At 39.6% G+C, this 72,089-nt stretch overlaps 1 pseudogene; it reads left to right on the top strand.

Moving 5' to 3' along the window:
- On the top strand, positions 46,157 to 46,775 carry Or10ax1-ps1 (olfactory receptor family 10 subfamily AX member 1, pseudogene 1; annotated as a pseudogene).

The raw sequence follows: 72,089 nt of genomic DNA, 5'->3' as shown, positions 1-72,089 counted from the left end.
CGAGGGAAAAATTTTAGCTTTCTGGCCTAAAAGGGTACCAGTTATCTTCATAAACGTATTTACCGAAAGAAAATGTCCTAGTCGTCCAGATTCTGTCTTCGGAAACCGGTCAGGCTCCAAAAGGCTGTTGAACAATTGTGGGGTTCAGGAGCTGAACTGGCTTTCACACCCTGCTGGGAAGATAGTGAACCTACCTTCAAGGGAGTCTAGCGCCCCCAAGTGGAAGAGAAGCGCAACCTCCGCCCAGTGCTCTGTGACATCATCCAGGCTCTGCTTACGTCATAGAAGCCCACTCAGCCCAGTTCCTTCCCTAGTTACGCTTAGAAACTTCCAGCATCTAGGTTTTAGCTTCTCATGTAGCCTCCTGGAGACCCAAAATAAAGTTCCCACCCAAATATTCTGATGACTCGAGTCATAGTCTGCCAAAGTAGCTCTTTTCATGCATTTTTTTTCTGAAAATGTCTTTGGTTTCTGAGTCACCAACATCCTTGGTGGTTATTGTCCCAGCTCCTATCTTTCCTTTGGTTATCTTTAAGTCATTCTCCGTATCAGAAATATTGCTAGTCTCTCTCTCCGAGGCCGCCCACTGGATAGCACACCAAAATTAGCTTTATCAAAACCCACAATTAGAGGAGGGCCATTTTTATTCAAACAAAGCTGGAATTTGACAGGATTAAATACCTTGTATTGAAGTCAATCTCAATCATGAATTATGGATTCTTTGCAAAGAGTGACGAAAAATTAGCTCCTGGACCTGCTTCCAAAGTCGGGATAAACTGATGACAAACCCGATATCGACCAGTCATATATTAAATGTCTTTAAAATTTATCAGCACTTCTGGATACACGGAATTCATTAGATCAAATGCAGCAAAACAGGATGAAATAGATGAGGTAATTTTGTTTTTGAAATATGGGTAGACAGAATACTGGATGCAGGTAAGTGTGGAATTTACCTGTAAATTACAGGTCACTTTAATTGTTTGTGTCACATAGTTCTTCATATCTTCAAAAGGATTCTTTTCAGAACCCTCCCCTGTCCCCACCACACTCTGACTATAATAAATATATATTGCCATCAATTTTACATGAGAACCCATATTATACCATTCAAAATTAAATGGTACATATATTTTAAAAAGGTATCAGTCTCTGACTTCTGTCAGTTCTTTAATTAGGAGAAGGATTGAAGAAGTTGAAGGGGACGGCACCCTCTATAAGAAGACCAGCAGTCGCAACTAATCCGGATCGCTAAGATCTCCCAGACACTGAGCCACCAACCAGGCAGCATACACAAGCTGGTGTGAGGCCCTGACACATGTATAGCAGAGGACGGCCTGGTCTGGCCTGATCCTTGAGAGACTTGAGGTCCCAGGGGTTATGGTGCCTGGCAGGGTCTGGGGAGCATCCTCGTGGAGTCAGGGGAGGAAGAGGTGGAATGGGATGAGGAACTGTGTGAGGGGAACAGGAGAGTGTACAATGAAATGAATGTAAATAAATAAAATAATTTATAAATTATTTCACTCATAAATTCAAATGCTAGATTCTTTTTAACATCTACATTGCAATTCAATTGTCAAGTTTAGCGTTTTTACTTACTGAACTGTGAAAGCATTAATCCTTAATTTACACTTCTACTATTTGCAAATTGTCTCCTTTTATTTCTTTGCATCAATTGTGTTTGCATACGTAGAAGGCTTACTCTTTATAATTTGTGCAGAAAATACATTCATGAATCTTTATATTTTAATGATCTGTTATGTGTGTACGTCTATGTATAGATTTGTTCACATGAACACAGGAAACTGGGGAGACCAGGAGATGTCAGATGCCCTGGAGCTGCTTTTACAGCTGGTTGCAAGTGGCTTCATGGATGTTGGAAAGTGAACGTGTTTGCTCTAAAGAGCAGTAAGTGCTCTTAACTACTAAGCTAATACCACAATACTTATTCCATAATAAACTCAACCTATTTATAATTTTCTCATGTATTTCAGGGTATCTTTGAATTTGAGACATCTTGGTTCTGAGACTACATTCAGGCTTTATTTTTTCCAGTTTTTTTCCCTTTATCACCGTAAGATGTGTTGGATTAAATATGTTAATATTATGCAGTAAATCTTTCAAATTTTTACTTATAGAACCTTGGATAAGTATCTGTTTCTTTCCTCTGCAATGACTATATTAATTTACAGTTTGCAGTTCTCTCTTTCTTTACACAATCCATCTCATGTGTTTATGCTTTCATATAGAATGAAGTAAAAGCCTTTTAGTTTTTCTCTGAATATTTAATGTACTAAGAAAAGTTGTTGAATTTCCTATTTTAAGGCTGATACAATACATTATTTCTTTAAAATGTTCCTAGAGTTTTGTTTTTACTTTTCTTATTATTATTGTTTTCATTAGTCTCATTATTAATATTCTGTGTAAGCTTTTATGTGTTCTTGTCATGTAGTGAATATAGAAATCTTCCAAACATATGTGTGTAGTTATCAAATTTAGGTTCTTGGTTTTTCATGGCATGAAATTTTATCTGCTAAACCACCTCACTGGAACACACTATGACATTTTAAGGTGACATTTAGCTCCAGGCTGCTTTTATATATACAATGTTTTCATCATTTGGCTTTTAATAAATATTTTTTGATTAGTGTAATATATTTTTCCATGTCCACTTGGTAACTCTAGTATGCTATTATAAAATTTAATTATATAATATAATATTTAAGTAATAATTTAGTCATAATTATTATGCATTTGATACCTAGCTAATATGAAATTATACTAGATACAATTGAATACATGCAATTAGATACCTAAAGCATGAAGTTTGGTACAAAATTTTGTTCATTATTCCTATGCATTTGCATAAAACAGAGAATATTTCATCGTCACAATCCTGATGCCTATTTTACACAGTATCACAGCTACCAACTATCTGTGACTTTTAATCACTTAAAAGGAGTTAGAATTATATTGTTAAACGATATTTCCCCACCATCAAGTAAATAGATTTTATTTTGCTTCAATTAATTAAACATGCTGTAGCAGGAAAATTTTAATTTCCTCTTTTTGGTTAAGACTAAATTTAACTTTTAAATCCTCCTGCCTATCAGAAAGTCAATATTCTTATACAGGAAGATGTGCCAGGCACAGGTCGTATTTCTAGTATATCATGTAATTACAATCATCAGTCTTGTCAGTTTCAAGTGATTGTTCACCTCATGCCTGTGAAACACAATTATCAACATGGCAGGATAACCATAAGAGCAGTGCAGTGACATAAATATCTTGGTGATAGCCAACAGCTCTCTAATTTTTTTAAGTCCTGTTCAATGAACATGGATGGTGCTGGTAATTTAGCCACGTATATAAGGCTATTGAAGCTGTGGTTATGGGGGAGAATGTACAGCCCTTTACTTACTTAAGCCACTATCATACCTAACAACAATCATAGCCATGTGTCCTTATATACCGAATTAATTACAGTCTCTGCAACAAACATCACAGTGAAAATCCCAGCCATAAAACACGTGATAGAAACTTCACGTCCAGTCTCAATGACTCTATCTACAAAACGTCACTTGATTCAAGGCTGAGGAACATTACAGAAGAGGGGAAAGAAGATTGTAAGAGACTAAAGTTTACCATGAGATAGTGTCTCAAAGTAACACCAGAAATTACACTCATAACATCTCACTAACATGACTGCCTAAACAACACCTGAGGAAGACAGGGAATGGGGAAGAATGGAAGTTTAGTTTTCTTTCTGTTTCAATTCCTTCTTCTTCTTCTTCTTCTTCTTCTTCTTCTTCTTCTTCTTCTTCTTCTTCTTCTTCTTCTTCTTCTTCTCTTCTCTTCTCTCTCTCTCTCTCTCTCTCTCTCTCTTTCTCTCTCTTTCTCATTGTTGGGTATTTCCTCTTTACATTTCGAATATTATTCCTTTTTCCAGGTTTCGAGTCCATAAGCCCCTTAACCCTTCCCCCTACCCTTCTATAAGAGAGTTCAAATCCCCACACGGCCTCCCCTCATCTCCCCACATTCCCCTTCACTGGGGGACAAACCATGTCAAAAAATGTTTCTCATTCCATTGTTTCCAGCAAGACCATCCTTTGCTCCATGCAGTAGGAACCATGAGTCACTCCATGTACAGTCTTTCTGTTGTGGTTTGGTCCCTGGACGCTCTGGGTGGTTGACATTGTTATTATTATGGGGTTGCAAATCCCTTCAGCTCTTTCAATCCTTTCTCTAATTCCTCCAACTGGGGTCTCATTCTTGATTCAGTGGTTTGCTGATGGCATTTGCCTCTGTATTTGACTTTTTCTTGCTGTGGCTCTCCGGATGGATCAATATCCAGTTATTGTCAGCCTGTACTTCTTAGCTTCATCCATCTTATCTAGTTTTGGTGTCTGTATGGGATACATGTGGTCCAGGCTCTGGACGGCAGGTCCTTCAGTCTCTGCTATAAAGTTTGCCTCCTTATCCCCTCCTGTGGGTATTTTGTTTCCCCTTTAAAGAAGGAGTGAAGCATCTGCATTTTACTCATCCTTCTTGAGTTTCATGTTGTCTGGGCATTGCATGATGGGTAATTCAAGCTTTTTGGATAATATCTTCTTATCAATGAATGGATACCGAGTGTGTTTTTCTGTGATTGAATAACCTCACTCAGGATGATATTTTCTAGTTCATTCTATTTGCCTAGAATTTCATGAAGTCATTGTTTTTACAGCTGAGTAATATTCTACTGTGTAGCTGTACCACATTTCTGTATCCATTCCTCTGCTGAAGGGCATCTGGGTTCTTTCCAACTTCTGGCTATTATAAGTAAGGCTGCTATGAACACAGTCGAATATATTTCTCTGTTGTATGTTGGACTGTCTTTTGAGTATATGCCAAGAGAGTTATAGTAGGGTCCTAAGGTCATGGAATGTCCAATTTTCAGAGGGACCTTCAGACTGATTTTCACAAGGCATGTTCCTGTCTGCAATCCCACCAATGATGGAGGAGTGTTCCTCTTTCCCCACATCTTCGACAGCATCTGCTGTCACCCCGAGATGTATATCTTAGCCATTCTGACTGATGTGAGGTGGAATCAAGATTGTTTTGATTTGAATTTCCCTGATGACTAAGTATATTGAATATTTATTTAGGTGCAACTGTTGGTTGCAGTTTTGTCCAAATGACAGTATCATTTGCCTTACAGAAGCTTTTCCATTCCATGGGGACCTATTTGTCAATTCTTGATCTTAGAGGATAAGTCATTGGTGTTTTGTTCAGGAAATTTTCTCCACTGCCCATGTGTTCAAGACTCTTCACAACCCTTTCTTCTTTCATTTGAGTGTATCAGGTTTGATGTGTAGGTCCTTGATTAGCTTGGACTTAACCTTTGTACATGGTCATAAGTATGGGATAATTTGCCTTCTTCTACATGCTGGCTTCCAGTTGAACCAGCCATCTATTTTGAAAATGCTATGTTTCTTCCTTTGGATGGTTTTATCTCCTTTGCCAAAGATCAAGTTATAGGTGTGGGTTCATTTCTGGGTCTTCAATTCATTTCCACTTGTCAATCTGTCTGACTCTGTACCAACACCATGCATTTTTTTATCACTGTTGCTCTGTAATACTGCTTAAGTTCTGCGGTGATGATTCCCCCAGAGGTCCTTTTATTGTTGAGGATAGTTTTCACTATCCTGGCTTTTTCTTAATTCAAATGAAGTTACACATTGCTCTTTCATTATCTATTAAAGAATTGAGTTGGAATTCTGATGGAGATTGCATTGAATGTGTGGATTGTTTTTGGCTAAATGGTCATCTTTACTATATTAATACTGTCAATCCATGAACATGTAAGCTCTTTCTATCTTCTGAGACCTTTTTCAATTTCTTTCTTCAGATTCTTGAACTTCTTGTCATACAGATCATTCACTTCCTTGGTTAATCTAACACCAAGATAATATCTTTATTTGGGACTATTTTGAAATGTGTGAATTCATTATTTTCTTTCTCAGCCTGTTCATTGATACATTGAGGAGAGGAAGGCTCCTGGTATATTTGAGTTTATTTTATACCCTGACATTTTTCTGAAGTTGTTTATCAGGTTAAGAAGTTCTCTGGTGTAACTTTTGGGATCACTTAAGTATACTATCATATCATGTGCAAATACTGATATTTTGATTTCTTCCCTGTCAATTCGTATCCCTTTGTCTTCCATTTGCTCTCTGACTGCTTCAGCTATGACATGGAGAACTGTATTGAATAACTAGGGAGAGAGTGGTCTGCCTAGTCTAGTCCCTGATTTTAGTGAGATTGCTTCAAGTTTCTCTCCATTTAGTTTGATCTTAGCTAGAGGTGTGCTGTATATTTCTGTCACTATGTTGAGATATGGGCCTTCAATTCCTGATCTTTCCATGACTTTTATCCTGAATCGTTGCTGAATTTTGTCAAATGCTTTCTCCGCATCTAATGAAATGATCATGTGTCCTTATCTTTGAGTTTGTTTGCATGTTGGATCACATTAATTGTATGTCTAAGTGGGCAATTATATCTAATCAACTGGATCAAAGATTATTGTGTTGTGTATTCTTTATGTGAGGGTTTGTGTACAGGAAAGTGTGGTCGACACGTAACATTGGGTATCCGACGAGTGGGTATGTGTATCTGCCAATATATCTAGCAGAGAAATTCAGACACTTCAGTGCCAGAATTAGCAGGGTAAAAGACAATTTTACTTTTTTATTTTTATATTTTTACAACAACACATTCACTTCTGCATTTGATATGCTCTAGCTGTGTCTCTCAGGAAATATCTATATCCTTGTTCCTGACAGAATGCACTTCTTAGCTTCATCAATCTTATATAGTTTTGGTGAGTGATGTGTGTATGTGGGTGTATATATATATATATATATATATATATATATATATATATATATACATGGGTGGCTCCTACACTTATGAGGATAGGTGGAATTTTCACATGGTTCCTGTGAAAGAAGTCAAGAATGTAGAATCAACAAATGACAATGCCAAAGATTCCCTCCTGTTCTTATGAACATACTGAAGTTGAGGTTTCACTACACCTCAACTTCCTGCACCTCAACCATTCCTCTCCCTGCCCTTCCTCCTGTATCGTATTATTCCCCTAGAAAGAATCATGGTAAAACACCCAAAACCCTCATGTCTGCCCTGGGAACACAGTGCGGTAGATAATGCAGAACTGATATCAAATGGGACTAGAGAACTGAATTCTATAGTCCATGTTGTCCTTTGGTTTACTGATGACTGGCAATTTTTACCTAAAATAAGTACTTGGGACTGTATCTTTTCAAGTAGGTACAGAATATTTACACTCTTATATTCACTCTATGGCTGGGCCACATTTTTTGCCAAAATCATTGCAGAAAATGAAATTGGAAAACAGAATTTTTGAGTACTCATTCAGCAAGATTTATCATGTCCTGTACCGAGAAATTTACAATGAGAAAGTGAAATACAATATTCATTCAATTTAAGGTCTGAAGGGAAAATACTGGCCTTTGGGAAACAGAGAAAATCTAGAAAATTGAACTCTATTTCACGAAATGTACCTGAGAGTAAAATTATTATCCAGAAGAATCTCCTCCACTCCATGTTACAATATCTTTTCTACCCATTCCAAACTCTTGACTACATTTTTCAATTCAAAGCATGTAACCACTAATGAAGCAAAGAAAAGTCTGTAGCTTTAGAGAGATGGAGTGTGTATCACAGGAGACACACCTGGAAAGTGCATCCTTGAATCTGGTCAATGTAAGGAAAGCTGTTTAGCTGGTAGGCCATGGCACATCTCAGTGACATCATCCTCAAGCCCTCTCTGAAAAATCTCATGTAACCCGGAGATTACTAGCTTCTTCTGTGATGTCACAAGTGTTGTTGTGACTGCAAATGCCTCTCAGATATTCCTTCTGTACCTCTAAGGTTTACTAATTGGCATCTAATTCAGTGTAAACAGACATTTGGGAGGGAGAACAAAGAGGATTAAGAGATCAGAGATGGGGATAAAGAAGCTTCCCTTCTGTCTTGGTATAAAAAATGGAAGAAATAAGTGGTCCTTGGGAAAGCTCAGTGAGTCCTTGGTAGGGTTGAGTGGTATCGCTGAACAGATAGCACAGATCTGAGCCTTCCACATATGGGAATCAGGAGCTGGGAGCCTCTCAGAAGCATCTGGACTTCCCCGTTCTTATACTTCCTGGATGTCAGAGAGTTTATATTATTCATTTCTTCATTCCAAAAGCCAAGTGATGGGAAGGGCACAGTTGTTTTCCTGAGAGCACATGGCCTTAATTCTTTTTGACAAGAAAATGGACATAAAGGAGACAGGAAGGACAAGTATTGGAACCCTAGCTCTGTGTAAACGCCTCCATACTTTGGATATCTATAGTGCCGTTTGTTACTGACACAGATATTATGGAGAGAGAAGTGCTTCTAATTGAGATATAACCATCTCACTCTTTTAACTATTATTTCTCTGACTACCGTTCCCTGAGAGTGACTCATTAGAATTCTGAGTCAATAGCTGAGATTAGCTGGTAGTTTTCTTTTCTTTTATTTCTTATATTTTTTCAATTTTTTACAAATTGTATTTATTTTTTAAAAATGTACATTTATATATGTACATTTAAAATATTGTTTCCTTTAAGAATTTCCTAACATAATATCCCTAACAGGTCCCTCTCCAATTCTTCTATATCCCCCACCCTTACTTTCCCTTCACATTCCCTTTAAATGCAACTCAAAGCAAGAGAGGACCAAGGACTTCTCCTTCCATTGGTGCCCAACAAGGCCATCCTCTACTACATATGCAGTTGGAGCCATAGGTATTTCCATTTTCCATCTTTGAATATTGGTCGTGTACCAGAAATCTCTGTTTCATTGGCATTGTTCTTATGGGTTGAAAGCGTTTTCAGCTCTTGTTATCCTTTCTCAGAATCTACCAACAGGAAGTCCATTTCCAGTTTACTTTTTAGTTTGACATGCTCTAGCTGTGTCTCTCAGGAAATATCTATATCCGTTTCCTGGCAGAATACACTTCTTAGCGTCATCAATCTTATCCAGTTTTGGTGGTTGAATATATAAACATATATATATTTACAAATATATATATATATATATATATATATATATATATATATGTATACACTTTTGATGCTTCCTACACCTATTAGGTTACGTAGAATGTTTACATTGATTCTGTGCAACTAGGTCAAGAATGTAGAATTTACAAATGACAATATCAAATAGATTCCCTTCTCTACTTATGAAGGTATTGAAATTGAGGTTTCACTGTTCCTCAAGCCTTTCTTCTCCCTGCCCATCCTCCTGTTTCTTATATTTGGCCTTAAGAAAGAATCATGGTAAAACATATAAAGCCTATCAAGTCTGGCCATGGGAACACAGGAAGGTAGCCATATCTGGATTTCCCTCCTTCTAGTGGTTCCTGTAAGTCAGAGAGTTTATATCATTAATATCTTCGTCCTAAAAGCCAGGTGATGGGAAAGACACTATTCTTTTCCTTAGAGCTGATGGCTCTTATTTTTTTGCCCAGGTCCTAAGGAAGAAGTGAAAGAAAAGTATTGTGTCCTCAGCTCAGAGTAAACTCCTCAATTATTTGGATACCTATAGTGCAGTTTGTGTCTGATACTGGTATTTGGGAGAGAGATGTAATTCTAGTTCATCATATCAGTCTTTCCACTAGTATTACTCTGACTCCCATTGCCTGATAGTTACCCTTTAGATTTCTCATTCGATATGTCTGATTAGCTGGCAGTTTTCATATTTTTAACTTATTATTTTTTTTATTTTTTAGCAATTTTTTTTGCTTTTTTAATTTGATTTATCCATATTTACATTTCAAATATTTTGGCTTTTCTCTGTTTCCTGTCCATAAGATCGCTATCTGGTCTCCCTACACTTCTTGTATAATCCCCCTTACTGCCCTTTTACATTCCCTTCAATTGGTAATAAAATCTAGTTTACACCAAGGTCATCTCATTCTTTTTTTTTTTTTTTTTCGTGTTTCTTTTTTTCGGAGCTGGGGACCGAACCCAGGGCCATGCGCTTCCTAGGCAAGCGCTCTACCACTGAGCTAAATCCCCAGCCCCCAAGGTCATCTCCTTCTATAGGTGACCAACAAGGCCATTCTCTGCTACATATGCAGTTGGAGCCATAGGTTTACAATGTAAAATCTTTGAATATTAGTATAGGACCAAAAACTCTGGTTTGCTTCTTATCGGATTGAAAGCTCCTTCAGCTCTTGTAATCCTTTCACAAAATCTACCAACAAGAGGTCTGTTTTCAGTTCACTGCTTTGCCACTACCATTCACTTCTGTATTTGACATGCTCTAGCTGTGTCTCTCAGGAAAGAAATATATACGTTTCTTCTAATCATGCAATTCCAAGGTTAATCCATCTTATCTAGTTTTGGTAGCTGATTATCTATCTATCTATCTATCATCTATCTATCTATCGCTATCTATCTATATATATATATATATATATATATATATATATATATATATATCCTACAGCTATGAGGTTATTTGGAATTTTAACAAGGATTCTGGGAAACATGGTCAAGAAAGTAGAATCCACAAATGGCAGTGCCACATAGACTCTCTCCTGTTCTTATGAACCTAATGAAGCTGATGTTTCACTGGACCTCAAGCCATTCCTCATCCTACACATCCTCCTGAAACTTATGTTTGGCCTGAAGAAAGAATCATGATAAAACATCCAATACCCTCAAGTTTCTTTCTGGGAACACATTAAGGTAGATAATGCAGAACTGATATCAAATGGGGCTAGAGAAATGAATTCTATAGTCCATATTTATCTTTGCTTTATGGATGTCTGGTAATTTTGGGATAAAATAAGGATTTGGGACTTTATCATTTCAAGTATGTTCACAATATGAACACTGTTATACTCATTCTATAGCCTGGCCACTTTTGTTACCAAAATCATTGCAGAAAATGGAATTGAAAACAGAATTTTTGAGTACACATTCAGCAATATTTATTAAGTCCCATATCGAGGAATGTACAATAAGAAAGTGAAGTACAATATTCATTCCATTGAAGGTCTATAGGGAAAATACTGGCCTTTGGGAAACTGAGAAAAACTCCAAAATTGAACTATATTTCATGAAATTTCCCTGGTAATAAAATGAATATCCAGAAGAATCTCTTCCACTCCATGTTACAAGATCTTTTCTACCCATTCCAAGCCCTTGAATAACTTTCTCCATTCAGAGCATGTAAAAACTAATAAAGGAAAGAGAAGTCTCTAGCTTTAGAGAGATTGAGTACACAAAGGTTTCACTGTATCACAGGACACTTACCAGGAAAGAGCACCCTCAAATCTGGTCAAAATGTAAGGAAAGCTGCTTAGCAGGTAGGCCATGGTAGTTCTCAGTGATGTCATCATCAGGCCCTTTCTGAAAAATCTGTTATAACTTTGAGAGCTTTATCTCCGTGATGTCCCAAATGTTGTTATTACTGCATCTGCCTCTCAGGTATTCCTTCAATACCTCTAAGGTCTAGTAATTGGCATCTAATTCAGAGTAAACAGCAATTTGGGAGTGAGAACAATGAGGATGAAGAGATCAGAAAAGGGGAGAAGGAAGATGCCCTTCTGCCTTGGTCTAAAAAAACGAAGAAATATGTGTTCTTGGGAAAGCTCACTGACTCTTGGTAGGGTTGAGTGGTATTGCTCAACAGAAAGCATTGATCTGAGCCTTCCACATATGGGAAGCAGGAGCTCGGGTCCTCTCAGAAGCATCTGGACTTCTCTGTTCTTATGGTTCCTGGAAATCAGAGAGCTTATACCATTCATTTCTTATTCCAAAAGCTAAGTGGTAGAAGAAGGAGATACTTGAGCATCTTGGGACAATATGGAATATCGAGCATTCCCTTGTAAGGATTGGCAACTTTCCACAAACCCTTCGTCATTTTTGGAAGATTCCAAGGCCCTTTGTACAGATGGAGAAGGGGTGGGCCTCACCTGAGGAGTAGTTGTAGCTTTTCGTGTCTCTTTGGCAGCATAAGATGGCACAAGATCCCTTTTGGCAGAAGGGAGAATGTTGAAACTGTCTTCCTTATAGGAGAAATTTCCCAAGACACCATCAGAAGGATCAAATCTTAACCCTGTGTTTCTAGAAGCTGGATGCCTGTGGTCCATTTTGGTAGAGGGAGAATGTCAAAATTTCTCCCCAGAGTGGAGATGTAAAATAAATCTACTTGGGTAGGTGGGGATAGTTGTAAAGCATGCTGTTCAGATGCAGTAGATCCTAAGACATCCTTCTCAGATGAGGAAGGTCTTAATGTACCGTGTATATGTGTAGAAATCCTGACTGCGACGTCAGAAATGGGAGTAGGTATTAGAGCTACCTCTGAAGATGTGACCTCTCCTAGAGCATCATGGACTTATGTGAGAGGTCTGACAGCCTCATGAGCAGAAAAGGATGTTTCTAGATATCGTTGTATAATTGTGGAAGTTCAAAGAAAAATTTCTTCTGCTAGAGAAGTGGAAACAGACTTTCGTATAAAAGTGTCAGGTTCCCTAGCCTTCTTGATTGGCAAAACAGGTTCCAAGGCCCCTTCAGGAGATAAGGTAAAATCCAGAGACTTTGATGTATTTGGCAGACGTTCTGGGTCAGATTGTGTGTATAAAGAAGGACTGGCAACCCTTTGTGCATATTTGGAAGAGTGTGTAGCATCTTCTGTAGTTGGGGATGATGGCTGATCTTGAGGAGATAAGGAAGTTTCTATAGTCTCCTATTAAGTTTCCGGAGGTCATATTCATTCTTTTACACAAATGGAATCTAAGGAATCCCTTTCCTCAGATGTCGAGGATGGTACAGACACTGGGGTTTGCATATCATGTACCGCTACTCCTCGTTCACATATGGCTGTATCCGTAAACTTCTCTACATATGGAATATGTCCTAGAACATCTTTTGTACATGTAGCACATCCTCAAGCCATCTCTATAGATGTGGCTGTGGGTAGAAGTCCTTTTGTAGATGTTTCATGTCCCATAGCCTCTTTATGAAATAGAGTACTACTCAGAGAATCCAGCTCAGTTTTGGGAAATTCTAGCATCTCTGATGTATATGTGGAAAATTTGGAGACTCTCCTTTCAGGACAGAATGTGGTAGGGTCCCCTGAGGAGATAGAGGATGTTTTATCTTCTCTACACATTGTAAAGATATGGAGTCTACATGGCTCATTGACTGTGTGTTGTGAAAAACTTGGCTCTTTTGACGATGATAGAGGATATTTGAATAATTCTCTCTTGTATACGGACATTGGAAGCCATGGGGTACATTGTGAGGGTGCTAGATCACAATTTTTATGTGCAGAAAGCCCAAGAATCCCTTGGGTAGACTCAGAATTTTCTACCACATCTTGCATGGGTGTGACCTCTCAAGAGCTTCTTCTGAAACTGGCAGTGATACTTGATCTAATGGTGTACATGCAGAAAGTTTTGTCTGTTCTTGGGGTGGTATGTGTGTTATGAGATTCACTTGGGGATTTGTGACTGTGTTTTGTCACAAATACACCCTTGTACCATAGTGATGATTTAAGCCCATTTTTAACAGTGGAGGGCTTTGAAGGCCCTCTTCGTTTAATAGGGAAGTTCTGAAATCCCCTTTGTCAGCAGAATCAGTTTTCAAACTCATTTTACCCAAAGCAGATTGCACAAGGTGCTGTGGTTTAGATGGGGGACTTCTTTGACTGTCTTTGTGAGTGTACATATCTCTCTGCCCTGCTTTAGCAGCTGGCCAAGTTATTATAATCTCGTGTGGGGAGGGGGCAGTTATGTGTGGAATATGAGAAATCACTGAGATTACCTTTAATAGAAGAATTGTTGCAGCCCTCTTTGTCTGATGGGGCCTGTTGTACGTCCCCTTTACCAGAGGGGTCTTCACCAAAGATTTGGAGGAGAATTGGAAAGATTTGAGAATTGTAGGATAGGGAATGAACATTTGAAACTCCTTTGAAACTCTGTCTGCCAGAGAGCTGAACACCCAGAAGAGTGGGCAATACTGGGACCTCAGTGAAGGAGAGACTGCCACTTCTGTCCACCTGTGCCTACATTCCTAGCCCAAGAGGAAACTGCATAGTGCCTCTGGACACATGAATATAGGAGCAGTCAAGCTGCAGGTGCCCTGCAGTCCAAACTGTACCTGGATCCGAAATGGTTCTAACAGTTTTCTACACCCAAACTTCGTGTGGGGTGGGGATGTCTCAGACCATCAGAGGAGCAAAAATCCCTGAGAACTCTGCTCACATTCCTGATTCAAGAAAAAAATATACCTAGCTCCATCTGGGCCTCCTGTGCGTAGGGACCTAGGAGCAGTAGGGTCAGGACATTTCTCCTTCAGCTGTCATGGAAAGGTGAAAGTCAGCCCAACAAGCAACTTTAGGCCTGAGAAAAGAGGTGAATCAAACTTTTCTGCTGGATGTGACCTGACTGGAGGACTCAGGACACACAAAAGCGCAAAGGCATAACTCCTCTGGGACCAAGCACTATGAGTATCTAGCTGGCTCCTGAACCTCCCTATTCCAGACCGAGAGCTCCCATCTCCTAGACGCTGTGGGAGAGAGAGCTGATCACCCAGGAGTGTGGGTAATACTGAGCATAAAAGGCACAGAAACTGCCAGTTCTGCATACCATTGCCCACATCTTTGGCCCAAGACAGAACTGCATAGTGCCTCTGGACACAGGAATATAGGAGGAGTAAAGCTACAGGAGCACCATGTTCCAGACTGGGCCTGGATCTGAACTGAACTGGTCAAACAGCTCCCTGTACCCACATCCTGAGGGTGGGAGAACAAGACCTTCAGAGGAGCAGACACTCCTGGGAAACCAGAGACTACTCTCTGCCCTGATTCCTCACTCAAGAGGTAAACAACTTGTGCCTTCTGTGCCCCCCCCCCCACAGAGAGACCTTGGAGAGGTATGGGAATTTCCTTCTGGTTCCCGCCCACAGGGACAGCAGAAAGCCCATGAACAGGAGAAACTACATGCCTGAGAGCTAAATACTCTGTTCCCATAACTGAGTAAAAGAAAACAGAAAACAGGTTTACAGCAGTCCTGACACTCGGGCCTACAGGACGGTCAAGTCACTGTGAGAAAGATAACTCCAGAGACAGCCTGATGGCTAGTCAGGAACACAAGCAACAGAAATCAAGACTACTTGGGTTCATCAGAACGCAATTCTCCCATCAAACAAAGACTGGATATCTAAACACACCAGAAAAGCAAGATCTAGATTTAAATTCACATTTTGATATGACGATGGATGATGTTAAGAAGGTCATAAATAACCCCCTTAAGAAAATACAGGACAACAGAAAATACAGAGGTAAACAAATAGAATCCAAGAAAGAGGGAACCCAAAACTACCTTAAAGTACTACTGGAAAAACAGCAAAACAGGGGAAGGAAATAAACAAAACCATCCAGGAGTTAAAAATGGAAAGAGAAACAATAAAGAAAGCACAAGGATGACAACCCTGGAAATTGAAAACCTAGGAAAGAGTCCTGGAGTCACAGATGTGAGAATCACCAACATGAAAAAAGAAATAGAAGACATAATATAAGGAGCAGAAGATTCCATACAAATCATTGACACAACTGTCAAAGATAATGTAAAATGGAAAAGCACTAGACCAAAACATAAAGGAAATACAGGACACAATGAGAAGATCTAATCTAAGGATTACAGGTATAGAAGAGAGTGAAGACTGTCAACATAAAAGGACAGTAATATCTTCAACAAAATTATAGAATAAAACCTCCCTAATATAAAGAAAGGGATGCCCATAAACATACACAAAGCCTACAGAACTCCAAATAGATTGGACCAGAAAAGGAAATCCTCCCATCACATAATAGTCAAAACACCAAATGCACAACACAAATAAAAATATTAAAAGCAGTAAGGGAAAAGTTAAATAACATATAATGGCAAACCTATCAGAATTATACAAGAGTTCTCACCAGAGACTATGAAAGAAGATCCTAGACAGATGTCATACAGACGATAAGAGAACACAAACGCCAGCCCAGGCTACTGTATGCAAGAAAACTCTCAATTAACATAGATGGAGTAACTAAGATATTCCATGACAAAAACAATTTAAATAATATCTTTCTACACATCCTGTAATACAAAAGACCTTGAAGATAAACACAGAGCTAGTGTTTCCCAAATTAAATTACTATTACTTGTCAAATAAGCTTAGTTTTATGTAGCTATAGACGGTAAAACACATACTTTTCTATATAGACAAAGCATATGTTTCCCAGTCTTAATCGCAAATTCTTTGGCAAATTCTGTTTGTTCCAAGCGGGAAAAGTTTGTAGGAAGTTGACTTTAAAGATAAACCCATAGCATGTGTTTCAAGAAGTGAATTGCTGTTACATGGCGAATAAGCTTAGTTTTAAGTGGTTCTAGAGGGTAAAAAGCATACATTTCTATATGGACAAAACATGCGTTTCCCATTCTGAATGTACCATTCTTTGGCGAATTCTGTTCCTTACAAGCAGGAAAAGTTTGCAGGAACTTGACTTTGAAGATAAACACAGAGCTATTGTTTTACAAAGTAAATTGTTGTTACTTGGCGAATAAGCTTAATTTTAAGTGGTTCTGGAAGGTAAAAGGCAGACTTTTCTACATAGACAAAACATGCATTTCCCAGTCTGAATCACACATTCTTAGGCGAATTCTGTTCATTCCAAGCGGGAAATGCTTGTAGGAACTTGACTTTGAATATAAACACAGAGCTAGTGATTTGCAAAGTGCATTACTGTTACTTGGCCAATAAGCTTAGTTTTAAGTGGTTCTACAGGGTAAAAAGCAGACTTTTCTATATAGACAAAACATGGTTTTCCCAGTCTGAATCTGTCATTCTTGGGGGAATTCTGTTCATTCCAAGGGGGAAAAGCTTGTAGGAAGTTGACTGTCAAGATAAACACACAGCTAGTGTTTTGCAAAGTGAATTGCTGTTACTTCGACAATAAGCTTAGTTTTAAATGGTCCAAGAAGGTAAAAAGCAGACATTTCTTTATAGACAAAACCTGTGTTTCCCAGTCTGAATCACACATTCTTAGGCGAATCTTGTTCGTTCCAAGGAGGAAAAGCTTGTAGGAATTTAGTTTCAAGATAAACACACAGCTAGTGTTTTACAAAGTGAATTGTTCTTACTTGGCGATTAAGCTTAGTTTTAAGTAGTTCTGGATGGTAAAAAGCATACTTATCTATATAGACTAAAAATCCTTTTCCCAGTCTCAATCTCTCATTCTTTGGCGAATTCTGTTCTTTCCAAGCGGGAAAAGTTTGTAGGAACTTGACTTTGAAGATAAACACAGAGCTAGTGATTTCAAAGTAAATGGTGTTACTTGGCGAATAAGCTTAGTTTGTTTTTTTTTTTTTTTTATTAACTTGAGTATTTCTTATATACATTTCAAGTGTTATTCCCTTTCCCGGTATCCGGACAAACATCCCCCTCCCCCTCCCCTTCCTTATGGGTGTTCCCCTCCCAACCCTCCCCCCATTGCCGCCCTCCCTCCACCAGTCTAGTTCACTGGGGGTTCAGTCTTAGCAGGACCCAAGGCTTCCCCTTCCACTGGTGCTCTTACTAGGATATGCATTGCTACCTATGAGGTCAGAGTCCAGGGTCAGTCCATGTATAGTCTTTGGGTAGGGGCTTAGTCCCTGGAAGCTCTGGTTGCTTGGCATTGTTGTACATATGGAGTCTCGAGCCCCTTCAAGCTCTTCCAGTTCTTTCTCTGATTCCTTCAACGGGGGTCCTATTCTCAGTTCAGTGGTTTGCTGCTGGCATTCGCCTCTGTAATTGCTGTATTCTGGCTGTGTCTCTTAGGAGCGATCTACATCTGGCTCCTGTTGGTCTGCACTTCTTTGCTTCATCCATCTTGTCTAATTGGGTGGCTATATATGTATGGGCCACATGTGGGGAGGACTCTGAATGGGTGTTCCTTCAGTCTCTGTTTTAATCTTTGCCTCTCTCTTCCCTGCCAAGGGTATTCTTGTTCCCCTTTTAAAGAAGGAGTGAAGCATTCACATTTTGATCATCTGTCTTGAGTTTCATTTGCTCTAGGCATCTAGGGTAATTCAAGCATTTGGGATAATAGCCACTTATCAATGAGTGCATACCATGTATGTCTTTCTGTGATTGGGTTAGCTCACTCAGGATGATGTTTTCCAGTTCCAACCATTTGCCTACGAATTTCATAAAGTCGTTGTTTTTGATAGCTGAGTAATATTCCATTGTGTAGATGTACCACATTTTCTGTATCCATTCCTCTGTTGAAGGGCATCTGGGTTCTTTCCAGCTTCTGGCTATTATAAATAAGGCTGCAATGAACATAGTGGAGCACGTGTCTTTTTTATATGTTGGGGCATCGTGTGGGTATATGCCCAATAGAGGTATAGCTGGATCCTCAGGCAGTTCAAAGTCCAATTTTCTGAGGATTCTCCAGACTGATTTCCAGAATGGTTGTACCAGTTTGCAATCCCACCAACAATGGAGGAGTGTTCCTCTTCCTCCACATCCTCGCCAGCATCTGTTGTCCCCTGAGTTTTTGATCTTAGCCATTCTCACTGGTGTGAGGTGAAATCTCAGGGTTGTTTTGATTTGCATTTCCCTTATGACTAAAGATGTTGAACATTTCTTTAGGTGTTTCTCAGCCATTCGGCATTCCTCAGCTGTGAATTCTTTGTTTAGCTCTGAACCCCATTTTTTAATAGGGTTATTTGTTTCCCTGCGGTCTAACTTCTTGAGTTCTTTGTATATTTTGGATATAAGGCCTCTATCTGTTTAGGATTGGTAAAGATCTTTTCCCAATCTGTTGGTTGCCGTTTTGTCCTAACCACCATGTCCTTTGCCTTACAGAAGCTTTGTAGTTTTATGAGATCCCATTTGTCGATTCTTGATCTTAGAGCGTAAGCCATTGGTGTTTTGTTTAGGAAATTTTTTCCAGTGCCCATGTGTTCCAGATGCTTCCCTAGTTTTTCTTCTATTAGTTTGAGTGTGTCTGGTTTGATGTGGAGGTCCTTGATCCACTTGGACTTAAGCTTTGTACAGGGTGATAAGCATGGATTGATCTGCATTCTTCTACATGTTGACCTCCAGTTGAACCAGCACCATTTGCTGAAAATGCTATCTTTTTTCCATTTGATGGTTTTGGCTCCTTTGTCAAAAATCAAGTGACCATAGGTGTGTGGGTTCATTTCTGGGTCTTCAATTCTATTCCATTGGTCTATCTGTCTGTCTCTGTACCAGTACCATGCAGTTTTTATCACTATTGCTCTGTAATACTGCTTCAGTTCAGGGATAGTGATTCCCCCTGAAGTCCTTTTATTGTTGAGGATAGCTTTAGCTATCCTGGGTTTTTTGTTATTCCAGATGAATTTGCAAATTGTTCTGTCTAACTCTTTGAAGAATTGGATTGGTATTTTGATGGGGATTGCATTGAATCTGTAGATTGCTTTTGGTAAAAATGGCCATTTTTACTATATTAATCCTGCCAATCCATGAGCATGGGAGATCTTTCCAGCTTCTGAGGTCTTCTTCAATTTCCTTCTTCAGTGTCTTGTAGTTCTTATTGTACAGATCTTTTACTTGCTTGGTTAAAGTCACACCGAGGTACTTTATATTATTTGGGTCTATTATGAAGGGTGTCATTTCCCTAATTTCTTTCTCAGCTTGTTTCTCTTTTGTGTAGAGGAAGGCTACTGATTTATTTGAGTTAATTTTATACCCAGCCATTTTGCTGAAGTTGTTTATCAGCTGTAGTAGTTCTCTGGTGGAACTTTTGGGATCACTTAAATACACTATCATATCATCTGCAAACAGTGATATTTTGACTTCTTCTTTTCCGATCTGTATCCCCTTGACCTCCTTTTGTTGTCTGATTGCTCTGGCTAGAACTTCAAGAACTATATTGAATAAGTAGGGAGAGAGTGGGCAGCCTTGTCTAGTCCCTGATTTTAGTGGGATTGCTTCGAGTTTCTCTCCATTTAGTTTAATGTTAGCAACTGGTTTGCTGTATATGGCTTTTACTATGTTCAGGTATGGGCCTTGAATTCCTATTCTCTCCAGGACTTTTATCATGAAGGGGTGTTGAATTTTGTCAAATGCTTTCTCAGCGTCTAATGAAATGATCATGTGGTTTTGTTCTTTCAGTTTGTTTATATAATGGATCACGTTGATGGTTTTCCGTATATTAAACCATCCCTGCATGCCCTGGATGAAGCCTACTTGGTCATGGTGGATGATTGTTTTGATGTGCTCTTGGATTTGGTTTGCCAGAATTTTGTTTAGTATTTTTGCATCGATATTCATAAGGGAAATTGGTCTGAAGTTCTCTTTCTTTGTTGTGTCTTTGTGTGGTTTAGGTATAAGAGTAATTGTGGCTTCGTAGAAGGTATTCGGTAGTGATCCATCTGTTTCAATTTTGTGGAATAGTTTGGATAATATTGGTATGAGGTCTCCTATGAAGTTTTGGTAGAATTCTGCACTAAACCCGTCTGGACCTGGGCTCTTTTTGGTTGGGAGACCTTTAATGACTGCTTCTATTTCCTTAGGAGTTATGGGGTTGTATAACTGGTTTATCTGTTCCTGATTTAACTTCGGTACCTGGTATCTGTCTAGGAAATTATCCATTTCCTGAAGATTTTCAAGTTTTGTTGAATATAGGTTTTTATAGTAAGATCTGATGATTTTTTGAATTTCCTCTGAATCTGTTGTTATGTCTCCCTTTTCATTTCTGATTTTGTTAATTTGGACGCACTCTCTGTGTCCTCTCGTTAGTCTGGCTAAGGGTTTATCTATCTTGTTGATTTTCTCAAAGAACCAACTTTTGGTTCTGTTGATTCTTTCTATGGTCCTTTTTGTTTCTACTTGGTTGATTTCCGCTCTGAGTTTGATTATTTCCTGCCTTCTACTCCTCCTGGGTGTATTTGCTTCTTTTTGTTCTAGAGCTTTTAGGTGTGCTGTCAAGCTGCTGACATATGCTCTTTCCTGTTTCTTTCTGCAGGCACTCAGCGCTATGAGTTTTCCTCTTAGCACAGCTTTCATTGTGTCCCATAAGTTTGGGTATGTTGTACCTTCATTTTCATTAAATTCTAAAAAGTTTTTAATTTCTTTCTTTATTTCTTCCTTGACCAGGTTATCATTGAGTGGAGCATGGTTCAATTTCCAAGTATATGTGGGCATTCTTCCTTGATTGTTATTGAAGACCAGTTTTAGGCCATGGTGGTCCAATAGCACGCATGGGATTATTTCTATCTTTCTGTACCTGTTGAGGCCCGTTTTTTGACCAATTATATGGTCAATTTTGGAGAAAGTACCATGAGGAGCTGAGAAGAAGGTATATCCTTTTGCTTTAGGATAGAATGTTCTATAAATATCCGTTAAGTCCATTTGGCTCATGACTTCTCTTAGTCTGTCGACATCACTGTTTAATTTCTGTTTCCATGATCTGTCCATTGATGAGAGTGGGGTGTTGAAATCTCCCACTATTATTGTGTGAGGTGCAATGTGTGTTTTGAGCTTTAGTAAGGTTTCTTTTACGTATGTAGGTGCCCTTCTTTTGGGGCATAGATATTTAGGATTGAGAGTTCATCTTGGTGGATTTTTCCTTTGATGAATATGAAGTGTCCTTCCTTATCTTTTTTGATGACTTTTAATTGAAAATTGATTTTATTTGATATTAGAATGGCTACTCCAGCTTGCTTCTTCTGACCATTTGCATGGAAAATTGTTTTCCAGCCTTTCACTCTGAGGTAATGTCTGTCTTTGTCTCTGAGGTGTGTTTCCTGTAGGCAGCAGAATGCAGGGTCCTCGTTGCGTATCCAGTTTGTTAATCTATGTCTTTTTATTGGGGAGTTGAGGCCATTGATGTTGAGAGATATTAAGGAATAGTGATTATTGCTTCCCGTTATATTCATATTTGGATGTGAGGTTATGTTTGTGTGCTTTCATTCTCTTTGTTTTGTTGCCAAGACGATTAGTTTCTTGCTTCTTCTAGGTTATAGCTTGCCTCCTTATGTTGGGCTTTACCATTTATTATCCTTTGTAGTGCTGGATTTGTAGAAAATTATTGTGTAAATTTGGTTTTGTCATGGAATATCTTGGTTTCTCCATCTATGTTAATTGAGAGTTTTGCAGGATACAGTAACCTGGGCTGGCATTTGTGTTCTCTTAGGGTCTGTATGACATCAGTCCAGGATCTTCTGGCCTTCATAGTTTCTGGCGAGAAGTCTGGTGTGATTCTGATAGGTCTGCCTTTATATGTTACTTGACCTTTTTCCCTTACTGCTTTTAATATTCTTTCTTTATTTTGTGCGTTTGGTGTTTTGACTATTATGTGACGGGAGGTGTTTCTTTTCTGGTCCAATCTATTTGGAGTTCTGTAGGCTTGTATGCCTATGGGTATCTCTTTTTTTAGATTAGGGAAGTTTTCTTCTATGATTTTGTTGAAGATATTTCCTGGTCCTTTGAGCTGGGAGTCTTCACTCTCTTCTATACCTATTATCCTTAGGTTTGATCTTCTCATTGAGTCCTGGATTTCCTGTATGTTTTGGACCAGCAGCTTTTTCCACTTTACATTATCTTTGACAGTTGAGTCAATGATTTCTATGGAATCTTCTGCTCCTGAGATTCTCTCTTCCATCTCTTGTCTTCTGTTGGTGAAGCTTGTATTTACAGCTCCTTGTCTCTTCTTTTGGTTTTCTATATCCAGGGTTGTTTCCATGTGTTCTTTCTTGATTGCTTCTATTTCCATTTTTAATTCCTTCAACTGTTTGATTGTGTTTTCCTGGAATTCTTTGAGGGATTTTTGCGATTCCTCTCTGTAGGCTTCTACTTGTTTATTAATGTTTTCCTGTGTTTCCCTAATGGAGTTCTTCACATCTTTCTTGAAGTCCTCCAGCATCATGATCAAATATGATTCTGAAACTAGATCTTGCTTTTCTGGTGTGTTTGGATATTCCATGTTTGTTTTGGTGGGAGAATTGGGCTCCGATGATGCCAAGTAGTCTTGGTTTCTGTTGCTTGGGTTCCTGCGCTTGCCTCTCGCCATCAGATTATCTCTAGTGTTACTTTGTTCTGCTATTTCTGACAGTGGCTAGACTGTCCTATAAGCCTGTGTGTCAGGAGTGCTGTAGACCTGTTTTCCTGTTTTCTTTCAGCCAGTTATGGGAACAGAGTGTTCTGCTTTTGGGCGTGTAGTTTTTCCTCTCTACAGGTCTTCAGCTGTTCCTGTGGGCCTGTGTCTTGAGTTCACCAGGCAGCTTTCTTGCAGCAGAAAAGTTTGTCTTACCTGTGGTCCCGAGGCTCAAGTTCGCTCATAGGGTGCTGCCCACGGGCTCTCTGCGGCGGCAGCAACCAGGAATACCTGTGCCGCCTCTTCTGGGAGCTTCAGTGCACCAGGGTTCCAGATGGCCTTTGGTGTTTTCTTCTGGCGTCCGAGATGTATGTACAGAGATCAGTCTCTTCTGGTTTCCCAGGCTTGTCTGCCTCTCTGAAGGTTTAGCTCTCCCTCCCATGGGATTTGGGTGCAGAGAACTGTTTATCCGGTCCGTTTCCTTCAGGGTCCGGCGGTGTCTCTGGCAGGGGTCCTGCCACTCCTGGGCCCTCCCCCACTGGAGCCCAGAGGTCTTATACAGTTTCCTCTTGGGCCAGGGATGTGGGCAGGGGTGAGCAGTGTTGGTGGTTTCTTCTGCTCTGCAGCCTCAGGAGTGCCCACCTGACCAGGCGGTTGGGTCTCTCTCTCACAGGGTCTGGGAGCAGAGAGCTGCTTCGGGCCGGGATCCGAGAGTGTGGGACTTCCGGTAAACACAGAACGTGCCCGGTCCTAGAGGAATTCTGCTTCCATGTGTCCCAAGCTCACCAGGCAGCTTTCTTGCAGCAGAAAAGTTGGTCTTACCTGTGGTCCCGAGGCTCAAGTTCGCTCGTGGGGTGCTGCCCACGGGCTCTCTGCAGCGGCATCAACCAGTAAGACCTGTGCCGCCCCTTCTGGGAGCTTCAGTGCACCAGGGTTCCAGATGGTCTTTGGCTTTTTCCTCTGGCGTCCGAGATGTGTGTGCAGAGAGCAATCTCTTCTGGTTTCCTAGGCTTGTCTGCCTCTCTGAAGGTTTAGGTCTCCCTCCCACGGGATTTGGGTGCAGAGAACTGTTTATCCGGTCTGTTTCCTTCAGGGTCCGGCGGTGTCTCTGGCAGGGGTCCTGCCGCTCCTGGGCCCTCCCCCACTGGAGCCCAGAGGCCTTATACAGTTTCCTCTTGGGCCAGGGATGTGGGCAGGGGTGAGCAATGTTGGTGGTCTCTTCTGCTCTGCAGCCTCAGGAGTGCCCACCTGACCAGGCGGTTGGGTCTCTCTCTCACAGGGTCTGGGAGCAGAGAGTGAATCTCTCATTCTTTGGCTAAATTTGTTCGTTTCAAGCGGGAAAAGCTTGTAGGAAGTTGACTTTGAAGATAAACACACAGCTAGTGTTTTGCAAAGTGAAATGCTGTTACTTGGCCAATAGCTTGATTTTAACTCGTTCTAGAGGGTAAAAAGCAGACTTTTCTATATAGAGAACACATGCCTTCCGCAGTCTGAATCACACATTCTTAGGCGAATTCTGTTACATCCAAGTAGGAAAAGCTTGTAGGAATTTGACTTTGAAGATAAACACAGAGCTAGTGATTTGCAAATTGAATGGTGTTACTTGGAGAATATGCTTATTTTAAGTGGATCTAGAGGGTAAAAAGCAGACTTTTCAATATAGACATAACCTATTTTTCCCAGTCTGAATCTCTCATTCTTTGGCGAAATCTGTTCGTTTGAAGCGGGAAAAACTTGTAGGAAGTTGACTTTGAAGATAAACACACAGCTAGTGTTTTGCAAAGTGAATTGCTGTTACTTGGCAAATAAGTTTAGTTGTCAGTGGTTCTAGAGGCGAAAAAGCAGACTTTAATGTATAGACAAAACATGCATTTCCCAGTCTGAACCACACATTCTTTGGCGAATCTTGTTCGTCCCAAGCGGGAAAAGTTTGTAGGAAGGTGACTTTGAAGATAAACACACAGCTAGTGTTTTACAAAGTGAATTGTTCTTACTTGGAGATTAAGCTTAGTTTTAAGTAATTCGAGATGGTAAAAAGCATACTTATCTATATAGACTAAAAAAGCTTTTCCCTGTCTCAATCTCTCATTCTTTGGCGAATTCTGTTCGTTCCAAACGGGAAAATTTGCATGAAGTTTACTTTGAAGATAGACACACAGCTAGGGTTTTACAAAGTGAATTGTTCTCACGTGGCGATTAAGCTCACTATTGAGTGGTCCTAGAAGGTAAAAAGCATACTCTTCTATATGGACAAAACCTGCGTTTCCCAGTCTGAATCACACATTCTTAGGCAAATGGTGTTCATTCCAAGCAGGAAAAGTGTGTAGGAAGTTGACTTTGAAGATAAAAACACAGCTACTGTTTTACAACGAATTGTTCTTACTTGGAGATTAAGCTTAGTTTTAAGTGGTTCTAGACGGTAAAAAGCATACTTTTCTATATAGACTAAAAAAGCTTTTCCCAGTCTCAATCTCTCATTTTTTGCGATTTCTGTTCGTTCCAAACGGGAAAAGTTTGCAGGAACTTGACTTTGAAGATAAACACAGAGCTATTGTTTTACAAAGTAAATTGTTGTTAATTGGCGAATAAGCTTAATTTTAAGTGGTTCTTTAAGGTAAAAGGCAGACTTTTCTACATAGACAAAACATGCATTTCCCAGTCTGAATCACACATTCTTAGGCGAATTCTGTTCATTCCAAGCGGGAAATGCTTGTAGGAACTTGACTTTGAATATAAACACAGAGCTAGTGATTTGCAAAGTGCATTACTGTTACTTTGCCAATAAGCTTAGTTTTAAGTGGCTCTATAGGGTAAAAAGCAGACTTTTCAATATAGACAAAACATGCATTTCCCGGTCTGAATCACTCATTCTTAGGCGATTTCTTTGCTTTCTAATTGGGAAAAGTTGTAAGAAGTTGCCTTTGAAGATAAACACACAGCTAGTCTTTTACGAAGTGAATTCCTGTTACTTGTCCAATAAGCTTAGTTTTAAGTGGTCCTAGAATGTAAAAAGCAGACTTTTCATTATAGAAAAAACATGCGTTTCCCAGTCTGAGTGACAATTCTTCTCTGAATTGTGTTCGTTCCAAGTGGGAAAAGTTTGTAGGAAGTTGACTTTGAAGATAAACACACAGCTAGTGATTTGCAAAGTGAATTGCTGTTATTTGGCCAATAAGCTTAATTTTAAGTGGTTCTAGTTGGTAAAAAGCATACTTTTCTATGTAGACAAAACATGTGTTTGCCAGTCACAATCACACGTTCTTAGGCAAATTCTGTTGGTTCGAATCCAGAAAAGTTTGTAGGAAGTTGACTTTGAAGATAAAAGCACAGCTAGTGTTTTAAAAAGTGAATTGTTCCTACTTGGCGATAAAGCTTAGTTTTAAGTGGTTCTAGATGGTAAAAAGCATACTTTTCTATGTAGACTAAAAAAGCTTTTCCCTGTCTCAATCTCTCATTCTTTGGCGAATTCTGTTCGTTCCATATGGGAAAAGCTTGCAGGAACTTGACTTTGAAGATAAACACACAGCTAGTGATTTGCAAAGTGAATGGCTGTTATTTGGCAAATAAGATTAGTTTTAAGTGGTCTAGAGGGTAAAAAGCAGATTTTTCAATATTGACAAAACATGGTTTTCCCAGTCTGAATCTCTCATTCTTTGGCGAATTCTGACCTTTCCAAGCGGGAAAAGCTTGTAGGAAGTTGACTTTCAATATAAACACACAGTTAGTATTTTGCAAAGTGAATTTCTGTCACTTAGCAAATAAGCTTAGTTTTAAGTGGTTCTAGAGGGTAAAAAGCATACTTTTCTATATGGACAAATCATGCGTTTCCCAGTCTGAATCTATCATTCTTTGGTGATTTCTGATCGTTCCAAGTGGGAAAAGCTAGTAGGAAGTTGACTTTGAAGAGAAACACAATCTAGTGTTTTTCAAAGTGAATTGTTCTTACTAGGCAATTAAGCTTAGTTTTAAGTGGTCCTAGATCATAAAAAGCATACTTTTCTATATAGACAAAACATGTGTTTCCCAGTCTGAATCACATATTCTTAGGGGAATACTGTTCATTCGAAGCGGGAAAAGTTTGTAGGAAGTTGACTTTGAACATAAAAACACATCTAGTGTTTTACAAAGTGAATTGTACTTACTTGGCAATTAAGGTTAGTTTTAAGTAATTCAAGATGGTAAAAGCATACTTTTCTATATAGACTAAAAAAGCTTTTCCCAGTCTCTATCTCTCATTCTTTGGCGAATTCTGCTCCTTACAAGCAGGAAAAGTTTGTAGGAAGTATACTTTGAAGATAAACGCACAGCTAGTGATTTGCAATGTGAATTGCTGTTACTTGGCCAATAAGCTTAGTTTTAAGTGGTTGTAGAGTCTAAAAAGCTTACTTTTCTGTTGTGGTTTTCCTTGGATTTCTCTCTGGATTTGTAAAATAAAGGCAAGAGCTGGAGATTGGGGCAGATGGAGGAGTCGGGAGCGAGAGGGAAAGAGGTTCAGAGAATAGGGTGAGAGATGACAGTTGGTGACAGTTGATCCAGTAGAACCTGAGGAGGAGGGAGAGGATTGGACAGTTGAGAGTGTTGGGAGAGGAGGAATGAAGATAGGTGGGAGAGCGAGAGTTTAGAGACACGAAGGGGAACTGAGAAAAAGTTAGAGGAGTCAGGGGAGGAAAAGGAAAGGAGCGAGGAGAGAGTTATCATGGGAGAAGGAGAAGCTGGAGACCTGCAAATAAAAGGTGCAAGGGATGAGGGATTTGGGAGCTAGGATTAGGACAGTGTAGGGTGGATCTGCCCAATCTAGACGCTGGATTGTTTTCACATTAATTGAGTTGCGTTTTCTTTGTACTGGCCGATTCTGGTTGGAGAGGAAACTGCAACAAACTGCAACATTTACGTTAGGAAGGGTGAGAACCACTCTTCCTGACCACTCTAAGATATGCCTGTAGGTATGGACTGGAGGTATAATCCCTTTTATTGAATCAGGCAAATCCAGAAAAAACAAAACACCACCATAAGTTTATGAAGGATAAACAGCCACTTCACCCACAGTGTCAGGACTGCTGACATCTTAGACAAATGATGTCAAAATGGAAATCACGTGACACCATGACCATCCCCCTAAATGAAAAGCAGAGGAGAAAAACCAGTTCCCTGGTGGTGGCACCAAGAGAAAACCATTGTCAGAATTGTCAGCAAGGATTTTAAAGCCAGGATTCACGCGTCGTCAATGAGAAAGGTCCAACACAAAAATATGCAGATAATCTTCATGATGTAATAGAATAAACAGGAGAAAATCGAATAGGAACTCAGTGAATTAAAACAAACACTAAGAGTAGGAATTAAAGGCATGTCGGGGCAGGATGAACAATGAAGTGGAGTTTAGAGCAGGCAGAAGTGGCTGGGAAGATGGCTCACTGCTTAGGAACACTGGTTGCTCTTGCAGAGGATCAGGGTTCAGAGGATCTGATGGACTCTTTGGTCAAAACACACACACACACACACACACACACACACACACATACACACACACAAACACAAACTCACACACACACCCCATAGATATAAATTTAAAAAACAAATAAAAAAATAAGGAGGCAGGTATGTCCCTTTAATCCCAGCACTCAGAAGCAAGCTGATCTCTGTGAGTTCAAGGCCGACCTGGTTTATACAGTGAGTTTCAGGCCAGCCCTACCTACATAATGAAACCCAGTGTCAAAATAAAACAGAAAAGAGTGTTCTATTTATTTCTGATAATTTACGCAACAGAGAAACTATTTCTACAGAGAAAGAACGTATTGTTGAGAGAGTCAGTGGGCTGGAAGGAGACCCCAATTCTTTGTGTCACTAACTCCATCACGGCCTCAGCAGGAAGCAAGAATGGGTACAGCTAAAAGGAAGCAGGCGATCATGAGTAAAGCTGTGGACATGCATCAGCCCATCAGCAACAGAAGCAGGCAGAAAACCAGCTAGGATGAGATGGCTTCACCAGCCAATGTCTCTGACTGACAGTCCCTAGTAGCACCAGGATGTTCTTTTCCTTCAAGTACCCTGGACTTTTCAGACCCTCAGAAACCACAGAACAAAGTGTGGCAAATGCCTAAGAAAGGATGTCTTGTGGGACATATTTGTTTATACAGGTTTCATGTAGCCCAGGCTGGCCTCAAACACCCTATGCACCCGAGGATGATTTTGAACTCCTGGTTCTCCTCCTGGTAATGGGACTATGAGCATGTCCACCACACCAGGCTGATGAGGTACTGTAGGTGGAGCCCAGAGCTGTGTGAGGGCCAAGTGAGCACTCTGTCCACTGAGCTGCATCTCCAGCCCCTCGGGATGTGTTCTGCTAATACAACAAAACTAAAATAGACGTCTTCAATGAGAGACAACAGGAGTCTCCCAGTCCAGACACATTAAATTACACATTCACAGGTAATACAGATGTCAAGAAATAATGAAACTATGTAACAGTCAGAAAAGAAGAAAAGATAGGAAACATACTATCAAAATGTGTGAGACATAACTATGACGGTGCTAAGAGGAAACTTTATTTACAACATTAATTCTTAGATTAGAAACAAAGACCAGCAACCTAAATTTTTATCTACACTAGAAAGTAAGAAAATAATTAATTCAATGAAAAAATAATTGTTAAAAGGAACCCAAAAACACTAAATATAAGAAATTAACAAAAAAAAAAGCCAATGAAACACAATTCGTTTTCTTTTTTAAAGCAAAGAATGGTATTTTGTCGTCCCGATTAGACCTAGATAGAAAAATATAACATCCATTCTGTTTGTCGATGGAAAAAAATATGCAATTGCTTTGTTTTAGAGTTTATGCAAAACACTGAACCTGGTACCAGACACAAAATTTTAAAAAAAAAATTCATTGTTTAAACCCTTTTTAAAGACAGTGTTTATACTCAACTTGTCTCTCCTATAATCTGTTTAATATCAGACAAGATTTCCAAGGTTGTCATATGGAGATTATTCAGTGTTTAAATGGAAGCACAGCATTGTATTCCCAACACAGACTCTGGTTGATTACCTCAATGTTTTTCTCACGAGGAAACTAGCACAAAATCAAAGCCCAGTCTCCCGAGGTGTTATCCCATCTTAGAGCCATTTCTTCAGACAGCACTTCCCATGTGTCATATTTTTCTGCAACAATCGAAACAGACTTGTTTCTGCACTGTTTGGTTTGGAAAGCTGCTTGGGAGATCATGAACCATCAGAGAAGATGAAAGTTCTCCCCCACACCCCCAAACTACAGCACTGGTATCAGTGTAGAGGAAATAAGAGAGACAGAAATCAAAAAGTAAAGAAAAACCTGTTGCTGTTTGGAGAAGAGTCATGTAAGTAGGCCAAGATGAACTTGGACATTCTATGCAGCCCAGATTGGCCTTGGACTTACTATGTAGCCCAGGTTGGCCATGGACTTACTCTGTAGCCCAGGCTGCCCTTGGATTTATGATGTGGCCCAGGCTGTCTTTGGACTTACTATGTAGCATAGGCTGGATTTGAACTTGTGATCTTCGCGAGTATTGAGAATATAGGTATGCACTACCACACTCAGCTTTGTATCTGTTATAAGTGACTCAGCTGTGGCCCCTCATTTGCCAGTCTCCCTCATCATCAACTACAGCATCCACAATCACCCACTAGGATAATCCCATCCTTTAACTCATCTGTTAAGGTAAGACTTTACAGGACAGAGAGTCAGCAGGGTCCTCCTTCATATTAGAACACATTTGTGTGGAGGGATTTGAGTGATTGTTTGAGTGAGCCAGTCATACCTCAACCTGGTTCTGATATTATGACCAAGACGGAAAAAAGTAATAAGAAAACAAAATAAAGGAGATGGGTCCAACACCAGGACTTGAACCTTAGCAGTTGACGAGATGACTCACAGGTCTCAGGTAAATGATGGGTAGGCTTTGTGGCCCACATAGAATCCCAGTCCAGGGAGGTAGAGATAGGGCAGATCCCCAGAGCAAGATAGCTGTCAAGACTAGTCATATTGGTGAACTCTGAGTTTGACTGAGAAATGCTGCTTCAATGAATAAGGTAGAAAAGAAAATGGATTAGTACCTACATTATAAACAGCACGTGTATGTATGTACACATACACACACACACACACTCATACACACACACACACACACACACACACACACGAAAAAAACAAAATACCTTGGACATAAGGCATTGCCTCCAGTGTAGTAGCACATAGTAGGAGATGGGGATCTAAAAAAGTGTTCCTTTCCACCCCCACAAAGACCAACATACATATGAACCCTCAGCCCTGGATCTGTACAATCTGCTGAGGACTCCCAGATGTTTAGTTAAGTCTCCTCGCTCTCTAACATATTCTGGTGTTCTGTTTCAGGAATCCTGAGCTGGGGCTCGGCTGACTTGAGCCTCACTCCCAGTCTTGCATCCAAGGCAACTTTCAGCTGCCCTGTACTGATCCTTGGGATTCCCTGCCAAGGTACCCTGACTTGCATTTCTCCCGAGGCCACGCCATGAAGGCAGAGAAACTGCGGCTGTCTTACTCTGCCATTTATTAGCTTAGAGTATTGGGAAATTAGCTCGACCTTTAAACCTCACTTCCCTCATGTATAAATGAGCAGGCGAACAATTCCAGTCCATCAGATCTACATTAGGAGTGAGTTAGAAAAACACATCAAAACGATTAGTGCCAATGTGTTTTATGAATGATAAGCAGTATTATTTATATGATTTGTAACATTGGAAATTATGGTACCTGGAACGTAACGGTTTTCATTATCTTTGCACAGATGATGCGAGGAAAGCATCTAGGATGCAGAAACGCTTCCTTTTTTGCTTTATTTCCAAGAAGCATTTCTTTCTGCTCCAATTAATTTTAAAACTTAATTTCCACTCCATCTCCCCTTAGGTGATTAGGTTAGAACGGGGTTTGGTGAGAGGGATTATAAAACGTTGTGTTACAAAATATATCTTCAAGATCAACTGTTGAGTTCAAATGGAGGCACCCTCCATGGATAAGCCATGCTCCCCCTGAAGCTATTGATTTCTTTTCTTTTTTTATTTTCATTGATTTCTTGTGATGGCTAGTCTAGGAGGAAAGAACCTCCCTTGAGGAGCTTCCTCCATCAGATTGGCCTTGACTATGTCCAGGTGGCATTTCCTTGACTGTTCACTGATGTTGGAGAGCCTGGTCTGCTGTGGGCAGAACCGCTCTATGAAGGTGGTTCTGGACTCTGTAAAGGTAGTTGAATGTGAGCTTAGAAGCAAGCCAGTGAGCAGTCTCTGTAGTTCCTGTTTCACAATCCTGTCTTGGATTTCCTTGATGATGGGCTGGAATAGAAAGGATGAAATAAAGTTTTCCCTTCCAAAGCTGGCTTTGGTGAGTGTATTCATCAGAGCAAAAGAAAGCCAAAATTAAGCAAAAATCACAGTGCCAGATGTGGGATGTCTTCCTGAAAGTTGCTGACCAGCGAGATCCCAAAAGCCCTCACAACTTTACAGGTTGTGGCCTTTTTTCTTCATAGCCCTCTACAACTTGATGGTAAGACCCTATTGCTGAGGACACTGAATCCTTTTGGTCACAGGTCACAGAAGGGTCAATCTGAAGTTGAGGTGGAAGCATCCTCTATAATGGCAAGCCTTCATGGTTCAAGAAATTGCTATGTAGGCTTCCAGGGGAGAAAATCATCTACAACCTTAGTCGGGGGTGAACCATTCAAGCTAAAATGTCAGGGAAGATGTGCCCCTAATATGTTAGTGGCTTGCAGTCATGGGAGTGACCTGTGGATTTCCAATTGGATACAAGGCATATTCCACACGAGGGAATAATACCAGGTTCTGTAAACTGGTCAAGAACCTATGGTTAGGGTGATATAGGTCCTATGAAAGAACCCAATGCTAAATACATTGTCGAACTTCCTTCCAAACATCCATATTTGTATCTACAGATCAGCGTTGCACTCAGCTCTCATCAGAGAAGAAGCCTCTGACTACCATGGGCAGAGACGTACAGCTGGACAAAGTGCTGGGAATCAGTGGTGTTGGACTGTTCAGGTCGAAATAGGAAAGCTAAGTCGTCTCCTCCACAGCTCAGAGAACATCATGAAAGAGTGGGTGGAAGGAATATAAGTACCAGAAGATGGGGAAGGGGACAGCAATAGGATATCTTTTAGACTGTACCTAGTCATTGAACTCTTAAACTGATGGCGGCTATGGTCATGGGCACAAGACTGGACCCTCAACACTTCATTACAGATGGGTGAGGCCATGAAGACACTCACCTCCCTTGGCAATCAACATTTTTTGGAGGAGGGGTTCTATCCTGCAAGCTTAGATTTTTCCAGACCTACTTTAGTAAGAGATCTTTAACCCTTTAACTTTCCTTTAGCCTACCACCCACCAGAGGTAGTGGAAAGGAAAGGGTAATAGGGCAAACTATGGACGATGTGGACCTGCTTAGAAATAGTTCTCTGGGGCGATTTCAATCTTCATCATCAGGATATCAGTTCAGTTGACATGAATCAGCAGAGGTAGGTCGATCTACTTGCAAACACCATTCACGAATCACGAAGGACAGTTCAACCCAGAAGAAATTGCTGAGCTCTTCCAATTGGCCTGGTTTCGAGGAAGCAGCAAGAAGCCACCGCAATGTCACCTCAAGAAGTTCTCTGGTGCTTTTCTCTCTACAAAGCCATGACAAACAATGGTCAGTGAAGAAGGAAAGGTGAACCAATGCCACAGCATGGTCAATGAAGACCAGTGTCATCAAAGTCCATTGAGCATCAGCGAAGAGTGGCAAGGCCAGCCAATGCCGTGGTGTTGCCCACTGTTTTCCAGGGTTATACTCGTACCCTTTCTAAACATCACATGCCCTTTTCCCAGGCAGGTACCAGAAACACGATGTGTTTGTTCTCAGCAAAGCATCCTTTCCTAAGACAGTTTCCAGAACAACATCCATGACACAGTTGAATATCCAAAGAAACCAGTAATTTCTGATTCAGTACTTTCTTCATTCCTGTACCCAGAGATAAGTTGTTCTGTCGAATTCCTCTGTACTCATGTAATTAATTAAACTTAGGGATTACACGCAGAAAGGAGACATGAAATAGGAGGGGGGACTTATTCAGAATATCGGTGCCAATTGGAGAGGGAATGGCGTGAGAGAAGGGGTTGACCGAGGGGATGACGGAGGAGGATGAGGGAGGAAGCAAGGGAAAACTGAAGGAGGGGATGGGAGAATGAGGGATGGGGATGAGGGAGGGGAATTGGGAAGGGAAATACCGAAAGTAAATGACTAAAGCTCATTTTATAAGTATATGAAATTGTTAAGCAAAAACATCAAAATCATCATTTTTTTAAAAAAAAGTTTAATGTTTCTCTTTATAGAGGGTCAATCATTACAACTTAGGGTTTATTTTGTTGGATCAATTTTGTCTTTAAGGTTTCTTAGTTCCTTGGAGCAAATTGTCAGATGTGAAGTTTTAGTTCGACTCAGTGCCGTCCAGGGTTCTGAGTGACTGAAAAATCAAGTCAATAAACACTTTGTATTAATCATCAAAATCCCAGTGAGTTCTCTCCAGTAATTTTCCTTTTATCACACTCCACCCACAGCCCTTCTCAAAACGCTGGCTGAATTAAGTACCTGCCACTGAATGGGACACAAGTTCAAACCAGTGGAAGTGGGAAAAAGCAACTAAAAGCAAACAAAGTAACAAACAGCAAAACTTCTTCCCTCTGCATCTGGGATTCCATTTTATGGTTTTGGAGAGTCTACTACACTGAACAAAATGAAAGAGTAGAGTTTGAGGTGGTGTTTAATTTAGTGAGGAAAGGCAGGCATAGCTGCAAATGGGGGGAGGCCGGGGTGGGCTGACAGGGCGGTTCCTCTCTTGATGATGTATGTAAACACCAAAGCTGAGAATGAAGAGAACCTCCAAGTGAAAACGGCGATACCAAAATTTATGAACACAAGAGCGTTTGTATCACACTGACTGAACATTCACACAAATAAATCACACCGCACGTCTAGTATGCTTGTTTACACACATCAAGTGGTGCTGTGTTTGGGGGGTTGTATAAACAATGATTGTGTGTGACTGGAGAGGTGGCTTGGGAGTTGAGAACCGTTACTGCTCTTGCAGAGGACCTGAGTTCAGACCCTGGCACCAACATGGTGGCTCACAAGCATTGATTACTCTTGTTCAGTTCTGTGCCCTGCTCCTGTCTCCTGTATTGATGAATACACATGTGGTCATGAGGGAAACCGACTTGAGCCCTGTGGCCTCCCATGTCTTATTGACAGCTATACCTGCTTTTCTTCCCTAAGTTTCTTGTGGCTTCTGTATATGTATCTTTTATACAGATACATAAAAGCAAGGGAAACCCCCATATATGGAATTTAAAACAAGGAAACAAAGAAAGAAAGAAAGAAAGAAAGAAAGAAAGAAAGAAAGAAAGAAAGAAAGAAAGAAAGAAAGGTGAACACCCTCCAGGTCTGCAATGTGACCATCACACTCCAGTTGTTATGCTGTCCCCATCGTGATGGATGGTACCAGCTCAAACAATGGGTCAAAATAAACACTTCCTGTCTCTTTTTTTATTGGAATTTTATGTATTTAAATTTCAAATGTTACCCCCTTTCCTGGATCCCTTCTCTCCCATTCTCTCTCCTCCTGCTTCAGTGATGATGCTTTTCTTCCCACCCACTCCCATCTCAACACCCTGGCATTCCCCCACATTGTGGAAATGAGCCTTCAGAGGACCAAGGGCTTCTCCTCCTATTGATGACAGACAATGCCATCCTCTGCTATATATGTGACTGGAGCCATGGGACCCTCCATGTATACTCTTCGGTTGGTGGTTCAGTCTCTGGGAGCTCTGGGGGGGTCTGGATGGTTGATATTGTTGCTCTTCCTATGGGGTTGCAACCCCCTTCAGCTCCTCCAGTCTATTCTTTCACTCCTCCCCCATTGGGGTCCGGGTGCTCAGTGGAATGATTAGCTGTAAGCAGCCTCATCTGTATCAGTCAGGCTCTGGCGGAGCCTCTCAGGAGACATCCATATCAGACTCCTGTCGACAAGCACTCCTGTCTTCGTTAAGTTTTTGCTTTGTATTTTGTCATAACAACAACAAGAAGAAACAATATGTGCCCTCTTCATGTCAGGGCCATGTAAATTAGAGTCAGTGCTTCACTGAGCCCTGTAGGGTTCTCTTGGCTCCATCCACAGATCCTGGAGAGGGCATGGACCCTCACACGGACCTGGTGTGGCCATGGTCAGCATAGACACTTGATGATCTATTCTCTTTGTGAGAAACAAAACTTCATGTCTTTGATGAATACAGTCAAGGAGAGTATCACATGCAGCTATCCTAGAGTCTATGTTTATTCTTTTTTTTTTTTTTTTCGGAGCTGGGGACTGAACCCAGGGCCTTGTGCTTTCTAGGCAAGCGCTCTACCACTGAGCTAAATCCCCAACCCCTAGAGTCTATTTTTGTATACTTACTCTCAGCAGCCCTCGTTGGGAGTCAGGGACACTGCGAGGCATCGAGAACATCTCAGTTCTATGGACCACCTTCTGCATTCCGTGACATCATAGACCTCGGCCCTGGAATGCAAATTCTTAGCTCAAATATCTAGCTCTTCCTTCCAGGTGTAGCTGTGTCTTGGGTCTATGACTTCTAACATGAATCAAAACCTATAGGTTTGGGAGAAAAATGGTCTCATGATGATGGGAAATGTATCTGACATTCATGCCTTCGATATAGTTATCCAAGTGAAAGTTATGGAAGGAAAGGTGTGATCAGACACCCAAAAGACAACCTAAATCCTAAATTCAAATTCTTTGAGTGTTTGTCCTAATGCAGCTCTGTGTGTGTGTGTGTGTGTGTGTGTGTGTGTGTGTGTGTGTCTACACATATTTCTGTGTATGTGCATGAGCAGAACAGAGGCAGACCCTGCACATCTCCTCATTCATCTTCCTCTTTAGTTTTTGAGACAAAGTCTCTTACTGAACTCAAAACTCACTGTCCCTGGCTATCATAGCATCCCACACATGTTATCCCCTTTCCTGGTTCTCCCCTTTTCCATTTCCCTCTCCCCCTGCTTCTATGAGGATGCTCTTCCTCCCGCCCACTCCCACCTCAGCACCCTGGCATCCCCCACACTGGGGAACTGACCCTTCAAAAGACCAAGGTCTTCTCCTCCTGTTGATGCAGACAATGCCATCCTCTGCTCTATATGTGGCTGGAGCCGTGGGACCCTCCATGTGTCCTGTCATTATCCCTCCAATCATGGGGTATGGGCTGTCATGAAGGTGCTGGCAATTTCACAGCAGGCACTACTTCCCACAAAACTATCTCCCCAGCTTGCATTTTATCCATGTTACTGGCATGCTGGAGATCCTGTATTTTGTTTATTTGGCCCATAGCTAGACGCTCTTTCTTGGACTATAATTAAGTGATCTACCTTCCTAATGCTGCCCCCTTTAAGACAGTTCCTATGTTGTTACGACCCTTGATGACACAATTATTCTTGTTGCTTCTTCATAGTTGTAAGTTTGCTACTGTTATGAATCGTAGCAGGTAATCATTTTGGAGACTGAAGTTTGTCAAAGGGATCGTGACCCACACGCAGGTTGTGAACCGCAGCTATAACCGTTTGGTGGCAAGATATATTTGAAGGACAAACTGAGGAAGACAACCACCAGCCCTGGGTCCTAAGGCCATCGTTTTATGGACCTAGCTCACCTCTTTACCTCCTTCAATATGGAGTCATGGGAGAAGCGTTTGTCACTTTGAATAAAACAAACCTTAACAGAGACACACAATGGATCGTTGTTGCTACCATGTTGCAATTTCCTTCCCTCAAACCCCACATTTTAAACATCATCAAAAGCCAAGAAAATAGGCATAAAGATCTGTCTGTGTGAAGTGCTGCCCACAATTCATTTCGTTTACCTGGCCATCAATTTTAGAAGACTGAAAACATTAGCCATTTGAGAAATCTACTTCCTGCTCCTGTTTTGTTGAACAAAAAAAATCAAGCTAAATAGAACAATAGAGATGGAGTGTACAGGACGGGTTGGGTGGTTATAGCTCTTAGGAAAGCTCGCACAAAGTGAGGTATGTCAACATACCTCAGCTGACTCAGAAGCAAACAGGTGAGGACCACAGGAAGCCTTGGGCATGAACAACAGGGATGAAGGTGTCTTTCCAAGGCAGCAAGACTGAGCAGAGCATCCTTCCTTGGATTAGTTGAAGTGAGGAAGCAAGTGGTTCTCCACCTAAGTCATCGCACACTGAGCCGACTCATCACTCTCCAGTGCCTGAGGATGAAATGCAGCACTTGTTCCCAGGAGAGGTGCTTGGAGACTTCATTCTTTGAAGCCATGTGTTCAAGATTCTTTCCGACCTTTTCTTCTATTCGTTTGAGTGTTTCTGGTTTGATGTGTAGGTCTTTGATTCACTTGTACTTAAGCTTTGTTCATGGTCATAAAAATGGGAAAATTTCCATTCATCTACATGCTGACTTCCTGTTGAACCAGATTGTAAGAGACTAAAGTTTACTATGAGATGGTGTCTCAAAGGAGCACCAGAAATTACACTCATAACGTCTCACTTACACGACTGCCTAAACAACAGCTGAGGACGACAGGGAATGGGGAGAATGAAAGTTTAGTTTTCTTTCTGTTTCAATTCCCTCTTCTTCTCCTTTTCCTTCTCCTTTTCCTTTTCCTTCTCCTTTTCCTTCTCCTTCTCCTTCTCCTTCTCCTTCTCCTTCTCCTTCTCCTTCTCCTCCTCCTCCTCCTCCTCCTCCTCCTCCTCCTCCTCCTCCTCCTCCTCCTCCTCCTTCTTCTTCTTCTTCTTCTTCTCTCTCTCTCTCTCTCTCTCTCTCTCTCTCTCTCTCTCTCTCTCTCTCTCTCTGAATCTCTCTCTCTCTCCTTGTTGGATATTTCCTGTTTACATTTCAAATGTTATTCCCTTCCCAGGTTTCCAGTCCATAAGCCCCTTAACCCTTCCCCCTACCCTTCTATAAGGGAGTTCACATCCCCACACGGCCTCCCCACCCCTCCCCACATTCCCCTATACTGGGGGACAAACCATGGCAGAAAGAATTGTTTCTCATTCTATTGTTTCCAGCAAGACCATCCTTTGCTCCATGCAGTAGGAACCATGAGTCAGTCCATGTACAGTCTTTCTGTTGTGGTTTGGTCCCTGGACGCTCTGGGTGGTTGACATTGTTATTATTATGGGGTTGCAAATCCCTTCAGCTCTTTCAATCCTTTCTCTAATTCCTCCAACTGGGGTCTGATTCTTGGTTCAGTGGTTTGCTGATGGCGTTTGCCTCTGTATTTGACATACTCTGGCTGTGTCTCTCAGGAGGGATCAATATCCAGTCATCGTCAGCCTGTACTTCTTAGCTTCATCCATCTTATCTAGTTTTGGTGTCTGTATATGTCTGGGCTACATGTGGTCCAGGCTCTGGACGGCAGGTCCTTCAGTCTCTGCAATAAAGTTTGCCTCCTTATCCCCTCCTGTGGGTATTTTGTTCCCCTTTTAAAGAAGGAGTGAAGCATCTGCATTTTGGTCATCCTTCCTGAGTTTCAAGCGGTCTGTGTATTGCATGATGGGTAATTCAAGCTTTTTGTATAATATCGAATTTTCAATGAGTGCATATCAAGTGTGTTTCTCTGTGATTGAGTAACCTCACTCAGGATGATATTTTCTAGTTCATTCCATTTGCCTTTGAATTTCATGAAGTCATTGTTTTGACAGCTGAGTAATATTCCATTGTGTAGATGGACCACATTTCTGTATCCATCCCTCTGTTGAAGGGCATCTGGGTTCTTTCCAGCTTCTGGCTATTATAAATAAGGCTGCTATGATCAGAGTCAAATATATTTCTCTGTTGTATGTTGGACCATATTTTGGGTATATGCTCAAGAGTGGTATAGCTGGGTCCTCAGGTCATGGAATGTCCAATTTTCTGAGGAACCTTCAGACTGATTTCCAGAATGGTTGTACAGTCTGCAATCCTATCAACAATGGAGGAGTGTTCCTCTTTCTCCACATCCTCGCCAACATCTGCTGTCACCTGAGATTTATATCTTAGCCATTCTCACTGGTGTGAGGTGGAATCTCAGATTTATTTTGATTTTAATTTCCCTGATGACTAAGGATGTTGAACATTTATTTAGGTGTTTTTTAGCCATTTGATAACCTTCAGCTGAGAATGTTTTGTAACTCACTGTACCCAATTTTATTAGTATATTTTTTGCTTTCTAGAATCTAACTTCTTAAGTTCTTTGTATATTTTGGATATTACCCACTATCAGATATAAGATTGGTAAAAAGGTTTTCCCAATGTGTTGGTTGTAGTTTTGCCCTAATGACGGTGTCTTTTGCCTTACAGAACGTTGCTGTTTTATGAGGTCCTATTTGTCAATTCTTGATCTTAGAGCATAAGTCATTGGTGTTTTGTTCAGGAAATTTTCTCCAGAGCCCATGTGTTCAAGACTCTTCCCCACCTTTTCTTCTATTAGCTTGAGTGTATCGGTTTTGATGTGTAGCTCTTTGATTCACTTGTACTTAAGCTTTGTTCATGGTCATAAAAATGGGATAATTTGCATTCATCTACATGCTGACTTCCTGTTGAACCAGCACTAGTTTTGGAAAATGCTATGTTTCTTCATTTGGATGGTTTTATCTCCATTGCCAAATATCAAATGATAGGTGTGTGGGTTCATTTCTAGGTCTTCAACTCTATTCCACTCTCTATCTGTCTGTCTCTCTACAAATATCATGCAGTTTTTATCACTATTGCTCTGTAATACTGCTTGAGTTCAGGGGTGATGATTCCCCCAGAAGTTCTTTTATTGTTGAGGATACTTTTAGCTATCCTGGCTTTTTCTTATTCCAAATGAATTTGCAAATTGCTCTTTCTATCTCTATTAAAGAAGTGAGTAGGAATTTTGATGGATATTGCATTGAATGTGTACATTGCTTTTGGCAAAATGGTCATCTTGACTATATTAATCCTGTCAATCCATGAGCATGGAAGCTCTTTCTATCTTCTGAGATCCTCCTCAATTTCTTTCTTCAGATACTTGATCTTCTTGTCATACAGATCATTCACCTGCTTGGTTAATCTCACACCAAGATATTTTATATTTTTTGGGACTATTGTGAAGTGTGTGATTTCATTATTTTCTTTCTCAGCCTGTTTATCCATTGAGGAGAGGGAAGCTCCTGGTATGTATGAGTGAATTTTATACCCTGACACTTTGCTGAAGTTGTTTATCAGGTTAAGAAGTTCTCTGGTGGAACTTTTGGGGTCACTTAAGTATATACTATCATATCATCTGCAAATAATGATATTTTGATATCTTTCCTTCCAATTTGTATCCAATTGACCCCCTTTTGCTGTCTGCTTGCTCTGGCTATGACATGCAGTCCCATATTGAAGACGTAGGGAGAAAGTTGGGCAGCCTGGTCTCGTCTCTGATTTTAGTGGGATTGCTTCAAGTTTCTTTCCATGTAATTTGATGGTAGATACAGGTTTGCTGTATATTTCTTACACTGTGTTTTGATATGAGCCTTCAATTTGTGATTTTTCCAGGACTTTTATCCACAAGGGTTGTTGAATTTTGTCAAATGCTTTCTCGCCATCTAATGAAATGACCTTGTGCTCCTTATCTTTGAGTTTGTTTACATGATGGATTTCATTTATGAATTTTCCTATATTAAACCATCCTTCCATTCCTGGGTTCTAGTCTACTTGATCACGATGGATGATTTTTTTGATGTGTTCTTAGATTCGGTTTGCAAGAATTTTTTTTAGTATTTTTGTGTCGATATCCTTAAGGGAAATTGGTCTGAAGTTCTCTTTCTGTGCTGAGTCTTTGTGTGGGTTAGGTATAAGAGTAATTCTCGCTTATTATAAGGAATATGCTTGTGTTCCGTCTATTTCAATTTTGTGGAATAGTCTGGACAATATTAGTATGAGGTCTTCTAAGAAGGTCTGATAGAATTCTGCACTGAACCCATCTCGACCTGGTTTCTGTTTTGTTGGGAGACTTTTAATATCAGCTTTTATTTCTTTAGGAGTTATCGGGTTGTTTAAATAGTTTATTTGTTCCTGATTTAACTTTGCTACCTGTTATCTGTCTACAAAATTGTCCATTTCCTCCAGATTTTGCAGTTTTGTTGAATATAGGCTTTTATAGTACAAGCTGATGATTTTTTTTTAATTTCTTCAGATTCTGTTGTTATGTCTCCCTTTCATTCCTGATTTTGTTAATTTGGATACAGTCTCTCTGACCTCTGGTTAGTTTGGCTAAGGGTTTATCTATCTTATTGTTTTTCTCGAAGAAACAGCTACTGGTTTTGTTGATTCTTTGTATCGTCCTTTTCATTTCTACTTCGTTGATTTCAGCTCTGAGTTTGATAATTTCCTGCTTTCTACCCCCCTTGGGTTTTCTTATTTCTATTTGTTCCAGAGCTTTTACATGTGCTATCAAGCTCCTGACATATGCTCTCTCCTGTTTCTTTTCCCAAGCACTCGGAGCTATAAGTTTTCCTCTTAGCTCTTCTTTCAATCGATCACATATGTTTGGGAATGTTGTATCTTCATTTTCATTAAGTTCTAAGAAGTCTTTAATTTCTTTATTTCTTCCTTCACCAAGTTGTCATGGAGTCAAGCATTTTTCAACTTCCATGTATATGAGGGCTTTCTGTCATTATTGTTATTGTTGAAGACCAGTCTTAGTGTGTGGTGATCTGAGAGAATGCATGGGATTATTTCTATCTTCCTGTATCTGTTAAGGTCTGTTGAGGGATCGATTATGTGGTCAATTTTGAAGAAGGTTCCCGAGATCATGAGAAGAATGTATATCCTTATTTTTTAGAGTGGAATGTTCTATAAATATCTGCTAAATCCATTTGGTTCATAACTTCTATTACTTTCTCTACATCTCTGTTTAATTTCTGTTTCCAATATCTCTCCAGTGATGAGGGTGGGGTGTTGAAATCTCCTACTATTATCATATCAGGTGCAATGTGTGCTTTTAGCTTTAGTAAGGTTTCTTTTATGAAACCTCAGGATTTCTGGTGAATCATTTTTATTGCACAAATCCAAATGTAAGTATAACATTCTGGTTCTTGAGTTGATATTCTGGAAATTTAACTGGGAGAGGCAAGGCCTCACTCTCTAACTAGAGAGCTACCTATGCAAATACAGAAACTACTAATGAAAACAAAGTTGCTTTAAAAATATTTCAAATTTAGAAAAGGATTCATTTTCTGTTTTGTCTGTGGGAAGGTGGTTCATTTGTTTTTTGTTTGTTTTAATATGGAGAAATATTTACAGTACATCAAAATAAGTGTGAAATTCATCACAATAGAATCCTCTTCATTCCAGCAATTTTTCTACAAGAGCAAAGTCTACTGAGTGGTCAAGCATGTACAACAGACCTCCTGCTTCATAATTGTCAGAGCTTTAAGACTGTCCTATGTTCTCTACATTTAGATTTTTATAAGTTTTTCATGAATGGGTGCAGATCTAATCTAATAGATCTAATAAGCTAGTATACCTGACTATGTCGTCTCCCCCATGAGAAAACTTTGTATTGGTTTGCTTTTTTGTTGTTGTTGTTTGGGGAGCTGTGTTTTTCATTATCCCCAATAGAAAATTCATCTAGTGATCAATTAGTGAATAGAAACAAAAATTATGTATTGTGATGAGAAACTCCCCAAAATAGAGGTTACACAAAGGTAAATCTAAAATGTTTGTGTGCAGACATGCACTCATGCTCATGTCCCATGTAGCTGACAAACATTCAACACCAGATCAACTTAAGTGGTTTGGGAAATTAACTTAATTCACACAGAAGCAAACTCATAGGGAATACTTTTTTTTTCTTCGCTGCATTTATAATTGACCAAATGGTGAAAAAGGATGTAAAGAAATACTGTTACCCTGCATTGTTGTTTATACTAACATTTTAATTCTTGTACAATCTCCATGTCCTCTTTCTCTATTGTGTTTCTCTGTATCTGTGTTTCTGCATGAATATATAAGCAGACATGTGTATGTGGCATTCGTGTGAATGTGTGTGCATATGTGTGTGTATGTGTGTTTGTCTTATATGGTATTTGTAAACATAGGTAACATGTTTATTTATAATTTGGAAATACTGAAAATCACATTTGATTTGTGGATCAACCTTGTGCTGATCTACTCACATACCTCTGACATTTCATTATATCAGGTGAATAGAGAGAGAGCCTAACAGGCTGGTGATATCTCCTTCTCTACACTTGTCAGGAAAAAGTGGTGTATTTTTGAAAAGAAAACCCAAACTTCAGCAAAGACATATACACCCCACAAAACAGGAGACGACATCTCATTTGAAGGGAAAAGTTATCAGACTGGGAGAAAAATGAGTTTGCCACGTTCCAATATTTGAGGGACATGAGACTGAACTGCAGAAGATATAATGGGAAGGGACAGGCAGAATCCCCAAGGATCCAAAGTAAGCTAAACCCTGGAGCTTCTCATTACACGAGAGCTCATGGATTGGTGAGGATGGTGAACATAATGATAAGAACTTGGCAGTCCATACTCAGTCTCCATATAAGGCTACAATGTGAACAAGATGAGAAGGAGTCACCACCACAGAGCTAACAGCTACTTTATCAGTCACATTGTGAAAAACAGAGTGTAACTATAGACAGAAGAGAAGGACGATATTTGAAAACAGACAAGGCTGTGCGGGAACTGAACAGTTTTCCGTGTAAGTAACCAAACAAGCACACAGCAGGTGCCATATGCAAAAGTGGGCAAAGAGGAATGAACTGTGTAGATACTATGTGTACAGAAATACAGGTTGTTTGGTGGAATTCTAAGATGTTGAGATGAAAGAGTAGGTAGGAATTCCTATCAAGACAGGAACCATGTTTGCTCTTAGAATACTCACATTCAAGAGACTGAGGGAGAAAAATTAGGAATTTCAGGTTAGTCTGGACTACATATCAAGACAACACATATTTTATTATTTTTTCTTTATTTAAATCAATAGTCTGATTGATAGAATATCATGAACAATATTAAGAAAACAGAAATTTAATGCCTATGCAGTGATACTCCTGCTAAGAAAATATGTTCAATAAAGAGACAAGAACTATTCAGTTACAAAATACCAGCTGTCATATTGAAGGTTGTGACATGAGTGTTATGGTGTTGTTTGGTTGATCATTCTTCACTTTCACGGCTCACTTTACACATCTTAAAAGGATTCTCTGACGACCTCGTTACTGTGCAGACATCGAGATGGGCCTTGCTTTTAATTCTATGTATTAAAACCAGTAATCATATATTTATCAAATGATTATTGGATTTTACTTTATCTACAAAAATAATGAGTCTTGAGGAAATTATACCTATATTGTGTGGGTTTCCATATTCATAATAGCAATCAGAGAATAATTGGGGCCCAAAATAAACACAGGGTGGTTGGAGACACTATAACTTTGGCAACAAGAAAGCATAGAAATGAGTGGGTTGATCTGTTTTTCTGTATAATATTGATAACGAATTAATGATAAGAATGGGTAAAAAATTCAGATACAGTCAAGGTTTTCTTTTCCTTAATTTGAATGATTGCCTATATGGCATGTGAAACTGAACTGAGACCCATGGTAAACCTTCTGGCTGAGCTTCATTAATACAAGTTTGCACCTTCTTTGTAAATATTTGGACACTTGGCTTAATGGTTAGCACACTTTGGAAAAACCCCTGGTGTAAAGAAAGAAAGTATTAGATATGAAAATCTGTGATAATAAATCACTTCTAAGCTTTGAGTTTTGTGACTACAGAGAAAGACTTTGGCTCTGATGTGATTGTCTAAAAGTAGGAAAAAATTAATATCCTTCATCTGCAAGAATCCTTCTAATGCTTTACTGCTCTGTTCCAGGAGATGAGTGTCAATTGTGTCAATTGCTCTTTGTTACAGGAAAACGAATTGTTTGTCAAATGCTTTGAGGTTCCTCGAGAATGCTTCATCCTGTTCACCCTCATTCTGCTCCCATAGCATTGCTATCTACATTAGTCCATCTCTACACAACCCCATGTACTTCTTTCTGGCGAACTGATGTATCCTGGAAATTGGTTACACTGGCTCTGTCATACCCAAGATATGGAGAGCTGTGTAAGTGAGATCTGAGGAATCTATCAGGAGGGATACGCCACACAAATATTTTCTTCACACTTTTAGGAATAACTGAATGCTGCCTATTGGCAGCCACGGCCTTTGGCCACTGTATGACCCCACTTCACTATTCAATCCAAATAGTATTGAGGTATGTGTCCATTTGGCACTTTTTTCATGGGGATTAGGATGCCTTGTGGGGTTGGGTCAAAACTACTTGAGACCCAATTCTAACCACCCACAAGGAGTTCATAAATTCTTTGTCATCTTCCATACCACAGTGACATCCATGCTGAACCCTATCATCTATAGCTTAATGAACCAAGAAGTCAAGGCAGCACTGAGAAGAACTCTGGATCTGAAGAAAGTTCTGATAATAAGTAGATAATTATCGATCCCAAAGTTCTTTTTAAAAAGGTGCAAAGACTGTGAAAGAAAAAACAAAAACAAAAACGAAAAAAAAAAACAAAAAAAACAAAAACAAAAACAAAACCACTGTGCTGTTTTTTTTGCGGTCTTGAAACAAACTTTAAGAAACTTAACTTTGTTTTAAAGTGTTCTCTTCATTCCCCACCATGCTTATTTGCAAACTATTGTAAAGTATGCTTGCTACTAAATTACTTTAGTAGATTAGTCAAGTACTTAAATGTTTTCATCTGGGCAGAGTTTAAACCACATGCTATGTCTCAGGGGCCTTGAAAATTCCCTGTATCAATTCTTAGCTATTTGGAAATCTTCCAGAAATTGTTTGTAAACGATTTCAGCTCGTTATGCTACAATTCCATATTCCTCAGTACATGTAAATTCATTGCATTGGACTGGAACTGCTAAGTAGGTCTCGGGACAGTGAATTGTTAGGCTCTGCTTTTTGTACTATTTGTTCAGTCCATACATCAGTTCTGGGCACTCAGGGTCTATGGTTTTGGAACAGGAGTAGTCTCTCCTCCACTTTTTGATTTCTAGTAGTGCGGTGGAAAAGAATTTCAGCCAGATGGTTCTCAACATCAATATCATAGTTTCAGATAACGACACACACACACACACACACACACACTCACACACAAACACACACACACACGCATACATACACACATGCACAAACACACACACACACGCACACACACACACACGTACAAACACACACACACACACTCACACACATGCATGCACACATTATACAGGAATTGAAGTGGGTTTACAAGTGACAGAATACAAATATAAAAGTCAGCTAGTGTCAGATAATTAGATTCAGGTTGCTATTCAACAAGAAAATAAAATAACATAAAATTAGAATCTTGAGTCTTTGTGAGTATAATGAAACAAAAATAAAATTCCATTTAAGTGTGCTGAAAATATGGAAGATATTAAAAAAAATTACCATGACACTAAAACTACAGTAATGTTTTAGGCATGAGTCACCCAAACAGAAAGACAATATTTATATTCTCGTCGGACTCATTGTTCTGACTCTACTGATATGCAGTAAGGACCATTCAGGTCAAAATTTTGATAAAAAAATGACCAAGATGCTGTAAACAAATCCTACAATTTTGAAGAGACATGCAGTCTTTCCATAGGCATTATGTAATTCTCCTATAACTTCTGTTACTTTAAAAGGAAATACAAAAGAAAAATATATTAAAATAGTTTAACTATGAAAGGAAAATAATTTAAAATAATTTCATTACTCCATAATTGGGAGTTGTTAAGATGACAGTCATCCTCCTAATGTTTAACAGCGATAAGCAAAGCAAGAAACACGTTTTGGTATCTGTGTCAAGTACGTATAATCTCAACCTAAAAGAGAAAATCAACTGGGCAAATCCAAATTCAGAGATATTCCAGCAGAGTAATTATTAATCTTCAAAGGTGTGATCACAGAAGATAAAAATACTAATGAATTTTCACAGAATATAATGATGTAAGACATGCAATAACTAAATGTCAACTGGATTTCTGGATTGGATATGGGCATAGAAAGTGTACAGTTCTAGAAACATTGTTGTTATGATTTGGTAAACCTACTGTGAAACTTGTAACATATTTTTTTAATTTTTCTGATTTTTGAGAATTAGTCATTAGAATGATTAAAGTATATAAAATTCAGGAATTATGTTATGATATAAAACCACACTGTTTCCTGTCAATTAAATCTGATTTTCCTATATAGTTTGACTTCTCCTTTATTTTTGTATTTATTTATTTTATTAATTTATTTATGTATGTTTTCCCCCACAGAGTCCCTTACTCCAAACACCATCCCTTTCTGACTTCTTCTTTAAAAAGACAAACAATAGTAGTTATAAGGCATGTTCAGTCCCTGAATAGCTGTTCATTAGGCCGTGCATTTGAAAATCTACAACACTGATAGTGCAGACGTCAGGGAATAGCTTCAAAAGTGATCTTCAAAAATTAAATATTCTCCAGTTATCAGCAATCAGCTATCAGCTTGACAAAACTGGAGGAATCCAAGAACAAAAATATCCTTGAAATGTACGTAGAGAAAATTGATCAGACAAGAAGGAAAACAGATGGCAACCTTCCTGGATTCAACACAGGAGAGCCTACGTTCCTGTAGTGTATTCTGCATGAGTTTATAGAGTTTATGGGCTAATACCTGAAATGAAATCCTACAAAATCCAACAACAAACAAACCACAAATTGCAATATTTATAAAAGCCAAACTAATATGTGGAAAGTATTATTTCCAGCTCTTTATGAGAATATTAATGTTTACTAATTTGTATATTAATAAAATTTTAATTTCATTACAGCAAATTTTTATTGCTTTTTTTTAAATAATAGATTTTAAGTGACCCATGTGATCATTAACTTTAGTGGCTTTGATTGCATTATAGATCAATAAAGTGTTTGTTTGACTGTGATCATCACTATGAATATTCATGAAAATCAAATTATGTCAACCAGGGACTGCTCTTCTGTTTTTATACTTTTTTTTGTACATATGTAAGAGTTTTACCTGCTTGTTCACGTGTGCAGCACATTCATGCCTACTGTCCAGGAGGTTGAAGAGGGTGTGAGATTCCGTGATGCTGAAATTACAGCCACTTGTGAGCTGTCACTCGGGAGCTGGGGATCGGCCCCGGGTTCTCTGGAAGAACAGATAATGCTATTAATCACCGAATCATTTCTTCATCTTCTGCAAATGCCATGTTTTTTGTAAACATAGTGCCTAAGCTGACTTGTCTTCTGTATAGACCACGGTTTTTTCAAATGTGATAATTAAATATTAAACACACACCCACCTGCTTCTTACCTTCATATATATATATATATATATATATATATATATATATATATATATGTGTGTGTGTGTGTGTGTGTGTGTGTGTCTATATATATATTTTCACACAAACTCACATACACACAGAAACTCACACACACACTCACACACAGAGACACACGCACAACTGCTCTTACCTTCAAGTTTACTTACTTACTTAGTTACACACACTACACATACCTGCTTCTTACCTTCAAGTAGACTTAGTTATTTTCATAGTTATTTATTTATGCACTTTACATGCTGCACACTGCCCCCTCCAGTTCACCCCTCTCACAATCCTTCCCCCAGCCATTTCTCCTCTGAGCAGGAGGGGACCCCACGGGTATCTCCTCACCTTGCATATCCAGTCTCTGTGATCACACCCTCTGCTACTGAGGCCAGACACAGCCGCCTAGATGGATGGGGTGGGGAGGTAGAGGTCACATCCAGAAAGAGGCAGAGAGCTGGGGTAAGAGATGCCCATGAATCATGGGTGTTTCCTTAGCTGAGACTCACAGCCCCATTTATATGGACCTGAAGAAGCCGTCTCCTGTAGCCAGAGAGCAACCCAAATGGAATGATAGTGACACGAACTTTAGACCCAAAATTTATTCTGACCACAGGACATGCAGGGGCCGTGCATAGAGCAGAGAATGAGGCATGATCAACCAATGGTTAGTGCAGATTGAGACCCATCCCATGGATGAGCACCGATCCCTGACACTATTAATGACGCTCTGTTATGCTTGCAGACAGGAGTCTATCATGGCTTCCCTCTGAGAGACTCAACTAAGCTGCTCACTCAGACAGAAGCAGAAACCCACTATCCAAACCACGGGTGGAGCTTGGGGACTCTGATGGAAGAACAGAATGAAAGGGCATAGGCACTCCACAGGCTTTGTCTTCATGTGGGTACCGAACAACTAGAATTGGGCTTTCCCAAAACATGTTGTCTGTAGATGGGACATCTGTGTCTTTAAAATTCATTTACTTATTTACTCACTTTACATCCCAATATCGGTCTCCATCTTCAAGGTACGACAACACCCGTTGTCGGGGGAACCCGTAAAAAGACAAAGCTACACATTTCCTTCCTATGTCCTGGGGGCTCAGGTTCAGTCCACGTTCACTCTCTGGTTGGTGGTTCAGTCTTTGGCAGACCCCAAGAGTCCCCGTGAGTTGACTCTATTGGTCTTCCTGTGGATTCGCTCATATCATCTGGATCTCGATTCTTCACCTTTTTTTTTTAAGACTCTCCAGCTCCAGCTAATGTTTAGTGGTGAATATTTACTCTTGTTTCTCTCAGCTGTTGGGTGGAGTCACTCAGAGGGGAATTATGCTAGGAATCTGTCTGCAAGCACAATAGAGTATCTTTAATAGTGTCAGGGATCACTGCTTGCCCTCGGGTGTAAAGTGCCGCAATAACATTTGCCACCACTAGATGGTGCTGACTTCCACTGCACCCCACGTGGAATGCCAGGATAGCCTCCGCCATTACAAGATGGCGCCAGCCTTCGCCGCGCCAGCCGGCCCCCTTTCAGGAAGTTAACTGTGTGCGCATGTGTAAGAGTGCCTTCGTGCCAGGTCTTTGCCCACTCTGGGGCGTGCCTATTGAGATCATGTGTAAGCGACCAATCAGGTCTGGGTGCGCCGCACTAGGGTGTTTATAAGCGTGCCATGTTGGCGCGGCGGGCGCTTCTCTTTAAGATTAAAATACAGTTTGGTCATAGCAAGGATTTCTTTTTTTTTTTTTTTTTTTTTTTGGTTCTTTTTTTCGGAGCTGGGGACCGAACCCAGGGCCTTGCGCTTCCTAGGTAAGCACTCTACCACTGAGCTAAATCCCCAGCCCCAAGGATTTCTAAATGTCCATGTGCTTCTTGCCGGCGGAAAGTCACGCACGGTACACTCGGGGTAGGTCTCAATCTGCGCTAACCATTGGTTGGACGATCCTTCCATGTCTGCTCTCTCTATCTTTGTCTCTGAAGATCTTGTAGGCTGTGTTCATTTTGGATTGAAGGTTTTGTGGGTGGGTTTTTTTCTTTCTCACATCACTTGGAATCATGCCTGGCTACAGAAGTGGCCAATTAAGGATCTGCATCCCCACTGCTAGAGTCACCCCAATAGACACCCTGGGGATTCCCCTTTCTCAGGTCTCTGGCACTTCCTAGAGATGCACACCCCACACTTGTGGTTTCCATTCCCTTTTCCCTGCATTCACTCTACCTAATTCCTCCAAACCCACTCTACCTAATTCCTCCTACCCACTCCCTTCTCTACCTTCCCTCCCATTCAGTTTCCTCCCTCCCTCGATCTCCCTCAATATCTATTCTGCTAACTGCATTTTAAAGTCAATATTTAGGAAAAAACACTGAGTAAGTATAGGAAGTATCCCATAAGTAATTGTGGTGGAGGTTTAGGCAAGATATGAACATATTAAATTTTATAGAGGCCAGAATTACAACATATATTGTTAGAAGAGTCACTGTCTTCATTACATTCAACATGAAGAAAAACCATTTATATATTCTTTTAAGTTATACAAGAGAATCTATTAAATGAGTAACACACATCACACAACTTTATCACTTTGAAATCTCTCTTTATTGCAAATACTTACACAATGAAAAGTACAAAGGTTTAAACTCATGTGAGTGTACTTTGTTGTAAAGTTAAAGTTTCTATATACAGGTTGATGACAACAGTCACCTCAGATTCACAGGGATAAATGCATCAGGGAGTCATCTATTACCTTATCTGTCTTCTTACCTTTATTCTTGATGAAGACTCATCTCATTTGCAGCCCTGCTGTGAGGGATGGATCAGAAAATGCCTGAGAGTCTACAACCCAGAATCCATCTATAGGAAAGATAAAAGACAACATCTCCAAATAGTACACGCAGTCAAAACTTTCTTGTAGATCTTGAAACAAAATGCAAAGAACAAACCCACATCCTAGGATATTACCACATATAGGAAATGGTAGCTGTAGGAAGCATTCTCAGGGGATTTTAAACTTCTGCACCTAAGACCGAAACTGCCTCCATGAAGTTGAAGTTTTATTTCTTTGGCAAGAAAGTCAGTCTGTCTCTTGACAGTCGCATCTTCTGTCCTTCACTAGAGCGACGGCCATGCTTTATGAATGTGTACAGATAAACGCATACCGGTTTTCACGTCTTCAAAGAATTTCAAGAAGAACCTGAAAGAGAATATATAATGTTCTAGAGATGAAATACAGGAATTTAAATTAGTCAGCACACATATGTTGTTAAAATTTTCTGCCTACTATTATTTAATAATTTTGACTATTCCTGCTATGAATGAAAAGATGGTTATGTAATGTCTACCAATCCCCAAAGCCTGAAACATTGTGAAAAACTGTCTTATTTCTCACTAACTTGGGTCTTTGGTCACCAACCTTTTGATTGCTCGTCTAAATTCTGATTCTCAAATAGATCAGCGGACTACGTGAGGGTGTCAATCTCATGTAGAAGACCAAGGAACTTTCTGTACTTGCATGTGTTTGCTCTTGAGAACATGTAAATAAAAATTTCCGTTTCAAGAACCAAAACATGGCCATCCAATGGGACCTACGTGAACAAAAATCTTCCTGCCATCAGTGAACACTAGCACACTGGTAACAGCACAAACAATAATATAATGGAATAATCCTGGAACAATAATAATATATAATGATGGTGATGATGATAGTAATAATAATAATAATAATAATAATAATAATAATAATAATAATAATAATAATAATAATAATAATGGAATAATCCCCTCAAGGGATCACAGACTAAGGAAAGTAAATGTTGAGATGTGTTTTTCAAGGTTTATTGTATCCATGAAAGCAATTTTCACAAGGACAGACTCCTCACACATGAAAATCACTGAACCTGTCATGACTTCACAGAGAGAGTTGAGAACCAGGGTGGTCTTTTCTTAGGAAAAGAAAAAGATTTGCCAACCTTCCAAAAGAAAAGCAATCCAGACACTCTGTGTGTGTGGATGGTTAGCTTGTGCATGATTAACACCCACACACACACACACACACACACACACACACACACACACACACATACGTGCACACACACATGCACACACCCCCACACACACACATGCACACAAACACATACAAAAAGACACACACAGAGAGACACAGACAGACAAACAGACACACACGCAGAGACACACACACAGAGACACACAAATACACACATATACACATACACGGAGAGAGACACACACAGACACACACACATACGAACATTTACTCACTTAAAAATACACACAAAGAGACACACACACAGACACAAACATACACAGACATACACACAGAGAGACACACAAAGACACACACACACAAACACACACATAATAATGCACACACACACACACACACACACACACACACACACACATCTGTGATGTCTGCTTCCTAGAGTGTCCAGGTGCAAAAGGATGAAGTGGCCTCAGGAACTAGTTGGTCAACAGAATCTTGTTCTGCCTGCAAGTGAGTTGGGGTTTGCTCCAAGGATTTTCGTGTCACAGCTCTGTTAGAAGGTGTTCAGGGACGCGCTGTGTGCATATATTTTACTCAGGGTGAACGAGGGCTACACAAACCTTGGAGAGCGGGAAGGGTTTTCGGGTGCATTTACATCGATGGAGGCTTAAGGTACCAGGAAGGCCTCATTTGCTATATCTTTATAATCTCTGTCCCAGCCTCGGTCTGCTGTTCAGGGATCTCCATGTGACCTCCTCAGAAACCGACTCCACTGAGTGTTCCCCATCCCCACCCTGACGTCCCACTTGCTCGATTTCAAAGGATTGAAGTTTCGGACTCTGCGTTCTCTGTCAGATTAAGTCCTCCGGAGTTTTCCCTCTAGACACCATGAACTAAGCAGCGCATCCATCGAGTTCCTGCATTAACCCGTGTGTCCCCTAATTCTGGCCAGTTCTCTCTGCACCGCGCTCTCCCTCCATCGTCCCCACCGACCCTCCGCTCCTGTCCTCAGTCGTCCTCACTCACCCACAGAATCTGTTCCAGTTTTCCTTTCAGAGAGGTCGATGCTTTCCCCCTCGCAGGCCTTCTCCTTTCCTGTGTCCTCTCTGCATGTGTGGATCGTAGATATAATAAGATTTGTCTCACAGCCGATACCATCCATAGGTAAACGCCGCCATGTTTGCGTCTCTAGGTCTCAGCTCCCTCTCGGGCTGATTTTTTTTTCTAGTTCTAACTATTTTCCATGAAGCTTTATGATACCATGCCCCCATCCCTATGATATCATTCCTCAACCCCATGATGTCATGCCCCACCTCCATGACGTCATGCCCCAACCATACGATGTCATGCCCCACACCCATGATGTCATTCCCCACCCACATGATGTCGTGCCCCACTCCCATGATGCCATGCCCCACACCATGATGTCATTCCCCACCCACATGATGTCATGCCCCACCACCACGATGCCATTCCCTACACCAATGATGTATGCCCCACTCCCATGATGCCATGCCCCACACCCATGATGTCATGCCCCACCCCCACGATGTCATGCCCCACCCCCACGATGTCATGCCCCACCCCTAAATGTCATGCCCCCACACCCACGATGTCATCCCCACCCCCACAATGTCATGCCCCACACCCATGATGTCACGCCACAGTCCCCGTGATGTCATGCCTGCGCCCCTTGCTAGAATGTTTGTATCTATTCACCAGGTAACACTCTGAATGCGGCCCTGTCACCACACCCCTCCAGGCTCCCACCATTTACAGTCCCTCCTCCTATCCTCCCCCCTTCTTCTCTGAGAGAGTGGAGGACCCCTCTGGGTGCACCCTCTCCCCTGGCACATCAAGTCTCTGCAGGACGAGATTCATCGTCTCCCACCAGGTCCTGAAAACGCAGCCGGGTAGGAGAACAGGATCCACAGACAGGCGACGGGTTAGTGACCCCACGTGAGGACCATTGTGCTCCTCTGCCTCTCTCTGCCCTTCCCTCAGCTCCTCAGTGAGACTCACTGAGATCCATCCGATATTTGTCCGTGTGTCTGTGCTTCTGTGTCAGTCGGCTGCTCGGTGGAGCCTGCAGAGGACAATAACGCTACCCTCCCTTCTGCAAACACAAGAAGGACCATCAATAATGTCAGTGTTTGCCTTATGCCCATAGGTTAAGTCTCACATCCGGTCACGTATCCTGTCAACATTCCCTCATTTCCTCTTCCATCTCTGTCCGTGTGTCTATTATAGAAAAGGCAATATCTGGGTCAAAATTTTGGGGTGGGTTTGTGTCCTTATCCTTCCACCTGGGGTCCTCCGTGGATACAGAAAGTGACCATTTCAGACTCCGTATCCCCACTGCACCGAGTCTCAGCTAAAGTCACCCTCATGGACGCCAGGGCAGCCTCACCCATCGCAGACTGCAGGATAATCATAGAGATAGCGCCCACCCTGGACAGTCATTGATTCAGTCTATTCTCCTGCCCTCTGTCCCTCTTGACTGTGTCTCCCAAGAAATGATTCTCAAACCCCATTTCCTTCCCATCCCCTCAGCCACCCAATCCTTTCCTTCCATCTGCCTCCTCTCATTAGTTTATTCCTCCTTCTGAGTGAAATTCAAGCATTTTTCTTGGGTCTTCCTTCATGTTTATCCTCTTTGGTTCTGTAGATTGTAGTGTGTGAATTCTGTACTTTATGGCTAATACCCTCTTTTAAGTGAATGTGTACATGTTATTTTGGGTCTCAGTTACCTCAATCAGGACAATACTTTCTCATTCCATATACTTGACAGCAGCTTCTGAATTTCCTTATTTTTCATAGCTGCGTAGTATTCCATTGTGTAAATGAACCACATTGTCTGTAGCCATTGTTTGGTTGACGAGCATCTGCGTTATTTCTATTTCCTGTTCATTATGAAGAAATCCACTAGGAACATGATGGAGTACATGTCCTTGCGGTATGGCAGGTCTTTTCAGATATAAGATCAGGTGTAGTATAGCTGGGTCTTTAGGAAGAATATTCCACATTTTCTCAGAATCCACTGGATAGATATGCAAAGCATTATACGGATTTGCTCTTCTCCCAGCAAATGCAATTTGTAACCTGATATTTATCTGCTTCCTCAAAGGAGGTTCCCCCCGACTAGCCCTCCATCATGGACTCGGGTGATCATATATGAACCTTCTTCCCATTTTAACTGGTCAGTAAATGCTAGAGCCTATTACTGAGAGCCGGAGGGGAAAGTTTTTACTGGATGTTTGATGGTCAGGTTAGGTAGAGAGTCAGAAGAGGATAAGAGGGGAAGGGAGAGGTCTGAAGAAAAAGAGGAGGAAGGAATGATGGAAACAATCCATATGGCCTGGAGAAAGCACATGTAGCAAGGGGTTCTATGGTTGGGGAATAAGTTATGATAACTTTAGATCTACCCAATACACGTTTATAGATTATAATTATAATAACCAGATTGTGTGTTTTCTTTATGGGCTCATTGGGTTTGGAAATTACAAGCTTTCCTCAACAGTATGTATGAAAAGATATTTTCCATCACTATTCCCCTTAAAGTATAAGCTGAATTTGTATTAAATAAACCTATGTAAATACACTTGGAAGGCTTTTCTGTGATGAGCTAAAGGGTTTTTACATTGTGAATGAAGAGTGGTGGATTTCAAGCCAATACCACCTGCAATCAGAAGATAAGAAACAGAAAAAGATAAGCAATAACGTATGCTAAGGAACAATAAACTGGGAGAGAGTATTCTATGGAATATATAGAACAATAAATCTGACCCGTCTGTGACTGGTTAGCTGGGGACTTCATTACGCACATCTATGTACTTAAAATGTTTTCTTTTCCTTCTTAAGTTTGAATGCTTGCTCTGAAAACTCTGGGTTTTGTTTTAAGATCTTTGCATATTTAATGATAGTTTTGAAATATTAGTGTTATAATCAAAATCCGTGCTTTGTACATACTTTTTAAGCCACAAAAAAGAGACGTGTCTGCTTCAGTTTTATGAAGAAATTTAGTATGTTAACCATGAATATATTTTTCTGATATATACCTTCTCTTTATATACCATGTTGATGAAACCTTAGCACATAGGAATGCATAGTAACCATCTTAGTAGAGTTTAGGAATTTTATTGTATCTTGTTTGACATGTGGACTTCTATTAAAATGCTATCTTTTTTCTAAGTCTCTTAATTTAACTGGAGAGGTTTTCAATAACTTCTAGTCCGTTGTTAATTCATATAACCGGTCTTTGGTGTTGTTATTGAATTTTATTACAGTAACTTTTTAATGTTCTTTATTTTGAATATATATATATGTATATATATGTATATATATAACAAAAATATTTTATAAAAAGATTAAATTTTTAGTGGAAATATCACTTAGTGATGGACAATTTTATAAGCATTCTCTAAAGTATTGAATATTCTACAATTTTAATTAGTATTAAAACATTATAAATACCACATCCTTTATTAATATTAAAATACACTGATCTAGTTAACATAACCACAAATTTTTATCTTTGAAATTTTTTCTTAGTTTGTCAGTAATTAATCTTGACTTCTCTATCTGAGCTTTCTCATCATTTTTCACAAAGGAATCTATTGCTGTTATATTGAGAATAGTAAGGAATGTTCATTGATACGTAGATACATAAGAATGTGACAATATACACAATGGTATTTCATTCAGCCCAGGAAAACTAAACTATGATGGTTTCAGGAAAATAGATGTAACTAGAAAATATACCGAGTAAGGAAACAAAGACTCAGAAAGGCAAATACCATGTGTTCTTTCTCATGTAGATAATAGAATCTCCTTTTAATATACTTGTATTTATGTGAAGCTTTGGGTGGTTTGAGTTTATTTAGCGGGTATAGGTCGCAGAGATTAGAAAGTAGGGTTTTATAGAGTGTGGTATGGAAGATATTGAACATGTGGGATATGAATGTAGAAGTAAGAATAATGAAGAGAGACTAGTATAAGTGGTGAGGGTCATAGGGCAGGAGGGAACAAAGAACTGAGGAAGCGAGGATGAGGTTGAATGTCTATAAAAATAAGATAAGGCAGCCTGTTACTTTATAGGTTAGGTTAAAATAAATATTAAAATTTAAAAGTAATACCATAATGTTTAATGCTATACTATATATCATGTTTGAGGAAAAATGCCAGCAAGTGATATCAAAATGAAAAGAATATATTTATCTTATTTGTTCTTAGTCATATTATCCATAATTATTTGGTGAAAACATCACTTGCCTGCCAAATTTTGGTATCATTTAAAAAATCACCTGTGAGACAATAATTACTCATGTTAGTAGAGTATTATTATTATAAGAATGTCAACTGGTAAAATCTGTGATTTGATTTATGTTTTAAGTTGCTTTTTACTTAAATTTGCTCCTCCTGACATTCACTCATACTAAATTATAATTTTCAATTTTGACATGCTACTATAAAAATATGATCCAGCAGGGTTGTTGAAATTGCTCAATTATAAGTAATATTATCCATAAACTACAGGACGTCCTCCACAAAGCTCATAGATACAAAGAAGATAAACAAGAAGAAAGGCCCAAGTGCATATGATTGACTCTCATGTGAATGGGGAATAAAATAGTCTTGGAGGCAGATTGAGGGAAGGAACTAGATGGGAGAAGGAAGTGAGAGGAGAATGGATCCTGTGTGGGAAGGGACAGGAGATATGACCCAATAGTCAGGAGAAGGAAAGGAAATCTTGAACTTTTAGAGATGAGGAGGTGAGAGAAAACTCCAGGAAGAGAAAGAGACCTGGGATAAGGGAGGTACCCATGAATCAATGGGGTGACCTAAGATGTGGCTTACATTGGTGATATGGAACATGAGGAGGTCAACTACTGCAGCCGGGAAGGACACAAGTGGAGGGATAAAGACACAAATACACCCACAAAACTTTCTACACAAAATTTTTCAAGACTAACAGAAATTCAGAACCGCATTCTAGGCTCCATGTTATCCTTTGCTTTACTGATGGCTGGTGATTTTTGTATAAAATAAGGATTTGGGAGATTATCATTTGAAGTAGGTATACAATATTTATACTGTTATATTCACACGTTAGCTGGGCCCACTTTGTTGCCAATATCATCCCAAAAAATAAAATTGGAAAACAGAATTTTTGAGTTCACATTCAGGAATATATATAAAGTCCTCTTTCAAAGAATGTACAATAAGAAAATGTAATACAATATTCATTCAACTAAACGTCTGGAGGGAAAATATTGGACTTTGGGAAACAGAGAAAACACAGGAACTTGAATTGTCTGTCACAGGAATGGACCTGGGAGTGGAACTATTATCCCGAAGAATCTCCTCCACCCCATGTTCCTAGATCTTTTTTATACATACCGAGCCCCTGACCAACACTCTCTATTCCGATCATGTAAGTGCTAATTAAGCAAAGAGAGGTCTCTAGCTTTAGAGATATATAGCATGTAAAGTTTTCCAGTGTGTCACAGGAGAAACTCCTGGAAAGGGAACCCTTGAATATGGTCAATGTAAGGAAAGCTGTTCAGCAGGTAGGCCAGGGCAGTTCTCAGTGACATCACCATTAGGGCCTCCCTGAAAACACTCTTGTAACCTGGAGAGCACTAGCTTCTTCTGTGACGTCACAAGTGTTGTCATGACTGCAACTGCCTCTCAGGTATTCCTTCAGTAACTCTAGGGTTTACTAATTGGCCTCTAATTTAGAGCAAATTGGGGAGTGATAACAAAGAGGATTAAGAGATCAGAAATAGGGAGAAAGAAGCTGGCCCTCTGTCTTGGTTAAAAAAAAAAAAAAAACAAGGAATAAATATGTGGTCCTATGGAAAGCTCAGTGAGTCCTTTATAGGGGTTGAGTGCTATCGCTGAAGACATAGCCTTGATCTGAGCCTCCCACATAAGGGAATCAGGAGTTGGGAAACCCTCAGAAGCATCTTGACTTCCCTGTTCTTATGGTTCCTGGAGAGTTTATATCATTCATTTCTTACTTCCAAAAGCCAAGTGTTGTGAAGGACACAGTTGTTTTTCTGAGAGCTCATGACCATTACTCTTTTTGTCAAGAAGAAAAGGTCCTAAGGAAAAAATGAAAAACAAGTATTGTGTCCCTAGCTCCGAGTAAACTCCTCCATGCTTTGGATATCTATACTGCAGTTTGTGTCTGACACTGATATTTGGAAGAAAGAAGTGCTTCTAGTTGAGACTTCATCATCTCAGACTTTCCACTAGTATTACTCTGACTTATCACTTCAGATTTCTGAGTCAATATGTGTGATTACTTGGCAGCTTCCTTTTCTTTTATATCATTCATTTTTTTAGCAAAAGTTATTGGTTTTTTAATTGGATGTCTCTATATTTACATTTAAAATATTATTTCCTTTCCCAGTTTCTTGCCCATAAGATCCCTAACCGTTCCATTTCTTTCTTCTCTAGCCAGCCTTTCTGCTGCATGACATTCGCTTAAACTGGGAGACAAACTAGGAAGGACAAGGGCTTCTCTTTCCAATGTTGCTCAAAAACTCATCTTCTGCCACATATGCATTTGGAGCCATAGGTTCAATGTACGTTCTTTGTATATTGGTCTAGTATGAGAAAGTGGTGGTTCATTGGCAATGCTGTTCCTATGGGGTTGAATGCATCTTCAGCTCTTCTAATCTTTTTTCAAAATTTACCAACAAGTGGTCCGTTTTCAGTTCACTAGTTTGCTACTTCCAATCACTTCTTCATTTGAAAGGCTGTATCTGTATCTCTTGGGAAATATCTATATCCAGTTCCTTGTAAAATGCACGTTTTACCTTCATCAATCTTATCTAGTTTTGTTGGCTGATGTATATATGTATACTTTTGGTGGATCCTACACCTATGTAGTTAAGAAGAATTTTAACATGGATTCTGCCCAACTATTTCAAGAAGGTAGAATTCACAAATGACAATTTTTAAAATAATCCCTCCTGTTTTTATAACCTTTTGAAGTAGACCTTTAACTGGTCCTCAAGCTATTCTTCTCCCTGCACATCATCTGGTATCTTACTTTTGGCATTCACAACACTGGAAGATAGATAGTTTAGTACTGATATCAAATGGGACAAGAAACCTAACTCAATGGTCCATGTTGTCCTTTGCTTTCATGATGTCTGGTAATTTTTCAAAAAAATAAAAATTTGGGAGATAACCATTAGGAGTAGGTACACAGTATTTACACTGTTATACTCACTCTTTAGCTGGGCCCCATTTGTGACCAAAATGATTGCAGAAAATGTAACTGGAAAACAGAATTTTTGAGTACACCTTGAGAAATATTTACAAAGTCACCTATCATCGGAATTTCAATAAGAAATTGAAATACAATATTCATTCAACTAAATGTCTGTAGGGAAAATAAACTGGCCTTGGGAAACCGAGAATACCTAGAATATTGAACTGAGTCACAGGAATGAACCTGGTAATATCAGTATTATCTAGAAGATTCTCCTCCACTCCATGTTCCTAAATCTTTTCTACCCATGCCAAGACCCTGACTAACTTTCTCCATTCAGAGCATGTAAGCACTAATGAAGTAGACAGAAATCTCTAGCTTTAGAGAGATGGTGTATATAAAGGTTTCTTCTGCATCAATGGAGATGGAACTGGAAAGGGCACCCTCGAACCTGTCAATGTAAGGAAAGCTGTTCAGGATGTAAGCCAGGGCAGTTCTCAGTGACATCACTATTGGGCCCTCCCTGAAAATTCTTTTGTAACCTGGAGAGTCATACCTTCTTCTGTGATGTCACAACTGTTCTCATGATGGCAACAGCCTCTCAGATATCCTTCAGTACCTCTAAGGTTTACTATTTGGCCCCTAATTCAGAGAAAATTCGAGAGTGATAACAAAGTGGATGATGAGATTAGAAATGGGGGGAAGGAAACTGGCCTTCTGTCTTGGTATAAAAAACAAGGAAGAAATACGTGGTCTTTTGGAAAGCTTAGTGACTCCTTTATAGGGGTTGAGTGGTATCGCTGAACATATAGCATTGGTCTGAGCCTTCCACATATGGGAATAAGGAACTGTGAGGCTCCCAGAAGCATCTGGAAATCCCTGTTCTTATGGTTCCTGGAAGTCAAAGGGTTTATATCATTCATTTCTTTACTCCAAAAGCCAAGTTTTGTGAAGGGCACAGTTGTTTTCCTGAGAGGCCATGACATTTACTCTTTTTTCAAGAAGAAAAGGTCCTAAGGAAGAAGGGAAAAACAAGTATTGTGTCCCTAACTCAAGGTAAACTCCTCCTTGCTTTGGATACCTATAGTGCAGTTTGTTTCTGACACTGATATTTGGGAGAGAGAAGTGCTTCTATTTGAGATTTCATCATCTCAGTCTTTCCACTAGTATTACTGTGACTACAACATCAGCTTTCAGAGTCAATATTTGTGATGACTTTGCAGCTTTATTTTCTTTTATATCATTCATTTTTTATACGTATGCAAATTTTTTTGATTTTTAACTAGATGTTTCTGTATATACATTTAAAATATTATTTCCTTTCCCAGTTTCCTGCCCACAAGATTCCTACCTGATCCATTTCCTTCTTCCCTAACCAACCTTTCTGCCACATGACATTGCCTTGAACTGGGAGACAAACTAGGGAGGACAAGGGCTTCTCTTTCTAATGTTGCCCAAAATGGCCATCCTCTGCAACATATTCATTTGTAGCCATAGGTCAGTCCATGTACTTTCTCTGTATATTGGTCTAGTAATAAAAAAGCTCTGGTTCATTGGCATCATTGTTCTTATGGGGTTGAAAGCACCTTCAGCTCTTCTAATCCTTTTTCAAAATTTACCAACATGAGGTCTGTTTTCAGTTCATTGGTGTGCTACTAGCATTCACTTCTTCACTTGAAAGGCTGTATCTGTGTCTCTCAGTAAATATCCATATCCAGTTCCTTGCAGAATGCACTTCCTACCTTCATTAATCTTATCTAGTTTTTTTTTGTCTGATGTATACATATATACTTTTGGTTGCTCTTACACCTATGAAGCTAATTGGAAAGTTAACATGGATTCTGACCAACTATGTCAAGAATATAGAATTAAAAAATGATGATTTCAAAGAGACTCCCCTTGTTTTTATGAACCTATTGAAGTAGACTTTATTTTTTCTCTTTTATTCAGACCTGGGGACCGAACTCATGGCCTTGCGCTTGCCAGGCTAGCGCTCTCCATTGAGCTAAATCTCCAAACCTTAAGTAGACGTTTAACTGGTTCTCATGTCATTCTTTTCCCTGCACATCATCCAGTATCTTACGTTTGGCCTAAAGAAAGAATCATGGTAAATCATCCTAAACCCTCAATTCTGGCCATGGGAACACTGGAAGCTACATACTGTGGTACTGATATCAAATGGGACAAGAAACAGAATTCAATAGTGCATGTTGTCCTTTGCTTTCCTGATGTCTTGTAATTTTTCAATAAAATAAGAAATTGGGATATTACCATTTGAAGTAGGTACACAGAATTTACACTATTATACTTACTCTATACCTGGGCCCCATTTGTGACAATATCATTGCAGAAAATGGTATTCGAAAACAGAATTTTTGAGTACATTGAGAAATATTTACAAAGTCCCCTAACAAGGAATTTACAACAAGAAATTGAAATACAATATTGATTCACTTTTACGTATGTAGGGAAAATACTAGACTTTGGGAAACAGAGAAACCCTAGAAAATTGAACTGTATGTCACAGGAATGGACCTGGGAATAAAAATATTATCTAGAAGAATCTCCTACACTCCATGTTCTTAAATCTTTTTCACCCATGCCAAGCCTCACAGCATGTAACCACTAGTGAAGCAGAGAGAAATCTCTAGCTTTAGAGAGATGGAGTATGTAAAGGTTTCCACTGTGTCACAGGAGACATACCTGGAAAGGGCATCCTTGAATCTGGTCAATATAAGGAAATCTGTTCAGCAGGTAGGCAAGGGCGGTTCTCAGTGACATCATCATTAGGCCTCCCTGAAAAATCTCTTGTATCCTGCAGAGCCCGAGCTTTTTCTGTGATGTCACAAGTGTTGTCGTGACTGCAACTGCCTCTCAGATATTCCTTCAATACCTTTAGGGTTTACTAATAGGCCTCTACTTCAGAGCAAATTTGGGAGTGATAACAAAGAGGATGAAGAGAACAGAAAGGGGGAGAAAGAAGCTGGTCTTCTGTCTTTGTATAAAAAACAAGGAAGAAATATGTGGTCCTTTGGAAAGCTCAGTGAGTCCTTTGTAGGGGTTGAGTGGTATCGCTGAAGACATAGCCTTGATCTGCATCTTCCACCAGAGGGAATCAAGAGCTGGGAGACTCTGCGAAGCATCTGCACTTCTCTGTTCTTATCTGGACTTCTCTGTTCTTATGGTTCCTTGAAGACAGAGAGTTTATATCATTAATTTCTTGATACCAAAAGCCGAGTGTTGTGAAGGGCATAGTTATTTTCCTGAGACGTCATGACCTTTCCTCTTTTTTTCAAGTAGAAAAGGTCCTAAAAAAGAAGGGAAAAACAAGTATTGTGTCCCTAGCTCTGAGTAAACTCCTCCATGCTTTGGATTCCTATAATGCAGTTTGTGTCTGACACTGATATCTGGGTTAGAGAAGTGCTTCTAGTTGAGACTTCATCATCTCAGTCTTTCCCCTAGTATTACTCTGAATAACACTTCAGATTTCTGTGTCAATATGTGTGTTTACTTGGCAGCTTTTTTTCTCTTATATCATTCTTTTTTATTTTTTAGCAAAATTTATTGATTTTTTAACCGGATGTTTCTATATTTACTTTGAAAATATCATTTCCTTTCCAGTTTCCTGCCCATAAGTTTCCTACCCGTTCCTTCTTTTCAAACCAGCCTTTCTGCCGCAATGCATTCCCTTGAACTGGGAGACAAAGTAGGGAATACAAGGGCTTCTCTTTCCAATGTTGACCAAAAAGGCCATCTTCTGCCATATATGCATTTGGAGCCATAGGTTAGTCCATGTACTTTCTTTGTATATAGGTCTATTATGAGAAAGCGCTGGTTCACTGACATTGTTGTTCTTCTCGGGTTGAAAGCACCTTCAGCTCTTCGAGTTGGTAAAATTTTTCAAAATTTACCAACAAGAGGTCTGTTTTCAGTTCACTGGTTTGCTACTTGCATTCGCTTCTGTATTTCACATGCTGTATCTGTGTCTCTCAGTAGTATCTAAATCCAGGTCCTGGCAGAATGCACTTCCTCCTTCATCAATCTTACCTAGTTTTCTTGGCTGATGTGTACAAATATAGTTTTGGTGGCTCTTACACCTATTTTGTCAAGTGGAATGTTCACATGGATTTTGCCCAACTATGTTAAGAATGTAGAATTAACAAATGACAATTTCTAAAAGACTCCCTTCTGTTTTTATGAACCTATTGAAGTAGACGTATAACTGGTCCTCAAGCCATTCTTCTTCCTGCCCATCATCTGGTATCTTACTTTTGGTTTTAAGAAAGAATCATGGAAAAACATCCTAAACCCTCAAGTCTGGTCATGGGAATACTGGAAGATAGATAGTGTAGTCCTGATTCAAATAGGACTAGATAACCAAATCCAATAGTCCATGTTGTCCTTTGCTTTCCTGATGTCTGGTAATTTTTTGTTAAAATAAGGATTTGGGAGTTTATCATTTTATGTAGGTATACAGTATTCACGCTGTTATACTCACTCTATAGCTGGGCCCCCTCTGTGACCAAAATCATTGCAGAAAATGGAATTGGAAAACAGAATTATTGAGTACACATTGAGGAATATTTACAAAATCCCCTATCAAATAATTAACAATAAGGAATTGAAATACAATATTCATTAAATTAAAGGTCTGTAGGGAAAATACTTTCCTTTGTCAAACAGAGAAAACAGAGAAAATTGAACTGTATATCAATGGAATGAAACTGGGAATAAAAATATTATCTAGAATTATCTCCTACACTCCATGTTCCTAAATCTTTTCTACCCTGTCTAATTTTCTCCATTCAGAACATGTAACCACTAGTGAAGCAGAGAGAAGTCTCTAGCTTTAGAGAGATGGGTTATGTATAGGTTTCTACTGTTTAACAGGAGACATACCAGGAAAGTGCGAACTATAATATGGTCAATGTAAGGAAAGGTGTTCAGCAGGAAGGCCATGGCAGTTCTCTGTGACATCACCATTAGGCATTCCCTGTAGACTCTCTTGTAACCTGGAGAGCACTAGATTCTTCTGTGATGTCACAACTATTGTCATGAATGCAACTGCCTGTCAGATATTCCTTCAGTACCAATAGGTTTTACTAATATTTTCTAATTCAGAGCAAATTGGGAGTGATAATAAAGAGGATGTAGAGATTGGAAATGGGGAGAAGGAAGCTGACCTTCTGTCTTGGTATAAAAAATAAGGAAGAAATACGTGGTCCTTTGGAAAGTTCAGTGAGTCCTTTGTAGGGCTTGAGTAATATCGCTGAGGAGATAGCCTTGATCTGCGCCTTATACATAAGGCAATCATGAGCTTGGAGACTCTCAGAAGCATCTGGACTTCCCTGTTCTTATGGTTCCTGAGGGATTATATCCTTCATTTCTTTATTCCAAAAGCCAAGTGTTGTGAAAGGCACAGTTGTTTTCCTGAGAGCTCATGACCTTTACTCTTTTTGTCAAGAAGAAAAGGTCCTGAGGAAGAAGGGAAAAACAAGTATTATGTCCCTAACTCAAGGTAATCTCCTCCGTTCTTTGGACACCTATAGTGCAGTTTGTGTGTGACACTGATATTTGGGAGAGAATGTTCTTCTAGTTGAGATTTCATTATCTCAGTCTTTCCACTTGTGTTACTATGACTACGACTTTAAATTTCTGAGTCAATAATTGGGATGACTTTCACATTTATTTTCTTTTATATCATTCATTTTTTTATTTTAGCATAATTAATTCCTTTTAACTAGATGTTTCTATATATACATTTAAAACACTATTTCCTTTCCAGTTTCCTGACCATAAGTTCCCTACCTATTCCATTTCCTTCTTCTCTAACCAGCCTTTCTGTCTTGTGACATTCCCTTGAACTGGAAGAAAAACTAGGGAGGACAAGTGCCTCTCTTTTCAATGTTGCCCAAAAAGGACATGCTCAGCCACTTATGCATTTGGAGCCATAGATCAGTCCACATACTTTCTTTTCATATTGGTCTAGTACAAAAAAATTCTGGTTCATTGGCATAGTTTTTCTTATGGGGTTGAAAGCACCCTCAAATCTTCAAATCCTTTTTCAGAATTTACCAACAAGAGGTCCGTTTACAGTGCGCTGGTTTGCTACCAGCATTCACTTCTTGATTTGACATGCTGCATCTGTGTCTCTCAGTAAATATCTATATCTGGTGCCGGGCAGAATGCATTTCTTACATTCATCAATTTTATCTAGCTTTGTTGGCTGATATATACATATATACATTTGGTGGCTCCTACACCTAAGTGTTTAAGTGGAAAGTTAACATGAATTCTGCCAACTATGTCAAGAATGTAGAATTCACAAATGACAGTGCAAATAGACTTTCTCTTGTTTTTATGAACCTATTGAAGTAGATGGTTAACTGGTCATCAAGCCATTTTTCTCCCTGCCCCTTCTCCAGTATCTTACGTTTGGCCTTAAGAAAGAAGCATGGTAAATCATCCTACCCTCAAGTCTGGGCATGCAAACACTGGAAACTGGATAGAGTGTATAGATATCAAATGGGACTAGAGAACTGAATTCAAAAGTCCATGTTGTTTTTTGCTTTCCTGATGTCTTGTAATTTTTCGACAAAATAGGGATTTGGGAGTATCTCTTTGAAGTAGGTATACAGTTTTACGCTGTTATAATCACACTATATCTGGGCCCACTTTTTGACCAAAATCATTGGAGAAAATGGAATTGGAAAACAGAATATTTGAGTACACAATGAGGAATATTTACACACCCCCTTAACAAGCAAATTATAATAAGCAATTGAAATACAATATTCATTCAATTAAAGGTCAGTAGGGAAAATACTGGCCTTTGGGAAACATAGAAAACCTAGAAAATTTAATTGTATATCAAAGCAATGAAGCTGGGAATAAAAATATTATCTAGAAGAACTTCCTACACTCCATGCTCATAAATATTTTCTAGCCATGCCAAACCCTGACCAACTTTCTCCATTCAGAGCATGTAACTACTAATGAAGCAGAGAGAAGTCTCTAGCTTTAGAGAGATGGAGTATGTAAAGGTTTCCACTGTGTCACAGGAGACTCTCCTGGAAAAGGCACCCTAGAATCTGGTCAATGTAAGGAAAGCTGTTTAGCAGGTAGGACATGGCGGTTCTCAGTGACATCATCATTAGGCCCTCCATGAAAAATGTCTTTTAACCTGGAGAGCCCTAGCTTATTCTGTGATGTCAAAACTGTTGTGATGACTGAAACTGCCTCTCAGAAATCCTTCAGGAATTCTAGTGTTTACTAATTGGCCTCTAATTCAGAGGAAATTGGGGAGTGAGAACAAAGTGGATGAAGAGATTGGAAATGGGGAGAAGGAAGCTGCCCTTCTGTCTTGGTATAAAAAACAAGGAAGAAATATGTGGTTTTTCGGGAAAGCTCAGTGAGTCCTTCTTAGGTGTAGAGTGGTATCTCTGAAGAGATAGCCTTGACTTGAGCCTTCCAAATATGGGAATCAGGAGCCGGGAGCCTCTCAGAAGGATCTGGACTTCCCTGTTCTTTTGCTTCCTGGAAGTCAGAGAGTTTATATCATTCATTTCTTTATTCCAAAAGCCAAGTGTTGTGAAGGGCACAGTTGTATCCTTGACAAATCATGGACTTTATACTTTTTGTCAAAAAGAGAAAGTAACTAAGGAAGATGGGATGGACAAGTATTGTGTCCTCAGCTCAGAGTAAACTCTTCAATGTTTTGCATTCCTATATTGCAGTTTCTGTCTGACATTTCTATCAGGGAGAGAGAAGTGGTCTAGTTCAGACTTCATCATCTCATTCTTTCCAATAGTATTACTTTGACTATTATTTTAGATTTCCAAGTCAATAGGTTTGATTAGTTGGCAGTTTTCTTTCTTTTATATATTTCTTTTTTTTTATCAAATTTTATTTCTTTTCTTAACTGGATGTTTTTATATTTACATTTAAATTGTTATTTCCTTGCCCAGTTTCCTGCCCCTAACTTGTCCATCTCCCTTTCTTCTATAACCCTCTTTACTACCCCTTGACATTACTTGAACTTGGTGTCAACCCTAGGGAGGACCAAGGTCTTCTTCAATTGGTGCTCACCAAGTCCATCCTCTTCCACATATGCAGTAGGAGCCATAGGTCTGTTCATGTACATTCTTTGAATATTGGCCTACACCAGAAAGCTCTATTTCATTAGCGTTGTTGTTCCTATGGGGTTGAATGCACCTTCACCTCTTCTAATCCTTTCTCAAAATCGACCAATAAGAAGTCCGTTTTCAGTTCACTGGTTTGCCACTAGGGTTCATGTTGTGGTTTGCCCTGAAGTTATCTGTGTTTGATGCTAATTCCACTGCCCCAAGGTCAGCTGCATTGTCCTGTGCTCAGAACTGAGGTTACTTCAGCAGAACCATCTCCCCATTGAATTTGTAAAGTATATGTGAGTGGCAGGAACAGGATAGAAGGAGGGTTATCATGGGAGGAGAACGAAGAATGGGCGGGAGAGAAGTTCGAAGGAAAAGGAGGAGACTAGAGGAAAAAAAAGAGAGAAAGGAAGATGACAGAGTGAGAAGCCATGGTAGGTGAATTTAAGATTATGCTCTGTGTATTTACAGGTCGTTATTAATGTCCCTAAGGGATGGATGGTTCCCAGCTTTGAATGTTTAAGTGGGCAATTATATCTAATCAACTGGATCAAAGATTATTATGTTGTGTGTTTTTTTATGTGAGGGTTTGAGTATAGGAAAGTGTGTGGATTCATGAAACATTGCGCAGCAGGAGAGAGATTGTGTTTCTGCCAAGATATCTAGAAGAGAATTTCAGACACTTTGGTGCCAGAGTTAGCAGGGTAAAAGAAAATTTTATTTTTTATTTTTATATTTTTACATGAACTCATTCACTTGTATATAATATGCTCTAGCTCTGTCTCTCAGAAAGTATCTATAACTGGCTTCTGGAAGAATGCACTCATTAGCTTCATCAATCTTATCTAGTTTTGGTGATTTATAGATATAGATATAGATATAGATATAGATATAGATATAGATATAGATATAGATATAGATATAGATATAGATATAGATATAGATATAGATATATAATCTCCTTTGTGTGGCTCCTAACGCTATGGGAATAGGTAGAATTTTCACATAGATTCTGTGCAACTAAGTCAAGAATGTAGAATACACAAAGGACAATTCCAAATAGACTCCCTCCTGTTCTAATGAACATATTGAGTTGAGGTTTCACTGGACCTCAAGCCATTTCTCTCCCTGTTTTTCCTCTTGTATCTTATTCTTCCTGAAGAATAATCATGGTAAAATATCCACAACACTCAAGTCTGGCCAAGGGAACACAGAAGGTTGATAATGCAGAATTGATGTCAAATGGGAATAGAGAACCCAAATTCTATAGTCCATGTTGTCCTTTGCTTTACTGATGTCTGGTGATTTGGGGATAAAATAAGGATTTGGGAGTTTATCATTTGAATATTTACACTGTTATACTCATTCTATAGCCGGGCCACATTTGTTGCCAAAATCATTGCAGAAAATGGAATTGGAAAACAAGTCCTGTACACAATTAAGACAATGAATAAGGGAAGATCCCAGCAGGCAGTACTCAGTGAACCAATGAATTATAAACAAAATAAAACAGGAAAATATAAAGGACATGAAGCTGGAAAAGGGAATGAATCCAGAGGGAGTAGAACAAAGTTTAGGATCGGTGTGATCAAAGTACATTGTAAACATGTGTTAAGAATAAATAAAAGTTCTAAAATAAGAAAAAAAGATCTGAAAATATATTAAGGATTTTTATATCCTATGGAAGTCATTTTTCCCTAAAAGTAGAATAGAGTATCCTAACTTTTGTTAAGTTGCAGAAAAGTCATTGAAAAAACATAGTTACATTGGTTCAGTGCATGCTCTCTGCTTCATAAAAATATCAAACTGAGGCTCATTAATCTGTACAGTTATCTTATATCACCTGTTCAAATAAAATAAAATGAAACACTGTATGATGATCCTCCAAAACCAAACTTCACACTAGAGATTTAAATGCAAACCGAAAAATGTCCTGTTCTTAAACTGAACCATTTTACTCGTTGAAACTCTGAATACATATGAATATAAAAGTTCTAACCTGATACACAGCATATATTATGGTGTCTTTGTGACTTATATGGTAAGAGTTTTAG

Source organism: Rattus norvegicus, chromosome 11 (genome assembly GCF_021556685.1).
Source record: "Rattus norvegicus strain SHRSP/BbbUtx chromosome 11, alternate assembly SHRSP_T2T, whole genome shotgun sequence".
NCBI lineage: Eukaryota > Metazoa > Chordata > Mammalia > Rodentia > Muridae > Rattus > Rattus norvegicus.
The sequence above is the reverse complement of the archived record's forward strand: the minus strand, read 5'-3'. Positions and strand labels throughout refer to the sequence as shown.